This window comes from Coregonus clupeaformis, chromosome 11 (genome assembly GCF_020615455.1).
Source record: "Coregonus clupeaformis isolate EN_2021a chromosome 11, ASM2061545v1, whole genome shotgun sequence".
Lineage (NCBI taxonomy): Eukaryota > Metazoa > Chordata > Actinopteri > Salmoniformes > Salmonidae > Coregonus > Coregonus clupeaformis.
The window spans coordinates 6,698,202-6,753,999 of record NC_059202.1 but is presented as its reverse complement, the minus strand read 5'-3'; the positions used below and the strand labels follow the sequence as shown (position 1 = coordinate 6,753,999).

The 55,798-nt window shown below is 44.0% G+C and overlaps 1 protein-coding gene and 1 pseudogene across 1 annotated transcript; both read left to right on the top strand.

The window, feature by feature from the left end:
- The first annotated feature begins 1,229 nt into the window (after positions 1-1,229).
- Positions 1,230-26,578, top strand: LOC121576945 (G1/S-specific cyclin-D2). The gene is made up of 5 exons (XM_041890564.2): positions 1,230-1,623; positions 3,000-3,215; positions 9,319-9,478; positions 15,806-15,954; positions 21,993-26,578. Exons 1-5 carry the CDS (start codon positions 1,429-1,431, stop codon positions 22,161-22,163), a joined length of 891 nt encoding a protein of 296 aa, XP_041746498.1. The 5' UTR covers positions 1,230-1,428; the 3' UTR covers positions 22,164-26,578.
- A 4,096-nt stretch (positions 26,579-30,674) lies between these two features.
- LOC121577166 lies at positions 30,675-53,314 on the top strand (annotated as a pseudogene).
- Positions 53,315-55,798: the final 2,484 nt, after the last annotated feature.

Below are 55,798 nucleotides of genomic sequence, written 5' to 3'. Positions count from 1 at the left end.
GTCGCGCGCAGAAGACCTATTGGCTATATGCAAATTGTGACAAGGGGAGGAAACAATCTCGAGACAAAAAATGCTCTAAAGAATCATTTCCTAGTTCTCTTACAAGTAGAAGAACAAAAGTGTTGCTATTCACACCAATAGAGAGACCCACTCGAATGGAATTTAACAACTTTGATCGCAGCGGGAGACTGCCCCCTCTGCATTTGAAACACAATCAATGCAGGATAGTCTAGTTGGCTCATCTTTGGGGGTAGCTTATTATTAGAGACAAGCTTAAGTTTTTTTTGACAAACTATATCAGATCTGCTTAGTGCTCCTCCAAGATTACATAGACCTATTTAACTGATCTTTATCAAGGCAAGATTATGGTTGCCTATAATTAATTCTGACATGGGTCCTATATGCATCTCTTTCTGCATATGAGTGTTAGGATTACAACCTCAAAAATATGGATGATATTTATATATTAATACATACAGTTGTCCAATACAGAGCATAGGCTGTCATCGTGGTGTTATCTATAAAATAAGTTTGCCTCAACAACTTTTCTATGGTGCAATGCATTTCCTAGAACGCTATCTCATTCAGCCAAAAGCGTACTGCTACTGCTGCTACATAAAATATACTGTATATGGTATACCTGTGTGTGTGTGTGTGTGTGTGTGTGTGTGTGTGTGTGTTTGGGCGCGCGTGCGTGCGTGCGTGTGTGTGTCGGCGAGAGAGGGAGGGGGCGACTAGAAGTTCATTAAGTTCATCAGAAAAAAGAGAAAGCAAATCAACAAGGATTAGTTTTGCTTTTAATAAACTGAAATACAGAAATAATATTAGCCTAATGCATGTTTATAAAGTTGTAAAATTGGAACCATTGCTACATCCCCTCTGAAAGCAGAGAAACTGTACCCCTGACGAGCTTTTACAAACACTTGCTGGACGTATTTATGAATACATGAAAATTGTATAAATAATACATTGATATGAATATAGACTATTATCCAAGTGAATTGTCTCTATTTCTAAATACGCATGAGTGGGGGTGGGGTTTTGATTGTGGTCATATAGCTTTTTATCATGATAAAATAAAATGAATATAAAGTATATAGTTGTGAAGTAAAAGTGTAGCCTAGGGAAAATAGTAACAAATGTTTGATGAGAGCATGTAGCGTCTGGGCAACTGCTCTACATAATGAGATTTGCGGCTTGCGTCATGGTCAGTAAAGGCAGGCTTCAAACGTACCCAGCCAGAAGAAAGTAGAAGTGAACTGTGGGGGAGAGGAAAAAGTTCGCAAGGAGAGGCAGGACAACTCTTGGGAGCCCTGCAGTCTCACTTTTATGCCTCCAAAATACTTTCTTTCCAGTTTATTTGCATCTAGCAATATTGTTATAGTATTTTCACAAGAATAACCTAACTTTTTAAAAACTGAAACGACCATGGAGCTGCTTTGCCTCGAAATGGACACCATCATAAGAGCTCGTCCTGATCCGAATCTTCTGTGTGATGACAGGGTATTACAAAGCCTGTTGACCATTGAAGAACGTTTTCTTCCACAATGTTCTTATTTCAAGTGCGTTCAGAAAGATATTCAGCCATTTATGAGGAGGATGGTTGCGACTTGGATGCTGGAGGTTTGTACCGAAACACTTAAACTCTGTAGGCTATTTCCGTGCCTACGACTCATCTCAAAACACAAAAATCTGACTTTTCATTGTCACTTTGTCAGGTTTGCATGGTGTGAGAAAGAGGGTTGCATATCACATTGCCGAATAGACAATCCTGATGGCATATAATCAGCTACTCGTATTTATATGATTTTATTATCTGTAGCATATTTGAACCAGGTCACCGACGATTATGTCTGAGATACATAGACATGTGGTTACAGTGGTGTATATCACCAGATAAAGCTTTTCTTTGCATATCTCTGATCTAGGAAAGGTGCCCAGGATTATTTTGTTATGTTTTAGATTGCCTAAATATTTCCATGCACACGTATGCAGTTAATCCTTGCCCTATTCTAGCCTATATTCTAACGCCATGTTGGTTTTTATAGGAACTGTTGCAGTTTTTCTGACGATTTTACAGTGTCATAAACGCTATAACAGCAGTTGAAACGTGTCAGAAATGAAAGAGCAGTGTCTAAACTACATAGTCATCATTGAAATATTTAGCAAACATGTTCTATTTATTTTTTAAATATCGGATGGCGGAAGGGGCGCGGGCCTATCTGTCCGTCTGGTCTCCACATTGAAATCCGTCACCCAGGAATTAAGTTAGATTTTTTGTACTTTGTTTGACATAATCAGTTGGGAAGGGTCTAAAAAGAAACTCGACCGTCTGAGCTTTATTTTCATGTAAGAGTTATTTGACTAGGATTCATGAAAGATTTTATATTAATTTTGAAAAAAATATTTCGATCTGGCGGTGACGCACTCGAGAGCAACCACATGCTACTTCGTATTATATTTGACAATTATTTCGCATTTAACTTCAAATGGCATGTTTATCAATTGTCGGGTCTGATGTGAAAGACATTGGTGTTCATTACGATGCGAAAATGGTAGATGTAGACAATTTATTAATATTTTTAAATATTTTATGAAAATATGACGAAGGAAAAAAAGAGTTTCCGTATAGGCTACTGTGGTGCTTGGGTATTTTTTGGCTGGGGTGATTGTGACTTGAATTCATTTCTTACTGATTGAACTGAAGGAATGCGAGTGTATAAACAGCCTGTTGACAGACATTTTTCAAACATGGAAAATAATAAATTTAGAATGTATTGATGATGTCGCAACAAACAACTCTGGGCTGGGCTCAATTCTTGGCCAGGTCCCAAAGGGTTTCAAAGAATGGATATGCATATCTGGCTATTACATTATTTCCTTGATTTCGTTATCATTTTAATGTTTCACATGTATTTAACACATTTTAGGTAATTGAAATAACTGGAATTTGATGATGCCAAATGCTGCACATTGTCACAAGTCGCCTCTCTCTCTAGGTTTGTGAAGAACAGAAGTGTGAGGAAGAAGTTTTTCCCTTGGCGATGAACTACTTGGACAGATTTTTAGCCGTGGTTCCAACCAGAAAGTGTAATCTGCAACTTCTTGGAGCAGTTTGCATGTTCCTTGCATCCAAACTGAAAGAAACTCGTCCATTAACTGCAGAGAAACTCTGCATCTACACAGATAACTCAATCAGACCACAGGAGTTGCTGGTAAGCAGTTGGTTTCTGCCAATAAAATTATTCAATTTCAGATTGTTATTATGACGTTGTCAACATGTATATGAAACTCATAGCTAATTGTTAATGTAATCAATGCTTATGCTACGAGCCATACCTCAAAAGCCACCTACATATATATTTGTAATATTTATTCCTATTATTTTGTAGGAAAAATATTTTTGGCCTATTTGCATGCAGAATCTAATTCATGGAGATCATCAGCAAACCTAGATTCATCAGCAAACCTAGATTCCATGTAAATCAATTGTTTATCTGACCATTTTTGGGCCCATCACTGTAGGACCCAGAGTGCTTTGTCCCCCAAGAGCTCTGTAATATTGGACTGTACAGTAGGTTTTTGTACAGTGGTCTCCATCGCCATCTAGTGGCAAGTATTTGCAGTAGATCGAGGTCAGTGTTGAACTGAAGCCAAGGTTTGGATCCAAGGAGTGAGTGATCTTTAGAGGCTGTAGTCTACAGAGAGGAAGTCTCACATTTTGATGGTCCTGGCAAACACAGTTTTGTCTTTGACCTCAAAAGTTTGCTTCACTCAAGGTTTAACCTAGATGTCCTCACAGAATGGACAATGTTACTGTTTTTTGTAGATCCTGCTTGAAAAAGCACATTTTCTAACGTGGGAGAATAAAGATGTTTATTACATGCATACAATACTTTTTACATTACAATTCGGCATCAGATTTGTTCACTGATTAGATGACTTGGCTGAAGGTGCTCACAACAAGGTTTCACTTGCCTTGGTTAGGGTTATTTCTGCAGTCTTTGGTACCCCAAAGTTAGAGCCCTTGGCAAGGTCATAGGGTCATGGTGGATCAGACGTACCAGTTGTTAGATAGTTCACCCCCAAGTGGTGTAGGTGAACATTTAAATAGTCTGTTTTTCACATCAGAAAAGTATTTCCTCTGCGACGCTACATAAACATAATTTAATAAACAACAGTGAATCCCACTCATGTTGTGAAATAAGTCACATATGATTCAGCCGTGGAGACTGAGAGCTCGGGGCCTGCCTGGGCCTGGCCTGGCTCCTCGGTTGATTGCTGCAGCCAGCGGCAATGTTAATTTAGATGGGGTGCTGCTGATCCCAATGCTTTGTTACTAAGTAGGTATGGGCTGGAGAGGCCAGCCACTCCCTGTGATGACAGCTCCTGGACCAGTTTATTGGCTAGGTGAGACAACCTCAGCAACTATCTCAAATCAAATCAAATCAAATGTTATTTGTCACATACACGTGTTTAGCAGATGTGTAGCGAAATGTTTGTGCTTCTAGCTCCGACAGTGCAGTCATATCTAACAATTTCACAACATATACCCAATACACACAAAAAAGTAAGGAATGGGATTTAAGAATATATACATATATGGACAAGCAATGACAGAGTGGCATGGACTAAGATACAGTAGATATTATAGAATAGAATGCAGTATATACATATGAGATGAGTAGTGCAAGATATATAAACATTATTAAAGTGACTAGTGTTCAATTTCTTAAAGTGGCCAGTGATTTCAATAGGCAGCAGCAGCCTCTAATGTGCTAGTGATGGCTATTTAACAGTCTGATGGCCTTGAGATAGAAGCTGTTTTTCATTCTCTCGGTCCCAGCTTTGATGCACCTGTACTGACCTCGCCTTCTGGATGATAGCGGGGTGAACAGGCAGTGGCTCGGGTGGTTGATGTCCTTGATTATCTTTTTGACCTTCCTGTGACATCGGGTGCTGTATGTGTCTTGGAGGACGGGTAGTTTGACCCCGGTAATGCGTTCGGCAGACCGCACCACCCTCTGGAGAGAGCCCTGCGGTTGTGGGCGGTGCAGTTGCCGTACCAGGCGGTGATACAGCCCGACAGGATGCTCTCAATTGTGCATTGGTTAACATTGTATTACATGCTGACAGAAGCAGGATCAACATCAGGTGAAGCACTACCTTTAGCTGGGAACCGGGCTGGACTGGGCAGGGCTGTATCCACCAATACTCATGTTGTTTAGGCCTGGGTGAGAGGAGAAGTGGTGCACCCTGTCCTTGAGATGGTTTCATGAGGCCTGCCTGGGTGTGTTCACAGCCAGCTTCTCTATAAGGCAGTCTTTTGGCTCACAAATAGGCACAGGAAACAGGAGATCAGCTGCTCAGCCCATGTGATAGTGTTTTGTCCCCATCTTTGGTAACAATTTCTTGTAAAATAAACCACAATGACACCCAGAAGGTGTGACCGGAAGCACTTGCAGAAGGAAGTGGGTGCCTGCATGGAGGGTGTGTTGCAAAGTTCTCTCTCTCTCTCTCTCTCTCTCTCTCTCTCTCTCTCTCTCTCTCTCTCTCTCTCTCTCTCTCTCTCTCTCTCTCTCTCTCTCTCTCTCTCTCTCTCTCTCTCTCTCTCTCTCTCTCTCTCTCTCTCTCTCTCTCTCTCTCTCTCTCTCTCTCTCTCTCTCTCTCTCTCTCTCTCTCTCTCTCTCTCTCTCTCTCTCTCTCTCTCTCTCTCTCTCTCTCTCTCTCTCTCTCTCTCTCTCTCTCTCTCTCTCTCTCTCTCTCTCTCTCTCTCTCTCTCTCTCTCTCTCTCTCTCTCTCTCTCTCTCTCTCTCTCTCTCTCTCTCTCTCTCTCTCTCTCTCTCTCTCTCTCTCTCTCTCTCTCTCTCTCTCTCTCTCTCTCTCTCTCTCTCTCTCTCTCTCTCTCTCTCTCTCTCTCTCTCTCTCTCTCTCTCTCTCTCTCTCTCTCTCTCTCTCTCTCTCTCTCTCTCTCTCTCTCTCTCTCTCTCTCTCTGATAGACAGGGAAACACTGTGGAGTGAGGACAAGAGTTAGGTCATAGTCAGGGCCATCTATCTATACAATTCCTAATTGATTCCTTGAATTCTAACCGCAGAATCAAATCTGTGGTATTGTTAAGAAGTGACACACTGAACCTTAGCAGTTTGCAATCGTTCTATGTAAATTGATAGGGAAACACAACACCCTGTGAAACTTTCAGAGGAGAGGAGAGATACAGTTCACCTGAGATTGGGAATAAAATGTAGTCATCGGTCCAGAGTTACCGTGTCATGGAGCTCTGAGAGCAGTTAATGGCTGCCACATTGGACCGGTGTCATCTCATGACTAAGAACCATGTGGCTCTCTGAAGGGGAAATCACTAGCTCCCAGTCACAAGGACAGTCCGAACCACACAATTCCTCCCAAATTAGTCACCAGCTCATTCCGTTACTCACCCTTTCTTCTCTAAGAAACGAGGGCAACCATACAACTCAAACATAAGCTCTCACCCCCCCAAGAAAAATAAAACCATGTAAGTTAAGCTAGGCCTAAATGTAATTATACTTATAGACATTGGGAAAGGGCAGTTGAGGCTACAGCGCACAGTTGAACAAGTTAAAGTTGATTAGGTCTGGTGAATCTGTCGTTTATAGTTAAGCTAATTATTTTATTCAAAGCCTCTCCTTTTATGCTGTTCATGTCAAACATTAGGTATACAGTTGTTTTGTCTGTGTGCCAGGTGAGCTGTAAATCGTTGTAAATTAGCTCAGTTTGGCATTTGTTTAACATTATCGAATACAGAGCCAGCGGCAATGTGCATTTAGATGGGGTGTGTCACGATCGTCGACTGAAGACACGGACCAAGGCGCAGCGTGATAAGCGTACATACTTTAATTGTACTTACACGAACAAAAACAACAAACAAACGATACGTGAAGTCCTAGGTTATACACAACAAACCAAACGGAACAAGATCCCACAAATAAACTGGTGCCAACAGGCTGCCTAAGTATGGTCCCCAATCAGAGACAACGAGCTACAGCTGTCTCTGATTAGGAACCACCCTGGCCAACATAGATCAACACGATCTAGAAACAAAAACATAGAAAACAAAACATAGAAAATCCACACCCTGGCTCAACATATAAGAGTCCCCAGAGCCAGGGCGTGACAGTACCCCCCCCCCCAAAGGCGCGGACTGCGACCGCGCCCCACAAACACAAGAGGGTAGGGGCCGGGTGGGTATTCCGCCTCGGAGGCGGATCCGGCTCCGGGCGTGACCACCACTCTCTCTCCACCCCCCCGTTGTGCCCCTGATCTGGTCTGGCCCCGCTGGCCGGAGCTGGACTGGACACCGGTGGAGCGGATTGCTCTGGCTCCGGAGTGGAGCAGCTGACCGGTGCCGGACCAGGCACCGGTGGAACAGGCACGGGCCGTACCGGACTGGACACACGCACCACTGGCTTGGTGCGGGGAGCAGGAACGGGCCGGACCGGGCTGACGACGCGCACCACTGGCTTGGTGCGGGGAGCAGGAACGAGCCGGACCGGGCTGACGACGCCGCACCACTGGCTTGGTGCGGTGAGCAGGAACGGGCGGACCGGGCTGACGGCACGCACCACTGGCTTGGTGCGGGGAGCAGGAACGGGCGGACCGCCTGACGACGCGCACCACTGGCTTGGTGCGGGGAGCAGGAACAGGCCGGACCGGGCTGGCGACGCGCACCACAGGCTTGGTGCGAGGGCCAGGAACAGGCCGGAGCGAGGCTGGCGACGTGCACCACAGGCTTGGTGCGAGGGACAGGAACAGGCCGGACCGGGCTGGCGACGCGCACCACTGGCTTGGTGCGGGGAGCAGGAACAGGCCGGACCGGCTGGCGACGCGCACCACTGCCTTGGTGCGAGGGGCAGGAACAGGCCGGACCGAGGCTGGCGACGCGCACCACAGGCTTGGTGCGAGGGACAGGAACAGGCCGGACCGGGCTGGCGACGCGCACCACAGGCTTAGTGCGGGGAGCAGGAACGGGCCGGATCGTACTGGGAACACACACCACTGGCCTTGTGCGGGAATCAGGAACGGGCCGGACCGGACTGGTGACACACACCACTTGCTTGGTGCGAGGAGCGGGACTGGGTTTCCTTCTAAACCTCCGCTCCCTCTGCTGCCTAACCAGTTCCTCTCGCCGTGCCTCTACACTCTCCCTCTCCCTCATGACCAATAGCCCCCGTAACCTGGTGGCCTCCTCTCCTAGTCCGCAGATTCGCCCTGTAGCTGCCTCCTGCTGCCCCGTCATCCACGCCGTGTGCCCCCCCCCCCCAAAATGTTCTTGGGGTTGCCTCTCGCGTGTCCGTCGTCGGCGCGATTGGCGCCGTTTCTCCTCTCCTGCCTGGGCATTTACATTTGCCCATGGCCCTCTGCCCGCGAAGATCTCCTCCCAAGACCACCATTTGCCCACCTGCGACATCGCCATCTTCTCCTCCTGGGCACGCTGCTTGGTCCTCTTATGGTGGGATCTTCTGTCCACAAGGTTTGTTTTGTATTAACCTAGGACTTCACGTATCGTTTTGTTTGTTGTTTTGTCGTTAAGTACGTTAATAAAAAAATTTACGCTTATCACGCTGCGCCTTGGTCCGTGTCTTCAGTCGACGATCGTGACAGGGTGTAATGAATTGCTAGGTGCCCAAAGTAGCAAAGCAGGCCATAACTGTGGTAAAATGTAATGGCTTCCAACAGGTCATGTAGAAGGTCAAACTATGCTATCCTGTGCTAACCTATTTGCTCTGCGTTTTGTCATGCATTTGTACATGTAAAATTGATACTGTGTAATTCATTCTGCATAGATCGTTGACCAAAAGGTCAGCCATATAGCTAGGAACCCATTCATTGCCTCTGTTGGCTTGAGCATGTTAGTGAGAGCTAGTCTCAGAGTCCCCGTCCAACCCCCCTCCACCCCAATCCAATACCCAGACCTCTCAGGTCTCTCCTGAGGAAAGTCCCAGATGCCAGACGACTAGACGATGTCGTGAGGTCACCTGCGTTCGTGTGTCAGAGCTGCTGTTGCCTCAGCCAGCCTGCTTTGCTCTTTCCTAGCCAGGGAGAGTAATATAATAGCAATCTTTCTCTTCTCAACCACTCCACCCTCTGTGCTGTGTAGGCCAGGGTAGGCTCACACAGGCACAGAGACAGCCTGCCACAAACAGTACAGCCTCCTCGGGCCTGGCTCGGTCTCAGCTAGGGTGGTGCCATGGATATACAGAATGTTTAGCCTAATAGCCTCTAACATCCTAACACAGTCTCTCTCTCTCTCTCTCTCTCTCTCTCTCTCTCTCTGTTTTAGGAGTGGGAGCTGGTGGTGCTGGGGAAGTTGAAGTGGAACCTGGCGGCTGTCACTCCAAATGACTTCATAGAACACATTGTGAGGAAGCTGCCGTTGCCCGAGGAGAAGTTAGTGCTGATACGCAAACACGTGCAGACCTTCATCGCCCTCTGTGCTACAGGTACGACAGGAAATAATTCTCACTGGGGGACAAGGATAGCATTTGATTAGAAAAATGTATATTATCAAAAGATGAGCCAATGGGGATGTGGGTTGCCATCTCATATCACTTTTGGCTTGTGTTCATTTTTGTGGCTCCCGAGCCACATTTTGCAAGTCAGAGCGATAACGGATGTGCTGCCAAGTCAATTAGGTGCTGATGTCTTGCGTCAACATAGTTGTGGCTGTTGCAAAATATCCTTGTCTCTCCTCTCTACGTGAAATCAAAATCCTATTCTGATCAACAATGACTGGACGAGCCCCATTCAGGTGGCTTTGTGGGCCCGTCATGCAGTGTCGTGACGCCTTATAACTTAAGTGAGATATATTACCTCCTTGTGAAAATATGTGGGGCTTAGAAAAGCATGTGTCATGGAGGACGTGTCTCTGTGACAGTCTCATGTCCACGTCCATCATGTTTCTCTCTCCCGGCTGTGGCGGCTGTGGCGGCCATGTTCTAGAGGCATATCAATGGCTAACAGAGAATGGAGTGACACTTCAAAGGGCAGCGGCCTGGTTTAAGGGACATTTGCGTGTTCCCGTGTGCTCCAGGACCGAGGGAGGATCTGACGGGAGTGGGGACTGGACATTGTCTCCTCTGCTCTCCAGGTTGGATTGTTTCTTTAAGATCAAACATCGAGCCGTGGGAGTGACAGGAGATATGATCTGAAGAACCGGAGAGGAGGAGGGGGAGAGCAAAAAAGAGAAAGAGGAGGAGTATATTGTTCCTGCAGTGCCCAATAGTGAGGCATGTCATGTTGTCATCTCTCTCTCCGTCTCCCCATCTTCTCACGCCTCCCTACTGCTTGAGGGCATGATGAATTTCCCATGTTCAGGGAGTGTTTGTGGGGCAGGTTCTGCCAGCACACACCACAGCAGGGATCCAGAGCTGCAGCAAGGCTCCCCCTGGACTCCACCCCAGTGTCCCACCTCTGGCCCCACAGGAATGCTCCTATACTCCCTTATGGGTGAGATCCATGTGATGTTAGAGGAGTGTGTGTATGGATGGATGGAAGGGAGCTAGGGTGACAGGTCTCTAAACATGCCACTTTTGACGTGGAATCCCTTTTTTGATTGTGCAATTTATATTGTATGTTGTGAAAGACGGAGCACATAGATGGTCTCCATGGGAACTGTCCCAAGTCCCATTGAAGACATGGAATTTTCCATCTCTCTCTCTCTCTCTCTCTCTCTCTTTCTCTCTCTCTCTCTTCCTACCTCTCTCTCTTTCTCTTTCTCGCTCTTTCTTCCTCATTTTCTCCTTCTTTCTCTTCTGTGCCAATGGAGAGATTACTGTGAGGAACGACTGTGTCAGTGATCGAACCTATTCCCAAAGCAACATTGTGCAAGGCTCCCAGTGCACTTTGTCCTTAATTGCTTCAATGAGGCAGTGGATATACATTTACGAGCCTCGTGGAGGAAGATGTCTTCTTGACGTCTTGTAGAAGGGAGCCTTGCTGCAGATAACTGGGATTAGCAGCAGGCCATTTTGCCATCCAGGCAAAGAGCGAGTTGAAGAATTTGTTGCATCTGAAGATCTCTGGGAATTCAAAACCCATTTTGTGCAACGTTCCCAGCCATAAATCAACTAAACTATCTGGTGAGAATCCTCCCTGAGAATCCCCCTCCAAACATGCTGAGAAGGTGAAGCTGGAGGAGGAGGTTTCTAAGGCTTTGCTATTTGCAAGAGAGTTGACAAAGGATCACCTGGGGCCTCAGTATTTCATGCATAGAAGAGATTGAACTCACCCCCACCTCCACCCCCTCTTCTTGGGAAACTTGCATAAACCAAGCCTTCTGTTTTCGAGGGAGCGAGAGAAAGAGAGAGGAGAGGTGGAAAGACAAAAAAGCCTCTCATTTTTAATGGTTCCTCTCTTTTGATGGAAAAGTTCAGTTTGAGGCACTCGGTGGGGATTTGGTCAGGTGGCGGCGGGCCGGGCGGCGCAGGTCGTTTCAGTATTAATTATTAACGCGGGAGGGTCCATTCAGCACTATGCAAATAGTCTAGGGCTCTGCTAGAGCCCGGGAGAAAAGAGACAAAGAGCCGGCCCTACATTTCATATGCACAGGCATGTAAGGGTCAGCACAGCAGGGGCACTTGATAGGAAACACCAGCTTCTCCCCGGGGCAGCCTACAGGATAATGGTGGAGAAACAAGCTCATTAAGAGAGATTATGGCCTCCTTCTTCCACAGAGACACCAAGCACTCCTTGTCCCCATGTTTCCCCCCTCCCCCCTGGTCTCTTGTCTCGTTCTCTTTCAATAGATATAAAGAAGGGGTTGGGGAACAAAACAGATAGGCCTGAACATGTCTGATGGTAATCAGATCTATCCTACTACTTTACTAGAGTCATCTTGAGAGAGACCACGCTGTGGTCAAACATGTTGAAGAGACCTGCTGTAACATGCAAGGAGATGTGGCTTTGACAGAAGTTAGGGTGACCGTGAACCTAAACTAGTGGGTCACGAACACCTGAAGTCCACTCTCATTAATAGGCAAGATGGAGGAACACAATGGATCCTTTAGACCCCATCAGGATGTCAGTTAGCCTGTTTGGACACTCTTGGCTCCCCTAGCACTTGATTAGAGTGTAGAATACAGTGGAAATAGGTTTCTCCTGTAGGTAGGGAGAGTCAGTGTTTAGGTATTGCCCTCTTGAATCTGCCCTCTTGTTTTCTTCCTGAATGCCTGTTGGATGGAGAGTTGGAGAGTCCCTTAACTTCTCTAGTGAGATGTGATTCAGACTCCACTGGACTGCATGGCGGAGGTCTTTCATCTTTATTACCAGTGTTTGTTGACTGAAAAAGCTTCCGATTTGATTAGTCAGAGCATCCAATGAATTACCCTCCTCCTTCTCCTCCAACCAATGATCCTCTCTCTCTCTCCATCCGCTCCAACTCCATTGATGTCTGCAGCATCCATCCTTGAGGCTGGAGGAAGCTTTCTCACAGTATGCACACAGGAATGTGTTACACGGTGTGTCATAGAATGGTATGTCCTGAGGTAGCCTCACTTCACTGTGGTAATCAACACCTCATCTGAAGGACTGGGAGCAGTTTGTCCATACATCCACCATAAGGGAAAGGAATTCATTTGTAGACGTTGCAGTTGTCCTAGCAAGTCTTTGGTTTGAACCTCTACCTACTTGTATGTTATTAGTTATTTTATAAGTGGACAGACATTAACCACAAGGAATAACATCTGAGGTTTGGAAGTAAAGTAAATGTTAGTGGCTGGTGGGTTTTGAGTTTGACCTGAATGATGTTCTCATGACATGAGAAGTCTCCCTGAGCACAGCTGGGGTTTCTGGGTAAAGATGCGTCGGTCAGCTGTTTATCCAATCTTATCGGTTGAATCCTGTCTGGAAACAAAACACAACAACAGAAAGCCAGGGATGAGGGATTCTAACTGGCCTCCAAACGAAAGCTGCCAATTCATATTCTTCCAGCTTGGAGGGGTCTGCGTCCTCCCACGCTAGGCCAGAGTGCTGTTGCTCAAGTCTCTGGGTCACGGTGGTGCAACACTGAAGCAAGTTGTTACAGGATCCAACCGTTAAGGAGGATTCCTGTTTTTGTTTCTGGCAAATCACTGTGCCTTTGGGGCTGTGCTGTGGTGACCCAAACTAATTTCTTCTTTCAGGGTTAATTGTTTTCAGTTGGAGTAGATCTGCTATTATGGAATAGGCAAAGTTATGAAACCTGCTAAGATAAGATTGTCAGATTAATATTTCCTAGAAAAGGAACGCTCTCTTTCTATGCTGCAGTAGTAAGCATACTGCAATAAAAGTCAAAGTTCACAGTTGTGAAGCTTGTAGTGCCTGATCTCTCTAACCCATGCTAGTTTACAGTCTAACTAAACGTCTGTAAACGTTGTTTTGACTACCTGGTCCACTCCATTAGTGGTGAGAAACAGCATAATACCAGGCCCAAAATGATGTTTGTCTATGACCTTAATCAATCAATAGGGCCCAGGTCCTCAAAATGGAACCTAGTAAAAAATAAATAAATAAGCTTTACATCTGTATAGAACACAGGCTCTTGATTTATTGCACTATACTTTTTTTCTTCTTTACTTTTTGGCTGTTACTCAAGTTTAAATGTGTATACAGTGCATCTCACCCACCCAGGAGTTGGCCCTGGTGAGCATGGCAGGCCAGGCAGGCAGGGTGAGCAGAGTGGAGTGGAGAGAAGGCCTGGGGATGGATGCTGTGGAGGGGGGAGGAGAAAGGGCCATTGAAGGGGGTGAGAGGCCTGAAGGCTGGGCCAGCCAGCCGCTGCTCACAGGGAGCTTTCCATTGCAGGCGTTCCCACTCAGCTATATACACTGTTTATCCTCTGCATGAATATCAATGAGGCTAGCCTAAAATACGACCATTCTTCCCCACTACTCGCAGCAGCCACCACTGACCCACCAGCCCCAGAGTGGCAGCCTCCGTCGGCTGCACGCGTATGCCCCTTGTTCTACAACAGACCTGTCTTGTCCTCCGGGGCCAAAAATCTGCTTGCTGCCCACTGCTCCACTTAGGCCCCCTGCTTATTGTGTGTGTCCGTGTCCGTGTGTGCGTGTGCACACATATAGGCTTACAATAGGTCCATGTAGGTCTTAGTCCTTTTTTCACTATAGAAAGCTCTGCTGTTAAAGTCGTGATGTAATGCTCTGGGCTCTCTGCCCTCGTTCCTGTTGGCTGGAGGTTGTCTTTAATAAATCGGCCCGTGGCAGTGGCCCAGCAGCTAACACAGGGGTGTATAATAAGTTCATTTATTTGTCAACACTGAGCCACAACATGAGAAAGCGCCTGGCTCTGCATGTTAAAAAGGCTGCTGCAGTAGCTGTCAAAGGACCTATCTCTTTGATTTGGAGAGAGAAAAAATAGAAAAGTAAGACCTCCCCTTCAGAGCCGTCTCTCTCTCACACAGTTTGCTATTGCTGTTGAATATGACAATATGTAAATGCGCCGGCTGTTTCTCTATGGCCCTGTCCACTACTCGCCCATAGGTGGTCCGGCTACAGTGCAAAAGCTGTGGGGGGAGAAGGGAGTTGGGAGGGAGGGGGACATTTTTCTTCTTCCAAAAACTCACAAGGGTCTGGACACAGACTAGAGAGCAATGTGCAGCAGAGCGTTGTCCCCCATCACCCCCACCCCTCCCTCCTTGTCGCCTACTCCCCCCCTTGTCCCTACTGTCCCCAGCCCCACAGTCACCCGCTCCACTACTCTTTGTACAGCCGTCGGATTGAATTGGTATCAGTGGAGAGGGTCTGTTGCCGGGTCTCTCAATTGGGTGAGATGAGGTGATGATTTCAGACAATGGCGCCACACTCACCTGCCTTTCCTCTCTCAGGCCTGCCACTGGCTGCACTCAATTAATATGCAGAAAAAATAGGAGCTCCGCTAGTACAAATCACTGGCTGTTGTAGCAACAAAGAGCTGGGCATGTGTGCCATTCAGTCACCCCAACCAGCTTGTTTCTGGAAAGAGAGATAGACAGTGGAGCGATAGAGAGAGGGAATTGAAACTTGGGGGGGGGACAGACTTAAAGGAGTATAATAATTTTTTTCTCCCTTCCTGGTCTCCTGGCCCGTTCACAAGCTGTCTTATTTGCATTATGAATGACAGTGAGGGGAGCTAACAAGGTTATTGGTCTTTGAGACGCACGCCTGCGACCACACGTGGAAAAAGGACCTACAGCAGTGAGCATTGGCAAAGGGACTGTGGCTCTTTATTCCACCCTTTCTAAGCGCTATGGGGCTTTTTTCAGCCAGCACACGGTTTACTCAGGAGCTGGAAGAAAAGGGGCCGGACCAGGGAAGGTGACTGGCGCAGAAGAGTGGAGGAGCAGGGGGGTTTGGGGTTTGCTTTCAGCTCTTTTACAACCTCATTACACAGGGCCCTGGTCATTAGTGGGAGCCAGAGCTAAAGAGGATTATTTATGACTGCCAGATTAGCCAATCAAATTGTCTCTAGGGGGAGTGTCTGTCTGTACCCCTATTGTGTCCCTTGAAGAAAATTATTCACGTCTCACTCATTAAATGCATTAAATGTAGTGGCATTTGATGACTCACCTGTAGTGTGTGTGTGGTGTGTATCTCTGGAAGTGGGGATCAGTGTAAAGGTGTTTGAACTGGGGATATGGATCTCTAAAATTGACATGTTTTATAGATTTACTGCTGGGTACCCTTTTTAAATCAGTTTTACCTCTATAGAACTGTTTTTGAGCAGATGGACAAATGCTTCCTCCATTACAGCCATGTAGCCTTAGAATAATCAGCATGTTTTTTGTCCTCCAACAGACTTCAACTTCGCAATGTACCCCCCATCCATGATCGCCACAGGCAGTGTGGGAGCGGCTATCTGTGGCCTCCAGTTGGACTCGGGTGACCAGTCACAGTGGGGGGACAGTCTCACAGACCTGCTGGCCAAAATCACCAACACTGAAGTGGTGAGTGACCTGTGTTTCTGTCCAAATCTGATTTGAGAGAATGTTTTTTTTCGAGTTATCTTCTCAGCCTAATCAGTATGAGTAAGAGCAGAGGTTGACGTCTACTCACGGACTCTTTCTCAGAAGCATTATTCAGTTGGGTATATCTGAGGACCTACACTTACAGTAAAGTTTATTTGAAATATATGAGTCAAGGCCTATATGTGAGTCAAAGTTGAACCACCACTAAGTCTTTGATCTCTTCAGCCAATCAGCATCTCCTGCAAAACCAGCCCATACAGAAATACCTCAACCACTGATTACGATTGATAGACAGCCTTTGACTGGGTCTGTAAATCTAGACGTAGCTCACGTTCCACCTAATTCATCCCAAAAGGTCACATGCCACGTCTGCATGGAGTTGCTATGCAAAGGTGGTGAGATGTCATCCTGTGATTTCCCCCTTCAATCCAGGTTAGTTTCTGACAGCCCAGGCAGCAGCACACGGCCTTGCAGGTCCCTGACATAAAAGAGCTGTTAATCCACGCAAACTGGGGAAGCAGAGCCAGGCCAGGCCGCCCTATGTGTGGCTCTGGGGGTAGAGCAGCACTGTGGCTGGGTGGTGGTGGAGGGGTGCTCAGTCCAAACACAGGCAGGCAGGCAGACTGGGCCTCAGCTGGCTCCTGCGCCTAGCTTTCGTCAGGAGAGCGGGGGGAGCTAGCTGGGTTAGCTGCAGGGGTGGGGATGGGGGAAGGGACTGCAGGATGGGGGTAGGTGAGGGAGGGCGGGTGTACGGGGCAGACTCCCTGATGGCAAGCTCTAACCTCGTCTGTCAGTAGCATCCTAACATTCCTGGGTCATGTGTTGTGGGCATTCCTCCTCCTGTGAGGCCGGACTGAGTGACCTGAGGGCTGCCTGCTTTGTCCTGACTGGGGGCCTGTAAGGCCAGTCCACCCTGCTGTGGCTTGGGGGGAGAGGAGACCTGGGGGCATGAGGGTGGGGGGCCGAGTCTGCCTGAGCTGCATGGGCCTCTGTTCTGGCTGGCCCTCTCCTGCTAAACTGACTGCCAGACAGAGCAAGAGACAGACTCTGAGCTTCACAAGGCCTGTCCCGCTGTGGGAGAGTCCCGCTGTGGGAGAGGAGGATAGGAGGGGAGAAAGCAGTTGAAGTGTGAAAAGGGACACCAGGGAAGCATGGCCAGTGTCCCGCCTCACTTGCGATGATTACCCCCTCTCTCTCATGCCCAATAATGCATCTCTGCTGGAGAGGCTCCCTCCCCACTGTGTGCTGTGTGAAGTCTTGCTCCGTAGCCGAGGAAAAACAAATAGCTGGCCTGAGCAGCACAGGCCCTCGTGTGTGTGTTGGGACCCAGGGGTGTGAGGTCTGAGGCAAGGGAGTTGACTGCTGGCTCCATGATCCTCACATTCCTGGATACAGACAGGCCATGGATTCAGAAAACACCAGAGCAGGGCCGCCCTTGTGATGCAACGTATACCACGAGTCTGAGGAGTTTTAGCACAACGCTGCTACAGTAGACTAGTCTGCCAGAAAAGCATTTTTGGAAAGAAGATGCTTGACGATTACTTAGCACTGCTCTGTCTATGGTCTCGCTATAACAGCAGAAGAGGAGTTGGTGATTGCGGGCTGTGTCATTTCACTCTTACCCCACCTTTTCCAAGCTCAATCACTTAATGCTTCAATCCTAATGGCTACCACCTCCTCAATTATCAATTTGAACGCTTTAATCATAATGGCTACCACTACCACAATTATCAATTTGAACACAGTCATCAGTGTGGTATGAAACGGAGGATAAAAATATACACACATTTGGTTTGGCGTGCTGGCTGGGGAGATGGCACGGAGCTGGGATGGAGATGGCCAGGCAAAATATGAAGTAAAGCCTGGCTGCCGATGCCAACACCACCCCCTGGCACCCCACAGTCATCTGTGGTATCCAGAGCCTGTGGTTTTCAGAGTGGACATGCGATGGGGCCAAGTCACCGTCTCGCGCCGCCTGCCGCCGCCCAGAGGAATTTGAGTATAGCCTTAGATACACCTGGTGTGGCACAGAAAGCAGCCTGTCAGGCACAGCAGCCGGTTGGTGAGCCTTCACGCCAAGCCATGATGGGCAAGAGGCTGGCGGGGAGGAAGAATGAAAACTGTGTTTCTAGGAGGTTTCGATTTGTTGTGATTCCTGTAAGACCTGAGGGATTCTCTGTTGCTGGGGTTTTGCTGACAGATCTACGCTGCTACCGTCGGCCATTTGGTGCGTCTGTTTTGATTCTCAACATCCAAGAAGCCAAAAGCATTGCTAGCGAAAGGTAGGACTATAGAAACTGGTTTGACAGAAAACGTACTGTAACTCAGTTCATCTGAAACTTCCATTGAAGCTCAAAGCACAGAAGGTCCTTCTCTGTTCTAGCACACAGCAGGCTGAGACAGGAAGAGAGGAAGGGGGAGATGGAGGGGCTAGAATACTGTTTCCTCGTTTTTGTCTGCTTTTCTTGGCAAGCATCCACTCTCACTCTCTCCCATTCATCTTTTCTCTCAGAGTAGCTCACCAGGACACAGGAAACACACACACACCCCTGTCCTCCACAGCCCTTTCATTCTTTCCCTGACCCTCTCTCCCCCTTTTCTTCCCTTCCTGCGCCCCTCCACTCATCATCCACCCCTCCTGACTCACATTGAGATCTTCTCTTAGCCAAAGTTGTTTCTAATTTAATCTGGTATTGTATTATATTGAACAACGATGTGTCTATGAATGTGAAATATAGCCAAAGGGAATGGGATAGCAACTTGTGATGCTCAAACATGACATTGCTCAACATGGGGTCATGGGTCATGGGGTCATGGGTCATGGGTTATGGGTTCTACATCGGGTCATGGGTTGGGCTGACCGCCTCCAGGGTATGGCATGACACCCCTCCTAAACACACACACACAAACACACACCATGCTGTCTCAACCGCTGTCTCTGCACAGAGTAGCACTGCCTAGTATGGTACAGTAGTTAAGAAATTCCATGGTTTCACAGATTTCTTCCTCTGGTTTTGGCTGTTTGCTCGACTTCCTCCTTTGGGCTCTGTGACGTCACAATGGATGCATATGGATAACCCGAGCAGCGTGGTTCCTCCTCACATTGTTGTTTGATTTGTCTGTCAAAATCATCTTAATACATATGGATGTCTTTGGGTGGAGTTCAGTTTCAGGTTTTAATGTCACATGCACTAGTAGAGTGAAATGCCTTTCTTGCTAGCTCTAAACCCAACAATAAAGTCAACAATACCAATGTAATACTAAGAATAACAAGGTAGAACAAAAACACACAATAAATAAAAATAAGAAGAACACGAGAAGTAAGCATACTATATACAGGGTCAGTTCCAGGGTCAGTTCCAGGGTCAGTTCCAGTACCATATTTACAATGTGCAGGGATACTGGAGTGATAGAGGTAGATACTGTATATATTGGGGTAAGGTGACTAGGCATCAGGAGATATGATAAACAGAGTAGCAGCAGCGCATATGATGATTGTGAGTGGGTGTGCGTATGTGTAGAGTCAGTATAAATGTGTGTGCATGTAATGTGTGTGTGAGCAAATGAAGTGAGTGTGTGTGCGTGCGTGCGTGTGTGTGTGAGTGTGTGTGAGTGTGTAGAGTCCTGTGAGTGTGCATAGAGACAGTGCAAAATCAAATACAAGGGTCAACTCAGATAGTCCATGTAGCCATTTTGTTAGCGATTTAGCAGTCTTATGGCTTGGGGATAGAAGCTGTTCAGGAGCCTGTTGGTGTCAGACTTGACTTAAGGGGTGGGAGTGGGGGAATGGGGACAAAATTCCTACTTTGTTCCCAGTGTATTCCCAGCGCTGCCTTCCTTTGTATCTAAATACCTAAAAACCTATCTGAAAACAATATTGGTGTTTCCAGTAGTCACACATTGAAGCCATTAAAGGTTCTCAAATTAAGCCTGCGGGCCTTGGCATTGGGTCCGATCTGCAGCTTTAAAGAGCATCAGAGAGGGGAATGTCTTTTAAGAAGTAAAGGCCTGCATTCTTGCGGTAAAACACGGGCAGTTCCTTTACATGTTTTGTGCTTTAGTACATTTTCTCTGAGCATTTTTTTTTTTTTACAACTAATGAAGCACATGTTGGTGGGAAGTTGGGGACCTCTGGAGCAGATTATGGGGACGCTGGGCCCACTATCCCTAGCCCTGTCCCCATCCAGGTCCACTATAGGTCGAAAATAGAAGAAATGTATTGAGTCTTAACTGTTATTTAGGTATTTAGGTAAGCCCATTGATCTGATACATTTGCCTTGTCCTCAATTGGGCCCAAATACAGAATTATAATTATTTTTTGAGTAATTAATGAATTATTTACAAAGTAATTCAATATGCTCAGTTAATCTAGCCTAAGTAGTGTATTATAGATTTAGCATTCGTTAGCTTAAGGCTTTTCCTGGAGATTTTGGCATTGTGACCTTTGACACGGTGACCTTTCGTCACTCAGCCGTATTCAACTCCTGAGGAGCAATTCCCATGTGATAGGCCTCTGTTCTCATTTCACCAAGGCAGCAGGCAACACTTGCCCAGGCCCAGAAGCCATAACACAGGTTCAAACTGTGGCCCATCAGGTTTAAATTACCTGTAAATGTCAAAGGAATGTTCCCCTCTCCACAAGCTTCTGGCCATGGGGCTCTCTCAGGAATATTTCCCACAGCCACCCCTGTGCTTAAAGGCCCAGTGCAGTCAAAATGCAGTTTTGCCTGTGTTTTGTATCATATTGTACAACAGCTGATGAAAAGTGTGAAAACATTTGATCAGTGTTTTTTCCTGATAGTTGCTGTATGAAAATACAATCTACACATGACCTTCTAATCAGCAAGTTTTGCATGGGTAGGGTTTTGGCTTGCCTGGTGATATCACCAGGCGCTATGTTAGTTAATAAACCAATAACAAATAGTTCCAAATCTCTCTGCCAATAACAGATAGGTTCAGTTTTCCTCTCACCCAGACAGTCTTAGCAAAATGTTAGCTTTAAAAAAATTATGTTTGACAATTTGAATGGAAAACTATTACAGTAAGGTACTTAATTACCTAGCAATGATTTGATATTGACATAAAAACAGGTGCATTGGGCCTTTAAAACCAACAGAGGACAAGGGGAGGGATGGCTGAGGGTGCATTACTGTTTTAAACCACCAGAGGGCAGCAGTGTCATAGACTGCAAGCCATAAGCGTAGTTATTACAGGGCACTCTTATGTTAATAGTCAGATCAGAACTCTTCCTCTCTAATACTTCCAACCTGAGAGCTGAACCTTGGGGCCACAGCAGGCTGATGGGGGGCTCAGGGCTGTTGAGAGGGTGCTTTCTCTGGAGGATTCTCAGGTTCTGCCGGCTCTCTTTGATGCTGAAACCGATCTGCCTGGCTCTCAGGTGGCCCCCTGCAGGCAGAGACTGGCTCTCGTTAAAAAAAGCACCACCTTTGTGTTCCCACAGGACGTGGATGTAATTAACATAGCTTAGCTTCAGTACTGGGGCCTATACCTGTGTTTTCACCGTTGTCAAGGCTACTGGTGTGTTGTGTGTGTGTGTGTGGGATGAATAAGGGGATGGGGGAGGCGTTCAGTGCTGGGCCATAGTGGGCTGAGGTAATGCTTGGCCTGGTCCTCTTCTCCGCTCAGCCTTAGCTGTCTGTGGGGGCGGCAGGCAGGGTAGCGGTCATCCAGTCAGGAGACTGAAGGTCTGTGTCAGTGTCACTTCTGTTCTGTCAGGGCTGGGGCTGTGGATTATGGAAAGGATAAGTAACCTTATAAAATAACAGGCAGATAAGTGGCTGTGACACTATATATTGATCCAGTAATCTACAAAATATTCCAATGTTTGCTTTGGCTATAATTTGGAAGGTTTTTGTATTTGTGGAATGATATGTTTGTGTGTGTGTATATGTGCATGCACATGTGTGTCTGTCTGAGTCTGACTGTATTTGCATATCCATGTGTACTGTGCACTGTTCCTATATTGACGGACATGTCTGTTTGGTTGTGTGTTGCAGGACTGTCTGAAGGAGTGTCAGGAGCAGATAGAGAGGGTCTTGGTGAGCAGCCTGCGTGAAGGGCAGCAACAGCAGCAGCAGCAGCAGGTCCAGCGTGGCCCCAGCAGTAAGACCATGGACGAGCTGGATCAGTCCAGCACCCCAACGGATGTTCGCGACATCAACTTGTGAGCCTGCAAAGAGCAGTAGCGCATCCGGAATACGCATCAAATCAACATAAAAAACGACAAAAAACTAAAACGACAAAAAACAAACTACCCCTTAAAAAAAGTGCTTGCTAATTTTTGTGGATATTTTTTTAATTTTGTAATATAAAAACATGTGCCCATGTATTGTACGAAATGAAAGCTATTTTTAGATATAAAATGGATATAAGGACGCTCTGTGGTGCTTCAGATAAACAGAAGGCAAGCCAATTATATGTTGCGTTCTGTTTTTGATTGTATAGTCATAATAAAGTTATATCGAATAAGAAAACAATAGCTTAATAAGGCATAAAAAAAGGTGTGGGGAGACCATTCGAGGCTTGCATATATGGGATCACAATCGGGGCAAGGTTTTTCTGTTTTGTTTTGTTCATTATTTTGGTTCATGTTGGTCTGCCTGAGATAGGAGCCCAATAAGGGCTCCGCTGACCGTGAATGGCAGGTCTCAACGTGGCATGGTTTGGCTGTGTGTTGGTGACGAGGGGAGCATTTTGCAGGAATTGCAGAGTGTTGTACTAAGAGACAAGTAGGGTCCAGGGAACAGCCAAGTATATAATAGTGAATTATTATTATTATTATTATTATTATTATTAAGAAACGTATTTGTGAATACAGAGTAATAGACGTCAATAAGCTCTTTTTGTCAGGCTGATTGTTTGTGTGTGTGTGTGTGTGTGTGTGTGTGTGTGTGTGTGTGCGCATGCATCTGTGTGTTTGTGAGTGAGTGAGTGTGTGTGACTGCCATGATGTGATTTTTGTATCAGCTCAACTGTGTGTTTGTGGGTGGAAATGTTATGGCTTGGCGCTAGAGTGGAAAGACTAGTGGTAGACTATGGAACAGACAGAAGATGCATTCTCTGCAGGGCATCTATGTTATATCACTGCCTTAAGTTAATATGCATTGTCGGCCGACAAAAAGCTGGGGGTCTGAGTCCACTTAGTGGGTGAGCGGGATTGAGAGATGAAGAGGGAGAGGGGCGGCTGTGTTCCCTCGTTTGGTCTAGAGGAGTTTGCAGTGGACCGTCTGCTTTCAGAAGTTTCATTCGAGGTGTTTGTGTTTTTCACTGCCAACATACCAATCAAATATCGGCAGATAGCGTTTGTATTTTTATGTTATTGTTTAGTTTTTTTTGGAGTTATGGAAGGAGCTTCAGGCTGCATAGCATCAGTAGGGAGGAGTTTGTGCCCCTCTTGGTGGTGCATTAGTATCATCTCAGAGGAGAGTGGAGGCCTGTGGTCTGTGGTGGTTGTAGGGGGGCTTGGGGAAAGCATGCTGCTGTGTAGTGGAAGGAGATGTAGGCGAGTTGCTGAAAGATACAGGAGAGGTGCCTAAAGGCCTCATATGATATCTATCTGATTTCTGCGTTTTGGGCAGATTGAGGCCACACGGATGGCAAATTAGGATCAAAACCAGACTACGCAGCCAGCTCATTATTTTAGAATGAACTTTATGGGTTCATTAGAGGAGAGAAAAAGGTATTGGAGCAGGGGAAGATTTGTGATCAATGCATCTGTAGTCCCTCATAGAGTTGTTTCAACGCGCCTATGATTTAAACAGCAAAGCACTTTGAAAACACGCTCCCCAATGGACAAATGAAATGGTTACGGTGTGGGATCTATGGATGTTTCTGTTTTCATTGTTAGCTTTTTCTTTGTAGGGCTGGTTTCCCACATTCAGATGTACCCCCTTGGCAAGCAGATGTCAAAATAATGCCTAACACCTTATGACATGAGGACATTCCGATCTAAAAACATTCCGAAATTTAAAAAAGTGCAAGGTGAAAGCGGCGTCTGAATTATTTTTTCGTGTGTTTTAACAAATAACTAATGCCAATGCTAATTTTAAAAAGGCTACAGACAAGGTTTATGATCTTGTTTTGTTTTTACTTGAGAAGTTATCACATTATAAAATATTTGTTCTACTTGAATGTTCTATTTGATCTGCTTCACAGCAACAACAAAAAGTCACATAGGTTGGAACTATACAGAACACGTTATCGTAGAACATCTGATGTTCTGAGGGCAAATTAGGTTTTCTTTAAAAAAGATGAAGCTGTTCTATGTTCAAAGCTACCTTATTGATGGTTTTGCTAGTAGAGCCTGGTATGTTGTCTTTGGTGATGTCCCCGAGGCTGTGCAGGCCTGACTGATAAAATTCCATGAAAGTTCTATCTCTGCATGTACACATCTCTCCTCCCGTGAGATTTGCTGCTTCAGTCACTTAATTGGCATGGGGTTTGATCAGTTACCCAGACGTCAGAATTAGACTAATTAACTTCCAAGACACAGGGTACACCGCCAGCACAAGGTAGCCTTGATCACGCAAAATTCTCATTGCTACATTTAAAGGGGGATCAAGGTTTTGGTGTGTTTTTGTGTGTGTGGGTGTGCGTACGTTTGTTTGTGTTTGCATGTGTGGTAGGTATGAGGGGAAGATGAGGATTCAGTGTTTTAGCAGGCTACTCAAAATAAATGTTTTTCAGGAAAACGTTTTCTAGAAACCAATCTTATAAACAAGGCCATCTTCAACCTCTCACCAAAACTAGCCCCTGTTCATCATTGTCAAGGATGTCTGCCCTTTTTTTTCCTGCAAGCTCTATTCTGAGCATAGATTAGGATTTGTTTGTTTTTACAAAGTAGTTGACTGTGTAAGTTTGAATTTGTATTTAGACCACCAATTTGTGTTTGTTTTATTTTATGGGGTTTCCAGACCCAAAAGAGTTTGTAGAGCGTTTGTAAGGGGTTAGATACTGTATTCCAAAGTGAAGAGAGATGGAAGAGGTGTGAAGACATCAAAGTGTCAATATTTTTATTGAGTTATTATTATTGTCTTTTTGCGCTGCTAAAAGCTAAGATTTTGTTTCATTCTTATATACAAAAAAATTACATTACTTAGTTGTGATGTGTCACTTGAGTGTGCTGCTATTTTATAAACATTTGTATTATAATATAATTATTTTACTGCTTAAGAGATACATTCAGAATACCAGAGTAGATGGTAATAGAAGAACATGAAATGAGTATTCGACTGGAAATGTTCTTTGTACAGTTTGCTTAGATAGCATGTTTATTCTCCTTTTGATCTATTTCGCTCTACTTTCTCAGTCACATTCTGTAAATGCGGTATCTCTATACCTCAGGTTTACTGGACAAAAAAATAATATCTGAATACCTCACAACTCTACAGTTTTTAGGGAGCCTGGGAAGGGTAACAGTATAGTAGAAAGCACAGGAGTTTGTCTGTTGTGAAATGTACTGACCGCGTTGAGTGACAAGCATGCAAGGCTCCCACCTGGACTTAAACCGTAGTGGAGGGGGTACAATAACAAGTCAACATTTCCTTGGTCAGTTTAAGTTGATGGTGGTGCTAATTGTGAGACTCGTGACATTCATTGCAAAGACAAATGTGAAAATGTCTCAAATATCATTGATGATTACATGATTTCTACCAATTAATGTCGATAGATTTTGGTTCCTAAGCTTGATTTGATGAGCTTAGTTGACCTGTATGTGCCAGGTCCTATTGTCTGGAAAACCAATACAAAATGGCTAAACCAATCAATCAAAAAGTTTACCACATACTGCATCTGACATGAGGAAGTGTGTTTCAACAGCGTGGATATCCCTTAAGTTGTCCCCCTTCCACTAGAAATTACATAATGTACCTCAGAAATGTCTGTTGCACAACCTCTGTTCAATAAACTTCTGCTTTAAAGAGTGTGACACCATATCAGTCCAATATTATTCTAATTTCTGTTTTCTTTTTGTATGTTATTATGGTTAGTGGAGCAGATTGTAGGATGTGATTGTGTACATAAAGAGAGGTGAACAGTAGAAGTTGCTGTAGTCCAGAAACCAAGAGGACTGGAGAGATGTTAAGTGGAGTGGAGCTGAGATTGTGATGATACTGCAGTCTGGTGAAAGAAAAAAAAAAAGTTAAGAAGACGGACCCCCTGCTTGAATACCAACCAAAACCTGCTATTAAGAACGTTGACAGCCTAAATCAATTGGGTGGTAGAGAAACAAATTGGGTGAATGTGGTTATTTCTGTTGCTACCCCTGTATGACATCCTCTGAAGTTTAAACACACTAATCAGTCAGGGTTCAGGCAAGTGGGGGATTGGTGTCTGTCTGAGTTTGTCCTCTGACTCTGGGGCCCTAAGGCACTCTTATGCAGCTTCTTGTTAGGCAGTTTTTTGGGGGGACTGGATCATGTAGGCCTAGTAAGTGAATAAGTTGGTTTCAAAGTTAGCGTTGAATTCAGTATTGATAACTTCTGTTTGTGATTAATCAGCTCTTTATTGGTCTGTCTGAAAGGATCCCTTAAAGTGTTAAGGATCAAGGCATGCTGTATGATCAATAAACTCAACATGAATGAAATCTATTGTCTCTACTCTTTTTATGGTTATGACATTGCTTTATTCTTTCACTTATAAAAACATATCTCACTTATAAAATCTCTGAGGACCTTTAAATTACAAACTGTTAGAAGGAAAATAATATACGATGTAGGCTACATTACTCATGGATTTTTTAAATAATATACATAATAATGTACAGACAAATTTGTTTTACTTCATTTGAAATTAAATACAATTTATAAAATGCTATCACACACTTTTTATATGTTTCATCGACTGCAGAGTGTATCCTCGTAGACACTACCCTAAAGTAGCAGACGTAAAAGAAATGCCTGAGCTGTGTTCCTTTCTTTCTGGTCCTGACGAGAAAGAAAAAAACTGTCAGGGGAGGTTATTTTCTGCACTGTTCAACCAATCCAGTATTGGTATTTTGGTATTTTATTAGGATCCCCATTAGCTGTTGCAAAAGCAGCAGCTACTCTTCCTGGGGTCCACACAAAACATGAAACATGACATAATACAGAACATTAATAGACAAGAACAGCTCAAGGACAGAACTATATCAATAGTAAATGAATAAAATAGAAGGCACATGTAGCCTACATATCAATACATACACACAAACTATCTAGGTCAAATAGGGGAGAGGCGTAGTGCCGTGAAGTGTTGCTTTTTCTCTTTTTTTTTAACCAGGTTTGCTGTTCATTTGAGCAATATGAGATGGAACGGAATTCCATGCAATAATGGCTCTATATAATACTGTATGCTTTCTTGAATTTGTTCTGGATTTGGGAACTGTGAAAAGACCCGTAGTGGCATATGGAGGAGGAGTTAAGATGGAGTGTCGAAAAATATTTTGTATTATATTGACAAGATAGTCGAGTGTCCTCTCTAACAATGGAAATACATGTCCTCAAAGATGGAAGGCAGGCCGGAGAAGGCGAGATCAGGTGGGACCATTCTAGCCAATGAAAGGGAAGATATGCGTGTAAACAACAGGCACAACTCCGATATAAAGGCGTTTTTTGCTGAAATGCCATGTTTGTCCACTTATATCCAGGGGTGAAAGTAAGGCGGTACTCTAATAGTGGGGGTACTCCGTACCGGTAAAACATGAGCCTATCACAATAATAAAACTAAATGTCAAGAAAACTGTAGGCTATTAGACCATTATTTATCATTACTGTATGTCAGAGGCATGAACAATGAGGGAATGGACTTGAGAACGGGTGGTATAGCCTATGCTCCAAAATGCGATGTGGTTAGAAGATAGCACAGAAATCTTGCCAAGGCAGAAATGAGTGGCCGACACTGAGACGCACGTGGACAGCAGTGGACGGATAAATACTGGCCAACTGACAATCGGCAAACGCCATTAGACTTTATGTTGTTTTGTGTAACAGATGTATCTTTCCATTCACCACTGTTTGGAGGCTGGGAATATGTTGCGAGTGGATGAACGTGTGCGGATAGCCTAGTAAAGGAGCCCTTTGAAGTGATTATTTGACAACATCAGTATTGGTTGTGTTTATGCCACAATAAAAGGTAATACATTTTTAAATCAAATCTTTACGACTAGGCCCACCGATCCTATTCAATTAATAGGGATTCTACACTGAACAAAAATATAAACGCAACATGCAACAATTTCAAAGATTTTACTAAGTTACAGTTCATATAAGGAAATCAGTCAATTTAAATAAATTCATTAGGCCCTAATCTGTGGACTTCACATGACTGGGAATACAGATATGTATCTCTTGGTCACAGATACCTTAAAAAAATAGGGGCATGTATCAGAAAAACAGTCAGTATCTGGTGTGACCACCATTTGCCTCAAGTAGCGTGACACCTCCTTTGCATAGAGTTGATCAGGCCTGTAGAATGTTGTCACACTCCTCTTCAATGGCTGTGCGAAGTTGCTGGATATTGGTTGGAACTGGAACACGCTGTCGTACACGTCGATCCAGAGCATCCCAAACATGCTCAATGGGTGACATGTCTGGTGAGTATGCAGGCCATGGAAGATCTGGGACATTTTCAGCTTCCAGGAAATGTGTACAGATCCTTGCGACATGCGGCTGTGTATTATCATGCTGAAACATGAGGTGATGGCGGTGGATGAATGGCATGACAATGGGCCTCAGGATCTCGTCACGGTATCTCTGTGCATTCAAATTGCCATTGGTAAAATGCAATTGTGTTCATTGTCCATTGCCCCACTGCCACCATGGGGCACTCTGTTCACAACGTTGACGTCAGCAAACCGCTCACCCACACGACACCATACACACTGTCTGCCATCTGCCCGGTACAGTTGAAACCTGGATTCATCCGTGAAGAGTGTACTTCTCCAGCGTGCCAGTAGCCATTGAAGGTGAGCATTTGCCCACTGAAGTCGGTTACAACGCCGAAATACAGTCAGGTCAAGACCCTGGTGAGGATGACGAGCACGCAGATGAGCTTCCCTGAAACGGTTTCTGACAGTTTGTACAGAAATTATTTGGTTGTGCTAACCCACAGTTTCATCAGCTGTCCGGGTGGCTGGTCTCAGATGATCCCGCAGGTGAAGAAGTCGGATCTGGAGGTCCTGGGCTGGCGTGGTTACACGTTGTCTGCTGTTGTGAGTACTGACAAATTCTCTAAAATGACATTGGATGCGGCTTATGGTAGAGAAATTAACATTCAATTCTCTGGCAACAGCTCTGGTGGACATTCCTGCAGTCAGCATGCCAATTACACGCTCCCTCAAAACTTGAGACATCTGTGGCATTGTGTTGTGTGACAAAACCACATTTTAGAGTGGCCTTTTATTGTCCCCAGCACAAAGCTTCTTGATATGCCACACCTGTCAGGTGGATGGTATCAGGTATCTTGGCAAAGTGAGAAATGCTCACTAACAGGGATGTAAAAAAAAATTTGCACAAAATTTGAGAGAAATAAGCTTTTTGTGCATATGGAACATTTCTGGGATCTTTTATTTCAGCTCATGAAACATCAAATCAAATCAAATGTTATTGGTCACATACACATATTTAGCAGATGTTATTGCGGCTGTAGCGAAATGCTTGTGTTCCTAGCTCAACAGTGCAGTAGTATCTAACAATTCACAACAATACACACAAATCTAAAAGTAAAATAATGGAATTAAGAAATATATAAATATTAGATCGAGCAATGTTGGAGTGGAATTTACTAAAATACAGTAGAATAGAATACAGTATATACACTACCGTTCAAAAGTTTGGGATCACTTAGAAATGTCCTTGTTTTCGAAAGAAAAGCAATTTTTTTGTCCATTAAAATAACATCAAATTGAGCAGAAATACAGTGTAGACATTGTTAATGTTGTAAATGGCTATTGTAGCTGGAAACGGCAGATTTTTTTATGGAATATCTACATAGGCGTACAGAGGCCCATTATCAGCAACCATCAGTCCTGTGTTCATGGCACGTTGGGATCTTGAAGAAGGAAGGCTATCACTCCATTTTGCAACGACATGCCATACCCTGTGGACGGCGCTTGATTGGAGCCAATTTCCTCCTACAACAGGACAATGACCCAAAGCACAGCTCCAAACTATGCAATAACTATTTAAGGAAAAAGCAGTCAGCTGGTATTCTGTCTATAATGGAGTGGCCAGCACAGTCACCGGATCTCAACCCTATTGAGCTGTTGTGGGAGCAGCTTGACCGTATGGTACGTAAGAAGTGCCCATCAAGCCAATCCAACTTGTGGGAGGTGCTTCAGGAAGCATGGGGTGAAATCTCTTCAGACTACCTCAACAAATTGATAACTAGAATGCCAAAGGTCTGCAAGGCTGTAATTGCTGCAAATGGAGGATTCTTTGACGGAAGCAAAGTTTGAAGGATACAATTATTATTTAAATTAAAAATCATTATTTCTAACCTTGTCAATGACTCCATTTCCTATTCATGTTGCTATATTTCCTATTCAAACTAATTTAATGTATGTTTTCATGGAAAACAAGGACATTTCTAAGTGACCCCAAACTTTTGAACGGTAGTGTACATATGAGATAAGTAAAGCAGTATGTAAACATTATTAAAGGGACTATTGTTCCATTATTAAAGTGGCCAGTGATTCCAGGACTATGTCCATAGGGCAGCAGCCTCTAAGGTGCAGTGTTGCATAACCGGGTGGAAGCCGGCTAGTGATGGCTATTTAACAGTCTGATGGCCTTGAGATAGAAGCAGTTTTTCAGTCTCTCGGTCCCAGCTTTGATGCACCTGTACTGACCTCGCCTTCTGGATGATAGAGGGGTGAACAGGCAGTGGCTCGGGTGGTTGATGTCCTTGATGATCTTTTTGACCTTCCTGTGACATCAGGTGCTGTAGGTGTCCTGGAGGGCGGGTAGTTTGCCTCTGTGATGCGTTGGACAGACTGCACCACCCTCTGGAGAGCCCTGCGGTGCAGTTGCCGTAGCAGGCGGTGATACAGCCCGACAAGATGCTCTCAATTGTGCATCTGTAAAAGTTTGTGAGGATTTAAGGGGACAAAATTTTTTCAGCCTCCTGAGGTTGAAGAGGCGCTGTTGCGTCTTCTTCGCCACACTGTCTGTGTGGATGGACCATTTCAGATCGTCAGTGATGTGTACGCCAAGGACCTTGAAGCTTTCCACGTTCTCCACTGTGGTCCCGTCGATGTGGATAGGGGCGTGCACCCTCTGCTCCTTTGTTTTGTTGACGTTGAGTGAGAGGTTATTTTCCTGGCACCACTCTCCCAGGGACCTCACCTCCTCCCTGTAGGCTGTCTCATCATTGTTGGTAATCAGGCCTACTACTGTTGTGTTGTCTGCAAACTTGTCATGGGTGAACAGGGAGTACAGGAGGGGGCTGAGCATGCACCCTTGTGGGGCCCCTGTGTTGAGGATCAGCGAAGTGGATGTGTTGTTTCCTACCTTCACCACCTGGGGGCGGCCTGTCAGGAAGTCCAGGACCCAGTTGCACAGGGCGAGGTTCAGACCCAGGGCCCCAAACTTAATGATGAGCTTGGAGGGTACTACAATGTTGAATGCTGAGCTATAGTCAATGAACAGCATTCTTACATAGGTATTCCTCTTGTCCAGATGGGATAGGGTAGTGTGCAGTGCAATGGCGATTGCATCGTCTGTGGATCTATTGGGGCGGTAAGCAAATTGAAGTGGGTCTAGGGTGTGAGGTAAGGTAGAGGTGATATGGTCCTTAACTAGCCTTTCAAAGCACTTCATGATGACAGAAGTGAGTGCTACGGGGCGATAGTCATTTAGTTCAGTTACCTTTGCTTTCTTGGGTACAGGAACAATGGTGGACATCTTGAAGCAAGTGGGACAGCAGACTGGGATAGGGAGAGATTGAATATGTCCGTAAACACTCCAGCCAGCTGGTCTGCTCATGCTCTGAGGACACGGCTAGGAATGCCGTCTGGGCCGGCAGCCTTGCGAAGGTTAACACGCTTAAATGTCTTACTCACGTCGGCCACGGAGACGGAGAGCCCACAGTCCTTGGTAGCGGGCCGCGTCGGTGGCACTGTGTTATCCTCAAACCGGGTGAAGAAGGTGTTTAGCTTGTCCGGAAGCAAGATGTCGGTCCGCGACGTGGCTGGTTTTCCCTTTGTAGTCCGTGATTGTCTGTAGACCCTGCCACATACAGTTGAAGTCGGAAGTTTACATACACTTAGGTTGGAGTCATTAAAACTCGTTTTTCAACCACTCCACAAATGTCTTGTTAACAAGCTATAGTTTTGGCAAGTCATTTAGGACATCTACTTTGTGCATGACACAAGTAATTTTTCCAACAATTGTTTACAAACAGATTATTTCACTTATAATTCACTGTATCACAATTCCAGTGGGTCAGAAGTTTACATACACTAAGTTGACTGTGCCTTTAAACAGCTTGGAAAATTCCAGAAAATGATGTCATTGCTTTAGAAGCTTCTGATAGGCTAATTGACATAATTTGAGTCAATTGGAGGTGTACCTGTGGCTGTATTTCAAGGCCTACCTTCAAACACAGCACCTCTTTGGTTGACATAATGAAAAATCAAAAGAAATCAGCCAAGACCTCAGAAAAGAAATAGTAGACCTCCACAAGTCTGGTTCATCCTTGGGAGCAATTTCCAAATGCCTGAAGGTACCACGTTCATCTGTCCAAACAATAGTACGTAAGTGTAAACACCATGGGACCACGCAGCCGTCATACCGCTCAGGAAGGAGACGCGTTCTGTCTCCTAGAGATGAACATACTTTGGTGCGAAAAGTGCAAATCAATCCCAGAACAACAGCAAAGGACCTTGTGAAGATGCTGGAGGAAACAGGTACTAAAGTATCTATATCCACAGTAAAATGAGTCCTATATCGACATAACCTGAAAGGCCGCTCAGTAAGGAAGAAGCCACTGCTCCAAAACCGCCATAAAAAAGCCAGAATACGGTTTGCAACTGCACATGGGGACAAAGATTGTACTTTTTGGAGAAATGTCCTCTGGTCTGATGAAACAAAAATAGAACTGTTTGGCCATAATGACCATCGTTATGTTTGGAGGAAAAAGGGGGTTGCTTGCAAGCCGAAGAACACCATCCCAACCGTGACGCATGGGGGTGGCAGCATCATGCTGTGGGGGTGCTTTGCTACAGGAGGGACTGGTGCACTTCACAAAATAGATGGCATCATGAGGAAGGAAAATTATGTGGATATATTGAAACAACATCTCAAGACATCAGTCAGGAAGTTAAAGCTTGGTCGAAAATGGGTCTTCCAAATGGACAATGACCCCAAGCATACTTCCAAAGTTGTGGCAAAATGGCTTAAGGACAACAAAGTCAAGGTATTGGAGTGGCCATCACAAAGCCCTGACCTCAATCCTATAGAACATTTGTGGGCAGAACTGAAAAAGCGTGTGCGAGCAAGGAGGCCTACAAACCTGACTCAGTTACACCAGCTCTGTCAGGAGGAATGGGCCAAAATTCACCCAACTTATTGTGGGAAGCTTGTGGAAGGCTACCCAAAACGTTTGACCCAAGTTAAACAATTTAAAGGGAATGCTACCAAAAACTAATTGAGTGTATGTAAACTTCTGACCCACTGGGAATGTGATGAAAGAAATAAAAGCTGAAATAAATCATTCTCTGTACTATTATTCTGACATTTCACATTCTTAAAATAAAGTGGTGATCCTAACTGACCTAAGACAGGGCATTTTTACTTCGATTAAATGTCAGGAATAATGAAAAACTGAGTTTAAATGTATTTGGCTAAGGTGTATGTAAACTTCCGACTTCAACTGTATATATGTGCATATTATGTGTGAGTGTTTGTGTGTGTGTGTTGGAGTGTCAGTGTGCGTGAGTGTGTAGGGCCCTTTGAGTGTGCATAGAGACAGTGTAAAAATAAATACAAGGGTCAACTCAGATAATCCATGTAGCCATTTTGTAATCTATTTAGTTAGCTATTTAGCAAGTCTTATGGCTTGGGGATAGAAGCTGTTCAGGAGCCTGTTGGTGTCAGACTTGATGCACTGGTACCGCTTGCCGTGCAGAAGCAGAGAGAACAGTCTATGGATCACTACTTCAATAGTAATACAGTATGACTAGAGAAATACCCTACTAAACTAAACCATGCATTTTGAATTATTTCTCATTTGATTGTGTCTTCTGTATTGAATTGTATTCTATGGTATATTGTCTTTATACATGCTAATAGATAATTATTTTCCCCCAGTGGTGAAACAGAATAGAATAGAAAAGGCCTTCTACAAGTTATGACTTACTATAAAAGCACATCTGGTGCTACTGTTTTAATACCGTTTTTGATACATAAGAGACCCTTGGATGAAATGTGTCAAACAGCACAAGGTAGAAGTTTAGGAACAGATAATCCAATAGATTTCCTAGATTTCATGTTTCAATGGCATATCACTGACACTGTGAGGATTACGGTATCACTCCAATCCTGGGAATTTCCCAATCCCCCAGGCCAGGCGATAGACTTGTCACTGTCAGATTAGGGATGCAGCAGGCAGAGGCTACAGGAAAGTACCTCAAAGACGTCAAGTTCACCAACATGTTTGTCAGTGACATGGCCCGTGCCCGCCAGGTGAGTGGTGACGATGTCACAGAGATCATGTAATCTTTTAGAATACACTTTGACGCCAGTATTATGTGTTGGGGTGGTCCGCAGGTTTTATTTGATTGTGTATTATGAAACAATCTCTCCTTAGAAAGATGTATGTGAATGGTTGTTTTATCTGTTTTGTTACAGACTTGCGAAGCGATTGTGAAACACAGCAGTTGTTGCTCTGGCATAGAAATTGTCACCGACCCATCACTTAAAGAGAGGGTGACTACCCTTTCTCTGTGCTCTAGGTTGTCGATATCTAATTTCCATGTATGCTGTTCTTATTAACTTTACATCAGAGTGTGTGTGCGTATGTCTGTGTGTGTGTGTACAGTTCTATGACCATGTGTGTTTTTAAACTTTAAACTGTTGTTTTTCAGAGTTTTGGGAGTGCCAGGGGGGCCTTGTGGTGGACATGAAGTATATGGCTACAGCAGCTGGTCAGTCGTGGCTGAACTTCACTCCTCCAGAGGGACAGACTATAGAACAGGTGAGTCATTCTGGGGTATCCTGAGAGAGCGTGTCTGTCTGTCTCTTTCTCGCTCTCTCTCTTTCTCTCTCGATATACTCCTCCTGATGACTCGCTCAATACGGAAGTGGTCAAATGAGGCGGATGCTACGCTACAGGACTGTTTTGCTAGCACAGACTGGAATATGTTCCTGGATTCTTCAATGGCATTGAAGAGTGCACCTCCTCAGTCACCGGCTTCATCACTAAGTGCATCGATGACGTTGTCCTCACAGTGACCGTACGTACATATCCCAACCAGAAACCATGGAGTACAGGTAACATCCGTACCGAGCTAAAGGCTAGAGCTGCCGCTTTCAAGGAGCGGGACACTAATCCGGACGCTTATAAGAAATCCCGCTATGCCCTCTGACGAATCCTACTACACCAGCTCTGACGCTTGTCGGATGTGGCAGGGCTTGCAAATTATTACGGACTACAAAGGGAAACCCAGCCACGAGCTGCCCAGTGATGCGAGCCTACCAGACGAACTAAATGCCTTTTATGCTCCCTTCGTGGCAAGCAACACTGAAGCATGCATGAGAGCACCAGCTGTTCCAGACGACTGTGTGATCACGCTCTCCGTAGCCGATGTGAGTAAGACCTTTAAACAGGTCAACATTCACAAGGCCGCGGGGTTGACATTTTCAACCTCTCCCTGACCGAGTCTGTAATACCAACATGTTTCAAGCAGACCACCATAGTCCCTGTGCCCAAGAAAGCGAAGGTAACCTGCCTAAATGACTACCGCCCCGTAGCACTCACGTCGGTAGCCATGAAGTGCTTTGAAAGGCTGGTCATGGCTCACATCAACACCATCATCCCGGAAACCTTAGACCCACTCCAATTCGCATACCACCCCAACAGATCCACAGATGACGCAATCTCAATCCCACTACACACTGCCCTTTCCCACCTGGACAAAAGGAACACCTACGTCAGAATGCTGTTCATTGACTACAACTCTGCGTTCAACAACATAGTGCCCACAAAGCTCATCACTAAGCTAAGGACCCTGGGACTAAACACCTCCCTCTGCAACTGGATCCTGGACTTCCTGACGGGCCGCCCCCAGGTGGTAAGGGTAGGTAACAACACATCTGCGTTAATATTGCTGATAGATTGTAACTGCATCACTTCTAATCCCCCATGTGTTTTTTTTCTTCTCGCAAATATATATATATATATACAAAGAGGGGAAAAAAGTATTTGATCCCCTGCTGATTTTGTACGTTTGCCCACTGACAAAGAAATGATCAGTCTATACTTTTAATGGTAGGTTTATTTGAACAGTGAGAGACAGAATAACAAAAAAAATATCCAGAAAAACGCATGTCAAAAATGTTATAAATTGATTTGCATTTTAATGAGGGAAATAAGTATTTGACCCCCTCTCAATCAGAAAGTTTCTGGCTCCCAGGTGTCTTTTATACAGGTAACGAGCTGAGATTAAGAGCACACTCTTAAATGGAGTGCTCCTAATCTCAGTTTGTTACCTGTATAAAAGACACCTGTCCACAGAAGCAATCAATCAATCAGATTCCAAACTCTCCACCATGGCCAAGACCAAAGAGCTCTCCAAGGATGTCAGGGACAAGATTGTAGACCTACACAAGGCTGGAATGGGCTACAAGACCATCACCAAGCAGCTTGGTGAGAAGTTGACAACAGTTGGTGCGATTATTCGCAAATGGAAGAAACACAAAATAACTGTCAATCTCCCTCGGCCTGGGGCTCCATGCAAGATCTCACCTTGTGGAGTTGCAATGATCATGAGAACGGTGAGGAATCAGCCCAGAACTACACAGGAGGATCTTGTCAATGATCTCAAGGCAGCTGGGACCATAGTCACCAAGAAAACAATTGGTAACGCACTACGCCGTGAAGGACTGAAATCCTGCAGCACCCGCAAGGTCCCCCCTGCTCAAGAAAGCACATATACATGCCCGTCTGAAGTTTGCCAATGAACATCTGAATGATTCAGAGGAGAACTGGGTGAAAGTGTTGTGGTCAGATGAGACCAAAATGGAGCTCTTTGGCATCAACTCAACTCGCCGTGTTTGGAGGAGGAGGAATGCTGCCTATGACCCCAAGAACACCATCCCCACCGGCTAACATGGAGGTGGAAACATTATGCTTTGGGGGTGTTTTTCTGCTAAGGGGACAGGACAACTTCACTGCATCAAAGGGACGATGGACGGGGCCATGTACCGTCAAATCTTGGGTTTTGGATGGGTATTCCAGCATGACAATGACCCAAAACACACGGTCAAGACAACAAAGGAGTGGCTCAAGAAGAAGCACATTAAGGTCATGGAGTGGCCTAGCCAGTCTCCAGACTTTAATCCCATAGAAAATCTGTGGAGGGAGCTGAAGGTTCGAGTTGCCAAACGTCAGCCTCGAAACCTTAATGACTTGGAGAAGATCTGCAAAGAGGAGTGGGACAAAATCCCTCCTGAGATGTGTGCAAACCTGGTGACCAACTACAAGAAACGTCCGACCTCTGTGATTGCCAACAAGGGTTTTGCCACCAAGTACTAAGTCATGTTTTGCAGAGGGGTCAAATACTTATTTCCCTCATTAAAATGCAAATCAATTTATAACATTTTTGACATGCGTTTTTCTGGATTTTTTTGTTGTTATTCTGTCTCTCACTGTTCAAATAAACCTACCAGTAAAAAATTATAGACTGATCATTTCTTTGTCAGTGGGCAAACATACAAAATCAGCAGGGGATCAAATACTTTTTTCCCTCACTGTGTATATATATATATATATATATATATACATACATAAAAAATTTTGTTTTCCCTTTATTACTTTCCAACCCCACCACCCCTTCCCTAATTTGAGTAAACTAGTGAACAACAATGCTTAGGCCTCTACTTCCAGCTTATACATACTATATACATTTTATGGACACAGTCAATGTTACAATAATTCTATTTTGTTTGTTTTTACTCTTGAACTTCCTCTACCCTCAACCTCTCCGATCATTTTCATGATGTCCATCCGGTTTCCTTCTATATGCCATATCTTTCTAATTGTGCTCTTTCACAAAAGCTCTCAACCTATAACCTACAGTGGGGTAAAAAAGTATTTAGTCAGCCACCAATTGTGCAAGTTCTCCCACTTAAAAAGATGAGAGTGGCCTGTAGTTTTCATCATAGGTACACGTCAACTATGACAGACAAAATGAGAAAAACATTTCCAGAAAATCACATTGTAGGATTTTTTATGAATTTATTTGCAAATTATGGTGGAAAATAAGTATTTGGTCAATAACAAAAGTTTCTCAATACTTTGTTATATACCCTTTGTTGGCAATGACACAGGTCAAACGTTTTCTGTAAGTCTTCACAAGGTTTTCACACACTGTTGCTGGTATTTTGGCCCATTCCTCCATGCAGATCTCCTCTAGAGCAGTGATTTTTTGGGGCTGTTGCTGGGCAACACGGACTTTCAACTCCCTCCAAAGATTTTCTATGGGGTTGAGATCTGGAGACTGGCTAGGCCACTCCAGGACCTTGAAATGCTTCTTACGAAGCCACTCCTTCGTTGCCCGGGCGGTGTGTTTGGGAACATTGTCATGCTGAAAGACCCAGCTACGTTTCATCTTCAATGCCCTTGCTGATGGAAGGAGGTTTTCACTCAAAATCTCACGATACATGGCCCCATTCATTCTTTCCTATACACAGATCAGTCGTCCTGGTCCCTTTGCAGAAAAACAGCCCCAAAGCATGATGTTTCCACCCCCATGCTTCACAGTAGGTATGGTGTTCTTTGGATGCAACTCAGCATTCTTTGTCCTCCAAACACGACGAGTTGAGTTTTTACCAAAAAGTTCTATTTTGGTTTCATCTGACCATATGACATTCTCCCAATCCTCTTCTGGATCATCCAAATGCACTCTAGCAAACTTCAGACTTTTTTCCCCCACTGTATATGGGACAGCTGTCAATCATTTGGTCCTTAAATGAAACTGGTATACTTCTTTATTTATCACAGTTTTCTTTAACCAATGATGTTCTTTAATGCAAGGCCGACAGACAAGTTCCTTACTTTTTCACCCTTCCACTTTCCTCTTCCATTTTTGCGGTAATACTGCAATTATTTGGTTGTAATTTTGGGTAGAGCAGACATTTCCATATGTTTTTGTTAGCTGCATGTGCGACATAACTCCACCAGTCCTACCGATGATATCATTTACGAAGATGATACCTTTTTCAAACATTTTGTCAAAAGAAAATGTTTTTTTATCAATTAGTATATTTGAGTTTAACCACAATATTTGTTGCATTATTTGTTCTGTCGTTTCTGGAGGATTAAATTGAAATTGCAACCAACTTTCAGTGGCTTGTTTTAGAAATAGTGATATTTGGGAGATTATTTCCTTTTCAAATAACTGAAAGTGAGAGGTTGTAATCTGAATAAAGGGGAAAAGGCCATTCTTGAACATTGGGTGAGACAATCTTACAAATTTGCTAGAGAACCAGTTTGGATTTAAGTATAACTTTTGTATGACTGAGGCTTTTAGTGATAGGTCTAATGCTTTAATATTTAATAATTTCTGTCCTCCAAATTCATATTCATTATATAAATAGGCCTGTTTAATTTTGTCTGGCTTGCCGTTCCAAATAAAATGGAAACAATTTTTCTCATATAATTTAAAAAACTGTTCGCTAGGCGTAGGCAAGACCATAAGCAAATAGGTAAACTGGGATAATACTAAAGAGTTCATCTGGGTGCTTTTTCAACAAATTGACAGGTATTTACCTTTCCATGGTAGCAAGATCTTATCTATTTTTGCTAACTTTAATTTATTTCATTTGGGATATGTATTCCGAGTATATCCACATCACCATCAGACCATTTTATTGGTAAACTACATGGTAATGTAAAAATTGTATTTTTTAGTGATCCAATACGTAATATAGTACATATATCATAATTTGGTTGTAATCCAGAGAGGTTAGAAAATGTATCTAGATCCTCTATGAGGCTGTGGAGGGATTCAAGTTGTGGATTTAAAAGAAAACATGAATCATCAGCGTACAATGACACCTTTGTTTTTAAGCCCTGGGTTTCTAATCCCTTGATATTATTGTTGGATCTGATTTTAATAGCTAAACATCTCAATGGCCATAATAAATAGATACGCCGATAGTGGACAACCATGTTTCACTCCTCTTGACAGTTTAAAACTTTCTGAGAAATAGCCATTATTTACTATTTTACACCTAGGGTTACTATACATGATTTTAACCCATTTTATAAGAGATTCTCCAAAATTGAAATGCTCCAGGCATTTATATATAAACCCCAGTCGTACTTTATCAAATGCCTTTTCGAAGTCTGCTATGAATAGCAGGCCTGGTTTCTCCGATTTTTCATAGTGTTCTATTGTTTCCAGTACTTGCCTGATATTATCTCCAATGTATCGCCCATGTAAAAATCCTGTCTGATTAGAATTAATAATGTCTGACAATACTTTATTTCTATGCGCTGTACATTTTGCTAGAATTTTTGCATCACAACACTGAAGTGTAAGGGGCCTCCAATTTCATAAATGGACTGGATCTTAATATTTTCCACTTGTATCCTGTTTCAGTAATAATGAAATCAGACCTTCTTCTTGTGTGTCTGATAATCTACCATTTACATAGGAGTGGTTAAAACATGCTAATAACGGTCCTCTGAGTATATCAAAAAAGGTTTGGTATACCTCGACTGGTATGCCATCCATCCCTGGAGTTTTCCCGGACTTAAAGTCTTTAATTGCATACAGAAGTTCCTCCTCTGTAATTTCACCTTCACACGAGTCTTTCCGTATGGCTGTTAATTTTACATTATCAATAGAAAAAAATCTCTACAATTAGCTTTAGTTAGAGGAGATGGAGGCGACTGAAACGAAAACATATGCTTAAAGTACTTTGTTTCCTCCTTCAAAATATCATTTGGTGAATCATGGGTGACTCCATCACTTGTAACCAGTTTCAGTAAATTATTTTTGGAAGCATTCCTATGTTGAAGATTAAAAAAGGATTTGGTGCATTTTTCCCCATATTCCATCCAGTTTGCTTTATTTTTATAATATATTACATTTGATCTTTCTTGAATAAGTTTCTCCATTTCTTTTTGTTTATCCTCTAATTTATTCTGAGCCTGTATATTACAGTTTTTATTGCTATCTATGTGTTCTGTCAGACCTTCTATTTCCTTTGTTAGTATGGACTCTTTTGACCTAAATTGCTTTTGTTTTCGAGATGAGTACTGAATTGCATGGCCTCTAAAGGCACATTTAAAGGTGTCCCATGCAATAAGGGGATTTGCTGTACCTATGTTATGTCGGAAAAAAATCAGTTATAAATTCCTCTGTCCTAGTTAAAAATAAGTTATCATCCAATAGGCTTTGATTAAATTTCCAATATCCTCATCCACGTGGAAATTCAGTAAGAGTAATGTATATGCCAATTATATGATGGTCCGACCGCATTCTGTCCCCATCAACACTTTTTAAACTTTTGGTGCCAACGAGAATGACATAAGAAAGAAGTCAAGACGACTAGTTTGATTGAGTCTCCGCCATGTATATCTCACTAGATCAGGATATTTAAGCCTCCATATACAGTGGGGGAAAAAAGTATTTAGTCAGCCACCAATTGTGCAAGTTCTCCCACTTAAAAAGATGAGAGAGGCCTGTAATTTTCATCATAGGTACACGTCAACTATGACAGACAAATTGAGAAAAACAAATCCAGAAAATCACATTGTAGGATTTTTTATGAATTTATTTGCAAATTATGGTGGAAAATAAGTATTTGGTCACCTACAAACAAGCAAGATTTCTGGCTCTCACAGACCTGTAACTTCTTCTTTAAGAGGCTCCTCTGTCCTCCACTCGTTACCTGTATTAATGGCACCTGTTTGAACTTGTTATCAGTATAAAAGACACCTGTCCACAACCTCAAACAGTCACACTCCAAACTCCACTATGGCCAAGACCAAAGAGCTGTCAAAGGACACCAGAAACAAAATTGTAGACCTGCACCAGGCTGGGAAGACTGAATCTGCAATAGGTAAGCAGCTTGGTTTGAAGAAATCAACTGTGGGAGCAATTATTAGGAAATGGAAGACATACAAGACCACTGATAATCTCCCTCGATCTGGGGCTCCACGCAAGATCTCACCCCGTGGGGTCAAAATGATCACAAGAACGGTGAGCAAAAATCCCAGAACCACACGGGGGGACCTAGTGAATGACCTGCAGAGAGCTGGGACCAAAGTAACAAAGCCTACCATTAGTAACACACTACACCGCCAGGGACTCAAATCCTGCAGTGCCAGACGTGTCCCCCTGCTTAAGCCAGTACATGTCCAGGCCCGTCTGAAGTTTGCTAGAGTGCATTTGGATGATCCAGAAGAGGATTGGGAGAATGTCATATGGTCAGATGAAACCAAAATAGAACTTTTTGGTAAAAACTCAACTCGCCGTGTTTGGAGGACAAAGAATGATGAGTTGCATCCAAAGAACACCATACCTACTGTGAAGCATGGGGGTGGAAACATCATGCTTTGGGGCTGTTTTTCTGCAAAGGGACCAGGACGACTGATCCGTGTAAAGGAAAGAATGAATGGGGCCATGTATCGTGAGATTTTGAGTGAAAACCTCCTTCAAATCAGCAAGGGCATTGAAGATGAAACGTGGCTGGGTCTTTCAGCATGACAATGATCCCAAACACACCGCCCGGGCAACGAAGGAGTGGCTTCGTAAGAAGCATTTCAAGGTTCTGGAGTGGCCTAGCCAGTCTCCAGATCTCAACCCCATAGAAAGTCTTTGGAGGGAGTTGAAAGTCTGTGTTGCCCAGCGACAGCCCCAAAACATCACTGCTCTAGAGGAGATCTGCATGGAGGAATGGGCCAAAATACCAGCAACAGTGTGTGAAAACCTTGTGAAGACTTACAGAAAACGTTTGACCTGTGTCATTGCCAACAAAGGGTATATAACAAAGTATTGAGAAACTTTTGTTATTGACCAAATACTTATTTTCCACCATAATTTGCAAATAAATTCATTAAAAATCCTACAATGTGATTTTCTGGATTTTTTTTCTCATTTTGTCTGTCATAGTTGACGTGTACCTATGATGAAAATTACAGGCCTCTCTCATCTTTTTAAGTGGGAGAACTTGCACAATTGGTGGCTGACTAAATACTTTTTTCCCCCACTGTATCTACTAGTTCTAATGTATCCATGACATTCATGATTTCCTTAAGAGCTTGAGGGTGATTGTTTGTAGTGTGATTTCCTTTACGGTCCATTGAGCTATTTAAAACGGTATTATAATCTCCCACCATAATAATAGAGTCTTGAATTGCTTGCAGGGTTGATAATTTATTATATATATTGTCAAAGAAGTGTGGATCATCATTATTTGGTCCGTAAAGGTTAATGACCATATCTGTTTATGGTCCAATAACATATTTAAAATAATTCATCTACCTTGCATATCTTTTGGACAATTTGCACATTTGGATCGAAATTACTGTTAATTAATATCATCACCCCTTTTGAGTTTCTTTGCCCATGGGAGAAGTATATTCGCCCCCCCCATTCCTTTTCCCACGCAACTTCATCTAGAATTGTTGAATGAGTTTCCTGTAAACAATAGATATTATATTCCTTCTCTTTGAGCCATGTAAATATTGTTCTTCTTTTGTTATTATCAGCTAAGCCGTTATTATAACTGGCTATACTTATTTCATCACATACCATAATGAGATACAAGTTTCAAATCTATTTATCATTATATATGTTTGTAAATTTACCAATAAAAAATACAATAGTGATTGAGTGTCCATATAGCTGTACCATGATATTTGCATTGCTACTAAGTAACCCTCCAATTGTTCTCCACTAATTCCCCCACTAAAGCCCCTCCCCATCCCAAGTTGGGCCGTCATCCCAGTGATCGGCATACCACCCCCCTCCCCCATGATCCCTAGGCCCCCGAGAGGCCAGGACCCATCCATCGAAAACAGCACACAGTGCCACCCACAAAACAGAAGCAGGTCAAACGCCAAAAGCATTTCCAATGTTCTCACCTCAATATATATATATATCTATTTAAAAATATCTATTCAAATATCTTGCATATCTTATTTTCCATCATTATCAATTAATATGCGTAATAATGTTGGCAGTTCATGTGTAGGATTTTAACCTATAACCCAGATTGCCATTGTATTACATTACATTTTTGACAAGCAATTATTATTTTAGCAAACAATTATTGTGGTTCATCCTATATTCTCCCTAACATCTTTTCCCCCTTGCAACAGATGTGGGATAAACACACACGCACATACTCTAACACACTCAACCCCTTTCCTCCACAATCAACCATAAGATCAGATGCTCACCGGTTGTTACATCCCAGAGCCCAACTCAAGAAAGGACCTGATTTACGAATGCATATACAGTTGCAGCTGTTTGAGAAAGCATGCAAGATTGAGCAAAAATTGACAACAATGTGAGATTTGATTAATCAATTTAATCTATGTCAAGTCCTAGGTGATGGAGATCAGATCCACCCTCTTCACCTGAGACACAAACACTCTGGTCCCCCGTTGTAACCATTTTTCCCAAGCATCTCCATGCGATCAGACCTTTGATTATTTTGTGCCACCTGGGCCACAATAATATGCCCCCTCTCTGATGGTCCGAGTGTGACCCCCTCCCCATGGGTTACTGCAGCCAGTGTTGCCAGCACTGCCACAACCTGGGTGGGGGTACCCCACCGGAATCCCCACCGGCTAGGTACAAGGTCGTCAAGGTTCTCATTAGCAGCTTTGAGAATGTCCTTGTATATTATGCTCTCCCATCAGGGGGCTCTGGCTTTCTAGGACTAACCCTGCCAGGCAGGCTCAGAATCTTGAGGGGGCGATGCTGCTCAAGTAGGTCTCTGACCGCATTAATTTTTCTGTTTTGGCTGCATATAGGCAACTCACAGCAGGTCCATAAAACAGATGGGGACTTCTCTTTGGTGTATGGGTCGCTCAAGTGGGTGTCTAGGATAAAAGGTTGGGGATCGTTGTCTCCGTGCTGCTGTGCTGTTTGCTGCTACTTGGCTACCTGCCAAACTATTCACGTTTTACTTTTAATAAACGTTTAATCAATCTCTGTGTTCAACAAATTTACCAACTTTTTAGTTTTGTCCTCACTCATCTTTTTTTCGTTAAACTTTTTCACCCCGGACGTTTTATCCCGAGACAGAAGAGTCATTTTCCTGTGCGTTTTTGCTGCCAACTTTACTTTATTTTTCCTTTTTTCCATCGCAACTTTTTTCCCTCATTCAACTTTTTCACTCCGGACGCTTTATCTGGACATGGTTCGTCAACATCTTCAACAGCCGAAGCTAAGTAGTAACATTAACATGATGTCTTCTAATTGCAGTCGCTGTACTCATAATATACAGGAGAACGATCGCCTTACGGCGAGAATAGCTGTGCTACAAGCCCAGCTTCAGACGCAATCGTTAGGCAAGGGTAATTTCAGTGTAGGAAAGGAAGAAACAGCGTCTGTGCCACCAGTAAGTACAGATAGTAACGTTAGAATAAATCCCCCCGCACAGTCCCCGCGAGCCGGACAACTTTCTCATGGCTTCTGGAGGGAAATACTGTTGGAATGATCAACCGGTGTCGCTCATTCAGCCGACAGAAACTTTCAACCGGTTTTCCCCATTATGTAGCGAGTCGGAGTCTGAGTCTGAGTCTTCTCTTGTCTCTACTCCTCCCGTTACGGGGTCTGAGACGCCGAAGGCTCCCACCATTAGCTCTGACAAATTGAAAACCCTAGTCATTGGCGACTCCATTACCCGCAGTATTAGACTTAAAACGAATCACCCAGCGATCATACACTGTTTACCAGGGGGCAGGGCTACCGACGTTAAGGCTAATCTAAAGATGGTGCTGGCTAAAGCTAAAACTGGCGAGTGTAGAGAGTATAGAGATATTGTTATCCACGTCGGCACCAACGATGTTAGGATGAAACAGTCAGAGGTCACCAAGTGCAACATAGCTTCAGCGTGTAAATTAGCTAGAAAGATGTGTCGGCATCGAGTAATTGTCTCTGGCCCCCTCCCAGTTAGGGGGAGTGACGAGCTCTACAGCAGTCTCAGCACTCAATCGCTGGTTGAAAACTGTTTTCTGCCCCTCCCAAAAGATAGAATTTGTAGATAATTGGCCCTCTTTCTGGGACTCACCCACAAACAGGACCAAGCCTGACCTGCTGATGAGGGACGGACTCCATCCTAGCTGGAGGGGTGCTCTCATCTTATCTACCAACATAGATAGGGCTCTAACTCCTCTAGCCCCACAGTGAAATAGGGTGCAGGCCAGGCAGCAGGCTGTTAGCCAACCTGCCAGCTTAGTGGAGTCTGCCAATAGCACAGTCAGTGTAGTCAGCTCAGCCATACCCATTGAGACTGTGTCTGTGCCTCGACCTAGGTTGGGCAAAACTAAACATGGCGGTGTTCACCTTAGCAATCTTATTAGGATAAAGACCTCCTCCATTCCTGCCATTATTGAAAGAGATCGTGATACCTCACATCTCAAAATAGGGTTACTTAATGTTAGATCCCTCACTTCAAAGGCAGTCATAGTCAATGAACTAATCACTGATCATAATCTTGATGTGATTGGCCTGACTGAAACATGGCTTAAGCCTGATGAATTTGCTGTGTTAAATGAGGCCTCACCTCCTGGTTACACTAGTGACCATATTCCCCGTGCATCCCGCAAAGGCGGAGGTGTTGCTAACATTTACGATAGCAAATTTCAATTTACAAAAAAAAATGGCATTTTCGTCTTTTGAGCTTCTAGTCATGAAATCTATGCAGCCTACTCAATCACTTTTTATAGCTACTGTTTACAGGCCTCCTGGGCCATATACAGCGTTCCTCTCTGAGTTTCCTGAATTCCTATCAGACCTTGTAGTCATAGCAGATCATATTCTAATTTTTGGTGATTTTAATATTCACATGGAGAAGTCCACAGACCCACTCCAAAAGTATTTCGGAGCCATCATCGACTCAGTGGGTTTTGTCCAACATGTCTCTGGACCTACTCACTGCCACAGTCATACTCTGGACCTAGTTTTGTCCCATGGAATAAATGTTGTAGATCTTAATGTTTTTCCACAAAATCCTGGACTATCGGACCACCATTTTATTACGTTTGCAATCGCAACAAATAATCTGCTCAGACCCCAACCAAGGAGCATCAAAAGTCGTGCTATAAATTCTCAGACAACACAAAAATTCCTTGATGCCCTTCCAGACTCCTTCTGCCTACCCAAGGACGTCAGAGGACAAAAATCAGTTAACCACTTAACTGAGGAACTCAATTTAACCTTGCGCAATACCCTAGATGCAGTTGCACCCCTAAAAACGAAAAACATTTGTCATAAGAAACTAGCTCCCTGGTATACAGAAAATACCCGAGCTTTGAAGCAAGCTTCCAGGAAATTGGAACGGAAATGGCGCCACACCAAACTGGAAGTCTTCCGACTAGCTTGGAAAGACAGTACCGTGCAGTACCGAAGAGCCCTCACTGCTGCTCGATCATCCTACTTTTCCAACTTAATCGAGGAAAATAAGAACAATCCAAAATTTCTTTTTGATACTGTTGCAAAGCTAACTAAAAAAGCAGCATTCCCCAAGAGAGGATGGCTTTCACTTCAGCAGTAATAAATTCATGAACTTCTTTGAGGAAAAGATCATGACCATTAGAAAGCAAATTACGGACTCCTCTTTGAATCTGCGTATTCCTCCAGGGCTTAGCTGTCCTGGATCTGCACAGCTCTGCGAGGGCCTGGGATCGGGAGAGACACTTAAGTGTTTTAGTACTATATCTCTTGACACAATGATGAAAATAATCATGGCCTCTAAACCTTCAAGCTGCATACTGGATCCTATTCCTACTAAACTGCTGAAGGAGCTGCTTCCTGTGCTTGGCCCTCCTATGTTGAACATAATAAACAGCTCTCTATCCACCGGATGTGTACCAAACTCACTAAAAGTGGCAGTGATAAAGCCTCTCTTGAAAAAGCCAAACCTTGACCCGGAAAATATAAAAAACTATCGGCCTATATCGAATCTTCCATTCCTCTCAAAAATTTTAGAAAAAGCTGTTGCGCAGCAACTCACTGCCTTTCTGAAGACAAACAATGTATACGAAATGCTTCAGTCTGGTTTTAGACCCCATCATAGCACTGAGACTGCACTTGTGAAGGTGGTAAATGACCTTTTAATGGCGTCAGACCGAGGCTCTGCATCTGTCCTCGTGCTACTAGACCTTAGTGCTGCCTTTGACACTATCGATCACCACATTCTTTTGGAGAGACTGGAAACCCAAATTGGTCTACACGGACAAGTTCTGGCCTGGTTTAGATCTTACCTGTCGGAAAGATATCAGTTTGTCTCTGTGAATGGTCTGTCCTCCGACAAATCAACTGTACATTTCGGTGTTCCTCAAGGTTCCGTTTTAGGACCACTACTGTTTTCACTATATATTTTACCTCTTGGGGATGTTATTCGAAAACATAATGTTAACTTTCACTGCTATGCGGATGACACACAGCTGTACATTTCAATGAAACATGGTGAAGCCCCAAAATTGCCCTCGCTAGAAGCCTGTGTTTCAGACATAAGGAAGTGGATGGCTGAAAACTTTCTACTTTTAAACTCGGACAAAACAGAGATGCTTGTTCTAGGTCCCAAGAAACAAAGAGATCTTCTGTTAAATCTGACAATTCATCTTGATGGTTGTAAAGTCGTCTCAAATAAAACTGTGAAGGACCTCGGCGTTACTCTTGACCCTGATCTCTCTTTTGACGAACATATCAAGACTGTTTCAAGGACAGCTTTTTTCCATCTACGTAACATTGCAAAAATCAGAAATTTTCTGTCCAAAAATGATGCAGAAAAATTAATCCATGCATTTGTTACTTCTAGGTTAGACTACTGCAATGCTCTACTTTCCGGCTACCCGGATAAAGCACTAAATAAACTTCAGTTAGTGCTAAATACGGCTGCTAGAATCCTGACTAGAACCAAGAAATTTGATCATATTACTCCAGTGCTAGCTTCCCTACACTGGCTTCCTGTTAAGGCAAGGGCTGATTTCAAGGTTTTACTGTTAACCTATAAAGCGTTACATGGGCTTGCTCCTACCTATCTTTCCGAGTTGGTCCTGCCGTACATACCAATACGTACGCTACGGTCACAAGACGCAGGCCTCCTAATTGTCCCTAGAATTTCTAAGCAAACAGCGGGAGGCAGGGCTTTCTCCTATAGATCTCCAATTTTATGGAACAGTTTGCCTACCCATGTGAGAGACGCAGACTCGGTCTCAACCTTTAAGTCTTTACTGAAGACTTATCTCTTCAGTAGGTCATATGATTGAGTGTAGTCTGGCCCAGGAGTGTGAAGGTGAACGGAAAGGCTCTGGAGCAACGAACAGCCCTTGCTGTCTCTGCCAGGCCGGTTCCCCTCTCTCCACTGGGGTTCTCTGCCTCTAACCCTGTTACAGGGGCTGAGTCACTGGCTTGCTGGTGCTCTTTCATGCCGTCCCTAGGAGGGGTGCGTCACTTGAGTGGGTTGAGTTACTGACGTGATCTTCCTGTCTGGGTTGGCGCCCCCCCTTGGTTTGTGCTGTGGTGGAGACCTCTGTGGGCTATACTCGGCCTTGTCTCAGGATTGTAAGTTGGTGGTTGAGGATATCCCTCTGGTGGTGCGGGGGCTGTGCTTTGGCAGAGTGGGTGGGGTTATATCCTTCCTGTTTGGCCCTGTCCGGTGGTTTCTTCGGATGGGGCCACAGTGTCTCCGGACCGCTCCTGTCTCAGCCTCCAGTATTTATGCTGCAGTAGTTTATGTGTCGGGGGCTGGGGTTAGTTGGTTATACCTGGAGTACTTCTCCTGTCTTATCCAGTGTCCTGTGTGAATTTAAGTATGCTCTCTCTAATTCTCTCGTTCCTCTCTTTCTCTCTGAGAACCTGAGCCCTAGGACCATACGTCAGGACTACCGGGCATGCTGACACCTTGCTGTCCCCAGTCCGCCTGGCCTTGCTGCTATTCCAGTTTCAACTGTTCTGCCTGCGGATTCACGAAACCCCTACCTGTCCCAGACCTGCTGTTTTCAACTCTTAATGATCGGCTATGAAAAGCCAACTGAGAGACCTGAGCCCTAGGACCATACGTCGGGACTACCGGCCGTGGTGACTCCTTGCTGTCCCCAGTCCGCCTGGCCTTGCTGCTATTCCAGTTTCAACTGTTCTGCCTGCGGTTATGGAACCCCTACCTGTCCCAGACCTGCTGTTTTCAACTCTTAATGATCGGCTATGAAAAGCCAACTGAGATTTATTCCTGATTATTATTTGACCATGCTTGTCACTTATGAACATTTTTGAACATCTTGGCATGGTTCTGTTATAATCTCCACCCGGCACAGCCAGAAGAGGACTGGCCACCCCTCATAGCCTGGTTCCTCTCTAGGTTTCTTCCTAGGTTTTGGCCTTTCTAGGGAGTTTTTCCTAGCCACCGTGCTTCTACACCTGCATTACTAGCTGTTTGGGGTTTTAGGCTGGGTTTCTGTAAAGCACTTCGAGATATTAGCTGATGTAAGAAGGGCTATATAAAATAAAATTGATTGATTGATTGATCGTTCCATCATGATAGGACAATAAAAAAATAGATTAGATGTGTACTATATTTTAAAATGTATATCCCTCATCTGCACAAAATTGAAAGCTCTCTCTCACAACCCCTGCTCACAGACACACGTTAGTTCTGGGATATGCAACCATTTCCTTTCTCACTCACTTAACTCCACACTTTTTCAAACACAAAAACGCACACCACACCTTCCATCACAAATCATCAACACATACCCACATACTGTGCCTTCTATGTCTTCTGTTTGCTATGTTTTTATCTCCACTATGTTGATTGAGTACTTGTGTTCTAATTTAGTTGTATTTGAAGTATTATTTTGCTTGTTATCTTTTCTTGTAAAACCGTCTTATCCCTTTATAAAATACTATACATACATAGTCCCCTGTAGCTCAGTTGGTAGAGCATGGCGCTTGCAACGCCAGGGTTGTGGGTTCGTTTCCCACAGGGGGCCAGTATGAAAATGTATGCACTCACTAACTGTAAGTTGCTCTGGATAAGAGCGTCTGCTAAATGACATAAAATAAAAATACTATAAATGTGCTTTATTATTACAAACCCTACCATGGCTAGTATTGGGTGTTCCATTATTCAACTCCTCTATTAGAACTTTCAGAATAGCCATGGAGTAGTCTTTGTGTCGCGGGTTTCAAGTTCCTTGGTGTCCACATCACCAACAAACTATCATGGTCCAAACACACCAAGACAGTCGTGAAGAGGGCACAACAACATATTTTCCTCCTCAGGAGACTGAAAAGATTTGGCATGGGTCCCCAGATCCTCAAAAAGTTCTACAGCTGCACCATCGAGAGCATCCTGACCGGTTGCATCACCATCTGGTATGGCAACTGCTCTGCATCCGACCGCAAGGCGCTACAGAGGGTATTGCGTACGGCCCAGTACATCACTGGGGCCAAGCTTCCTGCCATCCAGGACCTGTATACTAGGCGGTGTCAGAGGAAGGCCCAAAAAATTGTCAAAGACTCCAGTCACCGAAGTCATAGACTGTTCTCTCTGCTACCACACGGCATACGGTACCGGAGCGCCAAATCTAGGTCCAAAAGGCTCCTTAACAGCTTCTACCCGCAAGCCATAAGACTCCTGAACAATTAATCAAATGGCCACCCGGACTATTAACATTGACCCCCCCCCCCTTTGTTTATACACTGCTGTTTATTATCTATGCATAGTCACTTTACCGCTACCTGCATGTACAAATTACCTCGACTAACCTGTACCCCCTGTATATAGCCTCGGTATTGTTATTTTATTGTGTTACTTTTTGTTTATTTTTTACTTTAGTTTATTTAGTAAATATTTTCTTAACTCTATTTATTAAACTGCGTTGTTGGTTAAGGGCTTGTAAGTAAGCATTTCATGGTAAGGTCTACTACACCTATTGTATTTGGCGCATGTGACAAATACAATTTGATTTGATTTGATAGGAGACCAGACGCAATACATTTTATTAACACTAGATGGCACCTTTGTCATGCATTACAGGGTAGTCCATTCTTGACTCTGAATATGTCAAATACATGTTTTGTATATCAGGTCCCTTCATCAAATTAATTGCTTGAGGTTTGTCTGCTTGATGCTTTTTAAGTGGGGATCAAAGTACATAGGCCTTTGGTGCCACACCTCTTATTGTCTCGATTAAAATGTCACTACTTCAGTTGGAGAAAACAAATTTACAGTGTGGGGGCGTGGGGGGGATGTTCTATTGAGACCAAGAACGTATATTTTGCTAAGACTTACCAATTAGGACTTAGCCTGCAGGTCATACGTCCAGTGTCAGTGTGATCCAACAGCTAGTTTACGTTACACATTGTCCAGATAATGATGCAGATCTGCCATGGTACGTGACATAAGGGCCCGGGCCCCCAGGGCCTCAGTATCTCTAGCCACCCAGAACATGCTGTAGGCCCTTCAATCAGGATGGAACCGATGTCAACCAGTCTGTTGTGTGGGTGTAGGAGGGGAATGGGAAGGATGAGTCTGTTGTGAATAAGAGTGCTTTGTTCTGTGTTAGAAAAAGACACAGATCAAAGAGTTTCTGCAGCACCTGTTCCAGTGCATGGTGGCTGACCACTGCGGATCAGGACAGAAGGAGACAGGGATAGCTGAGACAGAGGGGGATCTCGCCGGACGATGGGATCAGAGACATCCCTGCCCATGCGCTGGTGGTCAGCCATGGGGCCCTCATATGTGTGCCCATGCGCTACGTTGTGGACGAGCTAAAGTGTCCTTTACCCCAGAGGTTGGACATGTCCCATATGATTGCTCTCTGTCCCAACACGGGCATATGTTGGTTTATCTTCACTGTAACAAAAGGGGGTGCGGGCAACACCCTCTTAGCCATCCACTATGTCTTCATCAATAGGTGTAAGCATATATAAGTCGAGGGGTAGAGTGGAAGGGGTTGAAGGGAGGAACAAATCTCCTGGTTTGTTCAGACTATAGGGCAGACTCGTATTGTGCTCTTTAGGAAATTGTATTTTCACATTGTCCTTTCCAGCATAGCTCCAGCAACTACGGTGGATGCGTAACCAAGCCAGCCCAGTACAGCTTGGCTTCACTCGGCTTGGCCCTATAGTGTGGATCAGGCTATTAAGTGCCAGCTAAGATATACACAGAGACTCCACACTGGAATCTGGTTTCAACTTTTTAAAGTCATATATGTATTTGTTTTGTCTGATACTGTGTCAATGTACATTATTTAAAACAATCATGGTTGAGAAAATTAACAATCATATTTTGAAGCTTTCCCATCCCATCTCATCACTGCGCAACATGTTGACTTGTTAAAAACCAGTCCTTAAAATTCAAATTTCAGATTCATTGACACCATCTAATTCAGCCGTTCAAAACTTGAGTTGAATACCTTATTTTAACCTCAGTTCCCATTACTGTGTTGCAATGTGCTGACCTCACTGCGTTCCTCTCAGGCTGCTGATAATGATTGATTCACTGTTTACCGGAGCAGCTCTTTGCTCTTATCACTCTCTGCTTCTATACACTGAGTGTACAAAACATTAGGAACACTTGCTCTTTCCATGACATCGACTGACCAGGTGAAAGCTATGATCCCTTATTGATGTACCTGTTAAATCCACTTCAATCAGTGTAGATGAAGGGGTGGAGACAGGTTAAAGAAGGATTTTTAAGACTTGAGAAAAATGTAAACATGGATTTTGTATGTGTGCCATTCAGAGGGTGAATGGGCAAGACAAACAATTTAAGTGCCTTTGAACAGGGTATGGTAGTAGGTGCCAAGCGGACCGGTTTGAGTGTGTCAAGAACTGCAACACTGCTGGGTTTTTCACGCTCAACAGTTTCCTGTGTGTATCAAGAATGGTCCACCACCCAAAGGACATCCAGCCAAGTTGACACAACTGTGGGAAGCATTGGAGTCAACATTGGCCCGCATCCCTGTGGAATGCTTTCGACACCTTGTAGAGTCCATGTCCGACGAATTCTGAGGGCAAAAGGGGGCGCAACGCAATATTAAGAAGGTGTTCCTAATGCTTTGTATGCTCATTGTACACTGAATAAGAATATAAACGCAACATGTAAAGTGTTGGTCCCATGTTTCATGAGCTGAACTAAAAGATACCAGACATTTTCCATATGCACAAAAAGCTTATTTCTCTCAAATTTTGTGCACAAATTTGTTTACATCCCTGTTAGTTAGCATTTCTTCTTTGCCAAGATAATCCATCCACCTGACTGGTGTGGCATTTCAAGAAGCTGATTAAATAGCATGATCATTACACAGGTGCAACTTGTGCTGGGGACAATAAAAGGCCACTCTAAAATGTGCAGTTTTGTCACACAACACAATGCCACAGATGTCTCAGGTTTTGAGGGAGCGTGCCATTGGCATGCTGACTGCAGGAATGTCCACCAGAGCTGTTGCCAGAGAATTAAATGTTAATTTCTCTACCATAAGCTGCCTCCAACATCGTTTTAGAGAATTTGGCAGTACGTCCAACTGGCCTCACAACCGCAGATCGTTGTGTGGGCGAGCGGTTTGCTGATGTCAACTTTGTGAACAGAGTGCCCCAAGGTGGCGGTGGGGTTTTGGTATAGGCAGGCATAAGCTATGGACAACAAACGCAATTGCATTTTATCGATGGCAATTTGAATGCACAGAGATACTGTGACGAGATCCTGAGGCCCATTATGAGGCCCATTTTTTAAAGGTATCTGTGACCAACAGATGCATATCTGTATTCCCAGTCATGTGATATCCATAGATTAGGGCCTAATGTATTTATTTCAATTGACTGATTTACTCATATGAACTGTAACTCAGTAAAATATTTGAAATTGTTGCATGTTGGATTGATATTTTTGTTCAGTACATATCCTCCTGTGTGATGGTTAAAACTGTGGAGGGACACTAAGTGAAACTACTGTTGTTGACTGGACATTTCTTACATTCTTTATTGTTGTGAATTACCACTAGTATAGACAAGAGACACTTACATAGGCAACAGTATGCTCATACTTGATAAGTATTTGAGTTTACCTCTACCTTACCTTTGAGTTTACATTTTTCTTACCTTTGAGGTCATCTCCTTCAATTTCCAATTTCTGACAATTAATGGTGTAATTTTCTATAACTATTTTACTGGTTGTTTATTTTGCTAATGAAATGTGGTAATGTGGCTTATTGCACAAACGTTCAAATAAATTGCTGATAAGTAAAGAACACACTTGTCAATGCTGAAGTGTATGCGGCGGTGAAGTCAGGCGCAGGACACAGAGGATCAGTAACGACTACTTTACTTTCCAAAGTAAAATACGCACAAAACAAAAGCCTCCAAACACAAGAGGAGAAATGTACGCGGAGTGCGTAATAAACAAGATGGTCAATG

Bases quoted from the DNA above. Each gene is read 5' to 3' on its own strand.
- LOC121576945 (XM_041890564.2), top strand. From the start codon at position 1,429: ATGGAGCTGCTTTGCCTCGAAATGGACACCATCATAAGAGCTCGTCCT. The intron at 1,624-2,999 runs GTTTGTACCGAA...CTCTCTCTCTAG, and splicing joins TTGCGACTTGGATGCTGGAG to GTTTGTGAAGAACAGAAGTG. The intron at 9,479-15,805 runs GTACGACAGGAA...GTCCTCCAACAG, and splicing joins CATCGCCCTCTGTGCTACAG to ACTTCAACTTCGCAATGTAC.